We start from the raw sequence: 72,089 nt of genomic DNA, 5'->3' as shown, positions 1-72,089 counted from the left end.
GTAGGTAATTTATGCCCTGAGGAGTTTACCTGAGAATTAAATGTTTTTCCTGAGGATCTGGAATGCCACTAGTTACACTTTTGGGTAGGGGCAAGCTCAATGGGGCCTAATTTAATTGTGGCCTTTTAGATATGTGTAATATAAATTTTAAATAACATAATAATTGTAATAATAATTCTGTCAGGAGACAATGCAAAACCATTTTTCTGTGTCTGTAGGCTAGCAGACCTTTTGAAAATTAGAGACTTTGGAACGTGGAGAATGAGTTGAAATTATAATTGAAGGAAGCAATAAAACATGAATATGCTAAAATAGGAGATGAACTCAGGTTCTGGCTTTGTGAAAGGAAAATATGCTTTCCCCAGGGCTATCTTTCAATTGTGATTCCTCAGACTTATCCTCTTTTTTATTCTTTTTTTTTTTTTTTTTCCCCCCTTGGGCAGAAATGTGTATTTTAAACCTCTGCTTGAGATTTCTAGATGTCCTGCAGAAGCAAAGCTACAGCAGTACAAAAGGGACCAGAGTGCCAAATGGACACAGGCTCTCCCCAGCTCTGCCAGCTTCAACTCACAGGCCCCTCTGGCTGGGTAGAGCCACCACAGCAGCAGCAGTGGCTGGAAGTGGTTTTTAGGGGTGAGGAACATGAAAGGGTTGTTGAGGGGAGGAGTGCTTTAGAGGTAGCACTGTAGTTACCATATCCATGTTATCTGGGGTACACGCTTGGATTCCCAGCCTTTCTATTTCTATACCATTTTTTTAATCACATTGGAGAGATACTGGCATAAAGAAAATCAAGTATGTATAAATATATTCAGACTTGCAGCTGATCATTTAACAAAATTATTATCAGAGGTTTATAAAGGCTCCTATCCAAACTTGTGGTGGGAGAAAAAGTACTGTTGAGCATTCAAAACTGTCAGAAAGAAAATATTACTACTATCTGGTTGACTTTCAATGTGACCAGGCTCATGCCTGCCCTTCACCATGTAATGCTGTGCTGAGACACCACAGCTACTCAAAACAAGGCAGGGAAGTAGCTTGCTGAGAAACAGGCAATATATGTGTTGAGGTGCGGTGCTATACCAGTGTAGACGTGCTTGACTGTGTTTATATTCACTGTGTGGGGCGGCATAGATATATCTCAAGTGTATACACTTAGAGGCCTCCTGTGGCAACATGGCATCTCAAGGAAACACATGAGTTAAAGGGGTATGTTAAAAATACTATTGCTCTAGAAGGGGGTAAAATGATGTGGCAGCATACTGAGAGCATACCATTATTTAATTTTGGTTACTGTAGAAGAGCCTCAGAGATAGTGAAGAGAGGCCTAACTTAAGTAGCTGAATAAACACCACAGTGGCCGGCAGGATTTATGCTAGGAAAGCATAACTCTGGATGGTGTTCTTTGTGTTATTCACACAAGTTACTGGCATATTAATTGAATGCAACTGCTCAGAAAAAAAAGATCCTGGCATTACTGTGTAAAGCTCAGTGGACAGCAGTGTTGAACAAACTGCTAGCAGGAAAGAAAAAAATCAGACTGGAAATACTGTAATTCCCACAGATCAGTTACTTGCTACATCTTGAATACCTTGTCCAGTTCTGGGAACTCGACTGAAAAATAGATATAGCAGATACAGAGAGCATCTGGAGACAGGCAATGCAAATGATTAGAGGTTGAGAGAGAGAAAATTTTGTATCTGGAGAAATTGAAAAGATTAGACCTGTTTAGGAATGGTATGAAGAAAGGACGTGATAGAGCTTTATACAAAATAATGAATGGCACAAAGAAGATAAATCCTGCATTTCTAGTCACCTTTTTTTTTCATAATTTAAGAACAAGTGTTCATCCAGTGGAATTAAAAAGATACAAATTTGAAAGTGATGAAAGGAAACATTAGCTATTAAAGTGAAAGCATTCACTGTTACATGAGATAAAATTTAAAGAAAGGATTAGATTGTATAAAATGTGTAAAGGGATTAGAAAGCATAAGCCTGTCATTAAGCCAGAGGGACAGGGGAAGGAGCATTAACAGAAACTCCTCTTTGGGTAAATTACTGAATTTCTTGAAACTTCTTCTGAAGCATCTACTGCTGGTGATTAGGGGGAGAAGATATGACAACGGATGATATTGGTTCTCATCTGATATGCAGATTCACTTTCTCACCCAGGAGGGACTAATGCCCACCCCACCCCCCACCCCCCCATTTGTGCCTGAGTGACCATCCTCTCCAACTGCATAGCACTGGGTGTTTTGTTCTTCACAGATCACCAAGGACTACATTGCTGGGAAACTGCAAACTCTTCTTTTTAAACTCATTTGCAAATCTGGCCTTTGGGGACTCAGATATCTAAAGATACATCCATGTGACAGGCATAAGCCTGTATTTGTATGGTTTGTGCTCTAAGTAGTCCTGCCAAGCACTGTCTGATTCCAGTCTCAAAACATCTCAACTACTGGAGCTAGTATCCCACTGTGTGGTTTGTACTTAACCCAGCTCAGGGGTAGATTGAATATGTGACCATTTGTTTCTTCAAATAGATGCAAATTAACTAGGTGAAAACCAGCAGAAGCTAGGTACTTTGGAGACAGAACATTTCAATTACTTTAATATGTTACAATCCTCAGACAATGAGTCACTTTTGAAATTTTCACCTCAAGCCTTGCAGTCATTAGTCATACAATCCAAAATCATACTGGAGGCATTAGGAGATATTTTTTTTTTTTCCCATAATCAATTAGATTCACCCCTTTTAGATAGACGTTTTTCATGTAGTGGGAGTTCAGTACAACAACATGCTAAATGTACCTGGCAAAAAAACTAGGGGCTTCATATGTCTTCGGAAAGATAATAACGTGATGAGACCACACATAACCCAGTGTATTCAGCCAACTGAAAACTACTTATACTTCACACAGCCATTACTTTATATATAAACTTGAATCATGCTTAAATTTGATGGTGAATTATGATGCCAGTACTGCAGAGCACTACTACACATATTACCTTCTTACTCTCTTATAAGCTACGTCATCCAAACAAGTCCTCAGGCTGAAACTGTCTGTCCAGTACACAGGAATCAGTTTTTCCATGCTATTTGTGCATTAAACCAGTCTGAGATTGTTCAAGCAGATTGACCAACCTGTGCTACACTTTAGCAGATTCAAAATGTGCCCATCTTTTCTTGCTTCACATAAAAAAAACCCAATTACTGGCTCACAGCTGGAGTCTGTGCAGCAATTTGGTACCAGCAATGGCTGTTTCCCTTTGCATTTCCCATCCACATCACGAAACATGATGGCACAGCTAAAGCAACTGCAGAAAAGTGTAACAATTGCATTTCAGTAGTCATTTGCCATCAACACTATCTATATAATATTTTGTTCTGGTTTTTATTTTAAGCCAGGATGAATTTCCATAAAAACGTTCATGAACCATTACACCTCCCAGTCCTGCCCCAAACAACAGTGAGGAAGAAAATACCAATCTAATGGGAGCTCAACTGTCCCTGGGATGTGATTCTGTGTCTATCAGTGGCATGAAATTGGTAAAATTCACATTATGTGCTAACGTCTTAGTTTTCTTGAGGTATAGTAGTTCCCAGAGGAAATCCATATTCTGTGTGATACAAAGGAGTTGGTAGGGTAATGTTAATTACATTGTGAAAGAATATCAGAAGCCCTAATGCTTACAGCCTGCCTAATCACAGAATGCTGCTTAAGGTTTAAAAAAATTAAACCAAGAAAATCAAACACTGCAGCTTTTAGGCTTAAAATATAAACCTGAGAAACCAAAGAAAGACACTATAGCTTTTCCTGTCAACTTCCTCTTTACTTTGAATTTATTCTTTTCTTGTTCGTTGGTTAACTGCAAATAAAGGAGTTAATGAGGCATATAGTAAGAAGGCCACTGTAGGCAGAATAATGTTGAATAAATGTTCCTGCATCACTAATATCTGTAAGACTTAATAGTAATTCCAATATCTGAATCAATGATTTGTCATTAATTGATGATGGCTGTCCTAAAACCAGTTTTGCATATAATAAAATAAATTTAACTCTTGCGTTAAATGTTGCTTGCCTTGTGGAAAAAAATCCTTAAATTGTCTTATGGTAAAAGCCAATTGGAGAACCAAAATGAAAAGTGAACACAGAACAAAATTTTTGAAGAGGCAGTAACTCTGGGATTTGAAGTGAATTTGAGGGCAAGGGAAGAGTTTCAGAAAGGTAGGCTTTGGTTAGGAAAAAAAAATACATTTTTGAAATATTATTTATCAATGCAAGAAGTCAACTGGTACAGTCTACATTTAACTTGGAGTCTTCCTTTACTACACTTTTTGTCATTTCCAGATTTACCTGATAAGCTCAAAATATAAAATCTGGTTTTATTTGTATAATCAAAAAAAGTCTACTAAGGTTAGTTTAGGTCTTCACTCTTCTACAGCTTGTGGAGAGAGTATAGCATAGATCGACTATAGAGAGACTTTACTTTCCAACTCATCTGCAATAACTAGGGTTGTATTTAAAATTGTAAATCACAGTGGAGACTTGTTTATATGGCAGGAAATGTAGAGTAGCTGTCTGAAAGAGAACCATGTGGAAACAGCCAAATATCTTTCTAGAGCTTGTGCCATTGCCACTGCAGGTATTCCATGGTAGTGGTGCTCTGCCAAATAAAATTTGGGTAAACCTGGCAGAAGGTAGAGCTCCTGAAAACGTGAGAACTATTTTGCCATATGAAACTTGTTTTGAAATGGATACAGCTCTTGAGTATAAACAGAGAACGGAGTGACTTCCTTTAGGTGGGTCAAAAATATAGAATCTACACTTATGGGACACATGGACATTTGGTTTTGTTTTGAATGCTGTATTGTTTCTCTTGTTGATTATCTGGAACTGCTGGTAATACTGTAGAGAATGACATTTCATATTGCACCCAAACAGTGCCAAACTGTTTCATTGCAAAAATGAGACAGTTTCATCTAGAAAATAAGGTGCTTTAATCTGTACAAAGTAATATCTGAACCTATTTGAGAAGAAAAAAACCCCAACAAACCAAAACAAATAACAGAATGTTCTGAAAACTATTTTTATTACATGATGCCTCATCTGAAAACATAACTTGGTATCTGACATGTCACTTATGGTTTCCATGTTTCAGTGGCAGATTGAACAGACAAGGTTATTTTTTATAACTTCACAGCACTTTAAGCTTAGGTGTGATGTGGTAGCTTTTGATTACTGCACCGATTCAGAAGTTTTAGGGAACATTTCAATCGTCAGTGGGAAAAACTTCACTGACATGGATGCAAACTAGAGTGGAGGGATGCTCAAGGGGTAAAGAATGGTGATACAGAGCCCCGCGTAGTTTTATACTGAAGAGTTAAAGAACACATGATTTAGCAGCTAACAGTCCTTACAACTTTATTTCTCATTGCCTATAGTCACATTGATTTTGCTCGTGTCAATACCGGATGAGACCGTGGTGAGCTGCTAGCATTTGTCCTCCCCAGCTGTATCTGGAAACCCACTGGGCTCTCAGCAAGCAGTGCGTTTCCCCACATTTGCAATAGAGACAGCTAACATTTGCTACGTGCTTGCTAAACTCCTGTTGATTAAAAAACTAGTTGATGGCAGAAAAACATGTTAGTCTCAGTACATTACTCATTGTATTTTGGCCCTATAACTCAGTTGTGTTCAAAACGTTAACACCTTGAAAGAGGAAGAAAAGAAGAGAAAGGAGTAAGAAATAGGAGGAGGGACCAAAATTAGAATGAGAACACAAAGCTTCTGGCATGGACAAAATGTGGATTTCTGGTATGGAGTCCTGCAGTGCAACACAGATCTGGCATGAAGGAGAAGGAGAAAACCACAGCTTAAGCAACATGTGAAAGGATCAACAGAAGCACTGGCATGGAGAGGAGAGAAAGGGAACAGAAGCAGGTAGCAGCCTGATGGGAGAAGCCCAACTGGATGAAAAAACTGTCACATCCCGCTCAGATGAGGGAGACAAGTGACTCAGATTCGCAAATCCCCAATGGAGCAGACAATGGTGAGACAAGTCTCAAAGTCCAAACATTTATTAACTACAGACAATGTACTAATTGAACACGTGGTAATTGGCTAAGTATATAGCAAGTTGTGGCAAGCAATACAATATGCTTTGCATTTCTTAATGGAAAAAGGAAAAGAGAGAGATAGAGGGAATAGGGAAATACAGATCACTGGTCTGGGTTTCTGCATCGATCCTGCCAGCGAGATTTCCAGGAGGCATTCGTCTTCTTCACTTCACTGCATTCTCCAGGGCCCCTCCTTTCTTTCCCCCCCATTGATTTATACCCACTTTCCTTGGGTGCGTCCCCTAGGTCGACCCACATACCTACGTATCCCATGTACGGGGAGGGCTAAGGTGTTTCATGGGATGATGTAATTAGCATGATCATGTTAGCTTTCGTTAGCATATTGAGGGGTGTTAACTTTAATATGCATTTTGTGGATAATGAAGCAAAGGTCATTCACCAGACAGATGGCCCTTGAAGCTTGGCCAGGTGCAGCAGAGCAGAGCCGTCCTGTCTCCACAGGGCTCCCTCCTCCAGATGCATCTCGTGTTATTTGGGCAGTCTTATCAGCTTCAACCCCCACACTATCCACCCTGTGACTCATAGTTTTGTCTTGCGAGTGTTTGAGGCATTCCTTCCCTCAACTTTTGCTTTCTCAGGCTGTTTTTCTTAGTTTCTTGCAGGCCTGGTTTCTTGTCTCTCACAAACAGTGCAGAGACTGTTGGTGCAGGCTAAGCTTTTTGGGAAAAGATGTGGAATGTGGCATGAAAATACTACCTCTAAGAAGTGTGACATGAGCCTCCTCTGGCATGAGAATGGGACATCTTTTATGGGAAGCAGAAAGAAAACTATGAGCATGCAGGGCATATGAGGGAAATGAGCATCTGAAAGCAGAGATGACACATGGGACACCTGTGGGAAGACAAACAGATGTGAGAAGCCTTGTCTACCTCAGATGCCACAAGGTGAATGACTCCTGAAAATGGCCAGGGTGGTTGTAATGAAAGTGTCATTTGAGGATTACTGCAGATAGCATGGGATGAGTGTTATGACAGCTATACATGATGATACTTTATCAAGTGTCTCCTCAAGCTGTGCAGGAAACAAGTTGGGGAGGATCTCAGGGCCTGTCCAAAATGAGTCTTCAGTGCTGGTGTACTCCATTCTCACACTGCAGATCTTGGGGTGGTATACATGCCTCCGAGTAAGGGTCCTAAGACCTTTATATCAAGTGTGGGTATCTCAGAATACAACTGAAAACACCCACCATGATTAGCAGCGTTGTCTTTACACAGATACGCCTTTTTAACACAAGTGAACTTGAAAACCAGTATGATATGTATTTGGACAATATGTCATAGATATAAACAATTTTTCCAACCGTTTCCGTTACTTTTGGCATCATGTCCCCACTTTTTGAAAAAATGCATAGTAAAGCTACTGCTTAATTGAAAGGAAGAAAAACTAATAAAAATAAGCATTACACAAAGTACCTTGACACAAATTACCCTAAAAGATTAGTGAATTCTATTTTTCATTTCTAGGGCACTCTCATCCTGGATAGGTTTATATAGTCCTATAGGAATAAATCCCGATTCATTTATATATATTTACTTTAAAAATCAGTCTACCAGGCTTATAGATGATTATAAAATATTGATTTAAAATACTGTAAATCTGGAAACCTGATTCAGTATCATTTAAACACAAATTCCACACTTTGGTAAGAAAGGAAGAAATTGCTTTCAGGTGATACATATTTACATTTCAAAGGACAGTTCTTCTCTTTGAAAGCAGCTTAGAAGTTTGAAATACTGGAAATAGCCCCAGAGGAGATTAACTGACAACATGCAGGTGAATGGGTCAATTATACAAACCAGCTGATTTAATCACAGAGTTCCACAGATTTGTCACTTTGACAGAGTAATAAAGAAGTGTATCATATCCTGTAGATGCCATCAGACACTTTGGCCTTGCTACAAACACGGTCATCACACTTGAAAGATTTTATGTGGTCATTATTAGTATATAGTGTGGTTACAATGATGGGTGTTTGCTGCAACAAGTAATCAAAACTATTATATTTTTCTCTGCTTTCTCCCTGTGTCTCTAAACACATCAATAACAGATTTAAATATTTCAAGGGTCAGTGGAGTTAACAGTAAAATGGACTTCTGAGAAAAATGGAAAACCACTGCAGTTCATCATACTTGTAAAAAATTTTATATTGTGCAAACATTTGCTAATCTACTGCTAAGCCCAGGAAGCTGGATACATAGTGAAGAGGGAATGAAATAGGGCATTACAAATCTCTTGGCAGATAATGCAGTGTTCTACACAAAAGATGTGGCAAGCATTTCGTAGGTATCTGTGTGGCTGGTTTTTTTTGATGAGGTGGTGAAGTGGCATTTCAAGAGCATTGCTGGTGAATGCTACAGAACTGCAATTGTACATACCCATCTGTGCACTTTTACGCACATCATTACAGATCAGGATTATACACACGCTTCCTGAGATTGCCCATCCAAGCAGGATAACCAAAAGAGAATAGTTTGCTAATTTTCCTCACCACACCTGCATTATTATGCCTACAAAACGAAACATGCAGCATCTATTTCAAAAAACGTGTTGAAAACCAGGTCCTCTACTACAACTAAAACTGACAGAATCTGGAAATGTTTCTGTCAATGTGCAGCTGGTGCAATCAGCTGGAAAATTTTCTAGAACCAGTACTGAAAATACTATCAATTTTTTTTTGCCTCTGTGTAAGCAGCATTAAATAGTCTTTGCCTGATTAGCCTCTGGTAAGGCTGCGCAGCGTGTTGTTGCCACCTAGAGTCAGTTCATCAAAACAGAAATTCTGCATGTCTTTTTTTTCTCCTCCACTCTTTAAGGAAAAGGAATCCTCCAACATCTCCCACCTTGTCACTCAGCGTCGGTTTTTCCACTACAAAAAAAACCAAAGGTGCGTTTCCAACAAGTTAACTGCCTCTACGTGAATTTCTGGAGAATGCAAGAAGGCCTGTAGCCTTTCTTTCATTAGGATCCGCAGAGGGACAACTTGCACCCATCAGTGATCTTGACCTTTGATGGTGGAAGGCCAGCTCTGGCCTCTTCAACTAAACCAACTGAGTCAGGAGCAGCAAGTGCATGTGGTGCAGTGCCAAGGCTAAGCGTGTGACTGCTGAGGGACTTTGCTGGTGGATAATCTGGATCTAGGGCCCCCACCCCATCTCCCCTTTTCTTTCTTCAGACCACATGACTCACATAATGTTGCTTCTGGTCACACGGAGATTTGGATACACAGCACACAGAGCCAGGAAGGAAATTAAATGTGAAAATGAAAACTGGTGGAAAATAAAATCCTAGTAAAGATTCAACAACCAGTGCAGATCCACAATTCTTTTGTGTAGGTAGAGTATCCACTTCTACACTGGACGATAAAACACTTCTGAAACAAAATCAGTTTATCCACTTCTATGTTTTTTCTGAACTGAAAAACAGAAACTGAACAGAATTTAGCCTAAGATCCCAAGATTGTTCTCACTACTCTCTCTTGCATCATTTTTTAATAAAAATTTTAAAATTATTTATACTCAGATATAATCTTGGGGAATCCTAGAGCAACTACAACTAGTGAAATCTTCAGAAAAGAAAGAAGAAAAAGTTTCTCTTTAATACTCACTCTGAAGTGCAACCATTCCTAAGATGGAGAATAAAGGAGAGTAGAGGAGATTGGAGATATTTAGGCCCTTTTCACTGACTGCCTGGTCCCTCTCACCTCGCATCTCTATATATAATATAGATAAAGAGCCCCAAACATGAGTTTTGTAGTCTATAACTGCTTGACCAGACATTTCACAAAGATAATTCCTTGACTCAAAACTTCAGAAAGGTAAAATATCAGGACAGATAAATAACGGGGGTGAAGTGGTGGTTGAAAAAGTTAGGAAGTCATCTCAGGAGAAATTCAGATCTTCCAAATGCGTGGGAAAAGTATTACAGGTCTGTATTTAGAAACTGTAGATGAAAGAAGAAAACCAAGGGCTTCTGAAAAATATCAGTTCCATCAATTTCTTCAGGCTGAATATGCTTTTCAGAGCAGATTTAGAATGCTGCTAGAATAGATTTTCCTCTAGGATCATTTGTTTTTGACATTTATCATTCAGAGCCATCAAGAATAATTCATGATATAAACATTGTGCTTCCACTGTCAGTAGGAAATATCTCAGTCTCCATGGCATATATAGCTATGTACTGAAATTTATGGTATTTTAAAATTCCTATAATTCTACTTTTTTGCTATAATTCTACATTTTTTTGGTTGGCACTTCAGATAGATAGGAGACAAACGCTCTGTTCTCTCATGGAAATGGCCAGGCTTCCCCTGACTTGTTATTCCCCACCTTCATTTAAGAAAATCACTCAAACTGACTAGCTAGCAGTTGCTCTGTCTTCTATGAACAGCAATAAAATTCTCTTCCTGAAAAAAAGTATTACTTTCTCTTTCCCTTCCCTCCAAAACTGCCCAGTCCCTTTCTGAAAATGAACAAACTAGAGTTTTAGCTTAAGATACAGTTTACAGAATAATCTGTAAGCAGAGATTATCACAAATAAATGACACACCCACTGCTTGTTTGGGTGACTTTGACATTTTGAACACTCATGCAACATTGATTTCTCTTCTGCTTTTGAAATATACAGACTAAACTGTAATACCCAAATCACAGGAGGGAACACAATGAACTTTTCAATAATTCCTCCTAGCCATACCTGGTGACAGATCACAGCTTTTATTTCACCAACCTGTTTTTACTACTCTGCTTAGGGCCACCACAGAGAGTTTCGAAGAGATGTTTTTTCTCAGACATAATTGGCACAACTCTCAGAGGTAACCAAGCCTCCCATGGAAGAAACAGAGCCCTTGTCCTGGGCGTGAACACCATCATTTTAAAGCCAGTGGCAGTGAGATCAGTTAAACAAGGTGCTTTACAATAAGAGTACAGTGGCCCACAGATATGACAAAGCCATTTCAGACTTTAATTGGAAAGAATCTTATACAAATATACTTCTCAGAAGGGCAGAACTGTAGGCATGGCTGGTAGTGGAAACCACTCAACTTGTACTTCTGCAGTGAAAGCTGATAGACCAATTTATTGGAAAACTTGGAATTTTCCAAATTAAATAATACTGAGAAAACCAGTTGCTATCCTCTGCAGGCCACTAAAACAAAAATTTTCAAAACATATATTTCAGTAGTTTGTAAAAGTTTAAATAAAAATACAGAAAAATAATTTATTTACAGTCTACTTTATAAGCCTTCATTACCAATATTGGGAAACCATGGAGCAGTTTGTTGCTGGCCATCTTGCTGAGAAAGATTGACCTTTGGCTCAGGTGTGCTCTCTAGTGTGTGTTTAATCTGCCTCATCGGAAACATTCAAGCAGCATCTGTTCTTTTTCAAAAACACATGAACAAGTAAAACAAAGCTCAAATCAATATAAAATATAGATCTCATCATATTTTAAATAGTCCTAAGAACAACTTACTCACAAATGTTTATATCTAAAGCTTGAATTTCCCTGAGAAAAAAAATACATAAAGCAATAAGGCTTTTTAGCTATTGAGAAGCTCAGTATCAGTTAGAACAGCAACCTCCGCTACTTCAAGTCTCAAGGTACAAGAAGGGAAAGGCTAACAGGGGAAGTGGACAGAGTGAGAGGGGGTTTAATTTATAAAATGTTGGAGGGGAGAAAGATGATAACTGCAGCATTGAAAGATCTGGAATCGGATGTACAAAGCAAAACTTCCAGTCTCTGAAGAGTATTTATGCAAGGTTTCCTGCCAAGTCCTGACTGTGCAATCACTCCTTCCCAGAGAAGACCATCAAGGCATGAAATCTAAGCAATGGCCACTTCTTTCTGAGCTTCTTTAGTTTCTCAGGCTGTTAGTGAGGCAGACTTGTGTAGAGACGAAACATAATCCTCATACTAGTAGATATCTGCTGGATGTTAACATGATTTAAAAATCTATGTTGCTATAAACTTGAGTGCTTTCTTAATACAATAATGCTTTATGTCTGTCTCTGTCAACATCCGTACAACCATATAGCTATTCCTAATAACTTTTGAATCCATTGGGCAATTTCAGCTAAGATTAATAGAGGAAGAGTGGTTTCAAAAATATTAAATTCCTACCGGTTTTGTGGAAATAAGTGGATAAAGAGGGGAAAAATAATGCATTAATGCTCCCTATGGAAGGGAAGAGGTAGAAGCTCACCCTTTATTAAATGGTTGATTATCTAACTGAGTAGGAGCCACTAGTTGTGATTCTCACGGGACTACTTGCCATTTATTTTAGCAGCTCCTCCTAGCATGTGCAGGGATCACTGTAGTCAGAGCTAAACCAAATCTCCAGAAGCAGTGCAAAGCTGGCACCAAGTGTAAGGCTGACATCTTCTTGGCTCTGCAGTGGTAATTTGCACTGTGGTTATCAAAGAACATAACCAAGGTAACAATAATGAATTTTGATTACAGTGGATTAAACTTAGTTTTGCAAATCATTTGCTGGAGTAGGTTTTTCTCTGCAGTTCCCTAACATGAGCAGAGATGATCAAAACTGTCGGTCTTGGTCAATGACATTGTCAAGGTACCACCAGCCCTGCCTGTCCTTGCCTCAGCTGCCATTGGGCTCCCCAACCCTGCCCAGGGACCAGGACCCCATTTCAACCCCCCAGGGCTCCACCTCCACTGTGACCAGAACCCAGGACCCCATTTCAGCTTCCTGGGGCTGTGAATCCCTGCCCCAGTGATTCTACAGCAGGGCTGGTCTCCAGCTCCTCACAGCCCTGCCCTGCCTGGCCATGGGCCCATCCCCATCCCCATGGAGGTTCTGGATGCCAGGGACTGGGGCTGCCTCTGCCCAGGCTACCTTGACCAGGGCGGTGGGATGGGCCCTGCCTGCCCGGCCCTGGCTGCCAGGCCCTGCCCTGCCACCCTGGAATTTCTCCTGGGCCCTTGTTGCACCCTGACAGCCATGCTATAAAACTACCAGTGCTCTTCTCTGAAGCATGTCAAGGGACTACATCCTGCCTGTGCTACTCAGTCTGGCACTCAGCTCCCTAGAGGAAAGGCAACAAGCAGACCAAAAGAACGGGCTTACATGGCTTTTGCAAACCTTCTCCAAAGCCTTCTGCAAGCCAGGGCAGTAAAGGAGCTTGAGAAAAGTAGAGAAAATGAGGTCTAAAGACAAGCAAATTGGCTAAAATAGTATCAAAGCTCTCCTGGTACTCTCTTGGCAACTCTTGGTGCTTGTCAGGTTAGGCTGTGATTGCTCAGGAGGTTTCTGACCTCAGCTCATCACCTATTCAATTAAATCTGATAGGGATCAAGGAGATCCCTTGGCCACCACAGTCCTAGTGAACTGAATTAGCCAGAGTCACCTCAGTTTATGTCAATATAGCAGTCTGGTGCTATGGTGTGGGCACACAGCTATTTCTGAGTCAGTGATGGGGCAATAACCTGTGGCAATGGGTGGGCAACTGGGACCAGTAGCTTCTTAAAAATCACCTCAGCACGAACCCCCAGAGCTTGAGAGTCAGGGCCCTCAGGACATAGGCCAGTTTAGTATCTTCACATATTTGTCACTCCTTCCTCTTTTGAAAGGCCACCAAGTTGTCTTTGCTCACTCTGCCGTCTAGTTCCATTACACTTAGAAGAGCTATATTTGTCACAGCTCTAGCAAAAACTTTCTATTTCTCATTTCTCCATTTCTCACTGCTCGTCCTCCCACCATGCGTCACCTGTTTCCTCAGCCTCCCCCTCAAGAAACAGTGGTTCCGCTTTCCATCTCTTATGTGCATCAGCATGGTTACTGAAGGTTTTGCTGATGACAGCCTGTGTGCAGAGCCCTGTGCTGAAGGAATGAGGGAGGCTGTGGAGCTCAGGCCTGGGAGAGCCTAGTATCCTACTGTTTTGAAGAAAGTAGTTCCCAGGGTCTTTATGGGAACTCAGATGAGCATGCTCCCTTGTCTAGTTGTCCTGGTCCCTTATCTCCAGGCAGACTGGGCTCCATCCTATGCTACCTCCCACGAAGCTGCTGTTTCAGTGGTGACTACACACCTGGTGCTTCACAATCCTTGTTGGGTGTTGCTGCTCTCTGTTTTGCTATTGCCTCCTGGGTCTTCTTGTCTTCCATGAGTATGGAGCTCTGAGGTGGTAGATCATTGCTTTGAAAGCTAACGGAGAATGAAGGACCAACTGTCAGTATGTAGAAGAAATGTAACCAGAAAGACTGGACGTATTTCAACACCAACAGTGCTTTTAGTATAATGTCTCTTGTTTCCAGGCCACTATTTCTGACTCCTGTGGAATGCTCAGAGCAGTTGAATTGAAATCTTTGTAAAATGTCCTTCCAATCTAAAAAAAGGAAGATGCGAAGTGTATGTGAGGGCAAAGCAATGTAACAGTATAGAGTTACCAATGGCTATTTATTTCAGCATCCCTTTTCATAGAATCATAGAAAGGTTTGGTTTGGAAGGGACCTTAAAGATCATCTAGTTCCAACCCCCCTGCCATGGGCAGGGACACCTAGATCAGGTTGCTCAAAGCCCCGTCCAACCTGGCCTTGAACACTGCCAGGGAGGGGACAGCCGCAACTTCTCTGGAGAACCTGTTCCAGTGCCTCACCACCCTCACATTAAAGAATTTATGAGTAATATCTAATCTAAATCTACCCTCTTTCAGTTTAAAACCATTACCCCTTGTCTTATCACTACACTCCCTGATAAAGAGTCCCTCCCCATCTTTCCTGTAGGCCCCCTTTAAGTACTGGAAGGCCACTATAAGGTCTCACCTAAGCCTCTTCTTCTCTGGGCTGAACAACTCCAACTCTCTCACCCTGTCCTCATAAGGGAGGGGCTCCAGCCCTCCAATCATCTTCGTGGCCCTCCTCTGGACCCACCTGAGCAGGTCCATGTCCTTCTTATGCTGGAGGCCCCAGAGCTGGACACAGGACTCCAGGTGGGGTCTCACAAGAGTGGAGTACGGTGGGAGAATCCCCTCCCTCAACCTGCTGGCCACACTTCTCTTGGTGCAGCCCAGGCTACGGTTGGCTTTCTGGTCTGCGAGCACACATTGCTGGCTCATACTCAGTTCTCCATCCACTACTACCCCCAAGTCCCTCTCTGCAGGGCTGCTCTCAATCCATTCATCGCCCAGACGTATCTGTGCTTGGGATTGCTCCAAGCCATGTGCAGGACCTTGCACTTGGCCTTGCTGAACTTCATGAAGTTTGCATGGACCCACCTCTCCAGCCTGTCCAGGTCCCTCTGGATGGCATCCCTTCCCTCCAGAGTGTCGACTGCACCACAGAGCTCGGTGTCGTCAGCAAACTTGCTGAGGGTGCACTCAATCCCACTGTCCATGTCGCTGACAAAGATGTTAAACAGCACTGGTCCCAACACTGATCCCTGAGGAGCACCACTTGTCACTGCTCTCCACTCAGACATTGAGTCATTGACCATAACACTTTGAGTGCAACCATCTAGTCAATTCCTTATCCACTGAGTGGTCCATCCATCAAATCCATGTCTCTCCAATTTAGAGACAAGGATGTCATGTGGGACAATGTCAAATGCTTTGCACAAGTCCAGGTAAATGATGTCAGTTGCTCTACCCTTATTCACAAACATTGTAACCCCGTTGTAGAAGGCCACCAAATTAATCAGGCGTGATTTACCCATGTTGTCTGTCACCAGCCACTGTGGTTTTTGTTCTTACTTTCCCCTCTCTGAATGAGTGACAAGGAGTAAGAGAGAAACCAAAGACTCACCATGGGATCACAGCAGGTCCAAATAGTCAGTGCTGGGTGATGTAAAAGGAGATCTGCCAGAGGGGAAGTTTGCCTTTCTCCTTGTTTTAGGTATCTGAATGACTCCTCCTTCAGAGATCTGTGCCTGGAGCTGGGGATAGAGCCCATCAGGCCCCTCCTAATCATAAGCAAACTAATGCAACAGCTGGCTATTTAAATAATAAGTGGGCAAGGAGTCCTCAGTTTACACCACTAAGTCCTATAAATCATTATCTACTCAGTTCATAGGTAGCAACCATGAGTATCCACTGCAACTAGCCCAACATCCTAGTCCTTGAGGCCATGACACCTGACTAAAAGATGTCGGGGTAACAGACAGATGCACTTGACAGTCTCTTCACTGAGCAGTCCTACCTCCAGGTTTATACACTCCCTATGCTGCTGAGGTGGGGGAAGGCTTTGTGGCTGGAAGTCTTATCCTGGGAGTGGCAGAAATGATCTCACAGCTTGAGGCCACATACACTTTTGCACTGAGATTACTCTTCATATTCCAGTTTTCAGGAAGATAGAGGTAGGACACTGATGCTCTATCAGGCATATGTCCACATGGTTTTGTGATACTAGAAAAGACTACATGGTGATTAGACTGCTGGATGCAATACCTGCTTGCTGGATGCTGTGGAATATCTGGGCAGGCTCTTGGGGAAGGCTTGAGGGAGCGTTTGGACACAGTATATGGAGCAATGACCTTGGGAAGGGAGAATAGGGTTTCTGGAGGCAAAATGCATGCAGTCAGATGGTAAGCTGGAGGCCAAGAGCTCCATAGTAGCTTCATCTGGAATGCCTCCACTACCATGAGCAGGGCTAAACTGGGAGAAACAGAGACAAATTCTCAATGAGTGGCTAGGAAATGGTTGAAGACAAAGTATTTGAACTTGTTAGAAAATGGGAAAACTTTCAGAATGTATGTAGTCAGATCAAATTAAACCAGTGATGACACTTAAAAAGGTGTTAGGTGTTTTTAAATGGAAGGAAGGGAGAAGTTGACAAGTGCTAAAACATGATTCAGGATGGCACATATTCAGAGCAGGAAGTCAGGAAAACTTTATCCTCCAGTGAATAACAATAATTTGATGAAACTCGAAAGAATGAAGAATAATCAAACAAAAAGAATATCATAGTATAATGAGAGAAAAAGAAAAGATTCTTCAGTATAAATGCCAGAAGTCTGACAAACAAGGTGAGGAAACAAAAATGCCTGACTTTAAACAGGGATGATCTCATACTAAGTATCAGAAACTTGATGGGAAGAAGGCAAACAATCAGATGTTCTTGAATCAGGGTGCAAAGCATAAAAAAGGACAGAGAAGGCAGCAGCAGTAGAGAAGTGGTAACATATATTAGAGAAAGCTTTGTGCCAAATCAAAGTAACAAGATAATTGTGTTTACAAGCAGCTCAAAACCTATATAGCCTGACATTCCTGGCCTAAGTCAGAAATATGCTATATCAGGGTTAGATCAAATGTCAGTGTCTATTACATGCTGAGGGAGCTCAGAGTTGCTGACAGGGCAAGAAATGCAACAGTAACAGGAGATATCAATTTCCCACCTGCATATTGAACAAATGTCACATCAGGGATTGATGCTGCAGAAAAAGAAAATAGTGTTGCTGCGTGAAAGAACCTACAAAAGAAGAAGAAACTTTTATATTAGCCCTGAGAAACACATAGAACCTGGTTCAAAATGCCCCTGCTCAACATTCTTGCCTAGGGAACAAAAGCCAAAAAACCCCCAACTACAATAGAATTACATAGGAACAAGGAACCTTGTTTCAAAGAAACTAAAATGGATGCCTGAAGGTTAAAATATTTGCATGGTGACTATTTAAACATAACATGTAGGGGTACATTTGCTCTAAGCCTCTGTGTATGGACAAAGACTTTGGAAAGACCAAGAGGAAAGCTGACATCGCTAACAGCAGGGTAAAGGAATTTATTAGAAGCAGAAGACTTTCTTCAGAAAATAGAAGTTGTGTCCAAGAATGGAAAAATAGAAAGGATCATAAACTCTGGCAAGTTAAATGAAAACCACAACAAGGTTGGCCTTATAGAATCCCAGCAACAATTTCCAAAGACATAAAGGTCCGTCAGTAATGGCTCTGAAAAAAATTAAGGCACCATGGGACAAGAGAAAAGTCTTCATGTGAATAACCTATTAAAAGAGGAGGATAAATGGCCTGCATTCACATTTGAGGGAGGTCTCCAGTGATGTTTGAGGGGGTTTTGTTCCTGGGATCCTGCTGTTTAACCTATTTATAAATGAACTGGAAAAAAGGGCATATGGTGAGAAGACAATTTGGTGAAGGCACAAAGTTATTACACATAGTAGGGGTGACTTGCCTTAACTCTTTTCAGGCTAGACAAGTATCCTGTTGAAGTTTCAGTATATGCCTGCACTGACCTGGGAAAAGTCAAATGATAGCGGGGGACAGCAAAGGAGAGAAGAGAGGAAGATCAAGGCCAAAAGGTCAGGAACATACAGATAGGGAACCAGAAGAGGGTGCAGGGTACATCACCCTGAAGGCATCTGAGGAGCCAGTGGACAGTGCCCACTGGTGCTGTGTAGGAGACCTGAGATGAAAAGGGAATGGATATAGGCCCCGCAGTCACCAGGACCCCGTCACCACGCTTCCTCTTTCTGCTGGTGGGGATGGTGGGGGAAGTTGATCAGGAAGTCCCATGACTCAGTGGGACCTCAGACTGGGAAGGTATAAAAAAAACCACCCCACAACAAGAGGTCTTGGAGGCACCAGGAGAGGGGCCGCAGCTTGGCACAGTTGGTCTGTGTGTGTGGTGGTGTCCCCAGATGGCACACAATGATCAGGGCACCCTGTGAGACTTGCTGTTAGCTGCTCCCAGGAGGATTGCCTGACTTACCTTCTTGGTGGGTCGTGGAGGCAGCTAGGAGTACAAAGTGACTTACTGGGATCATTCATTCTCTTCCAGTGTAAGAAGTGCTATAGCATGCAGTCTAGGGAGTATGTACAGGCAAGAGAAAAGAGAGAGGAGCACCAGGAGGAGTATTTCCACAGCATGATTTGGGGGCAGACCAGCTGAACGTTAGATCTCTACTAAAACAGTGCCTGGCTGGGTGCGGTAAGGAGATGCAAGGTCCAAGAAGGAGCTCTGCAAGGCCGGGACTATGTGGGGACTACTGTTGCAGAATTCAGTAGAGGCAGCAGGCAATAATCTGCTCCTTACCTTCTGGAGAAGGCAGCATAGATAACCCCACATGGAGAGTCAGCAATGGTGAGTCCACTGAAATCTGCAAACTGTGATCTGAGATGTCCTTAGTCCTGGCGACACTGGCACCATCTAGCACACTGATGATAAAAGAGGAACCAAGGGCTTGTTAAAAATGAGATTTTAATGTGCACCTCCAGTGGACACTGCAGTGTGAATGCAGCACCTTGGCTTGCTTTGCTACACAATAGCTCACTGCCTGCTATTGGAGACAAGATGCTGGACGAGATGGAGCTTCAATACAGCCTTATTCCCATTCTTACAGTTGCATGCATAAACATGGGATAAGTTCTTCCTCCCACGTGCATAAAGGCAATTCCTAAACTCCCAGGCCAACAGTGTCTAAAGAGGCTTCTGATTTTTGATACCTTCATTTTAAGACTGTATTTTGGGTCACATTTCAATTTCTATGCGAGTATGCTTAATCACTGCTTTGACAAACTGGGCTGGCACATCTCAAATGGCTCACTCCAAAGTCCAGGCGTTTCAGAGGAGTGGCTGTTTGTATATAATTAATTGGGTGTTATTTATTGAACTGGCAGAGGGAGATAGTCTGTAGCTCAAAGCTCTGCACTGCTCATGAGGTCACAGTTCCAATGTTTTGGTTTCTCAGTATTGCTGGATTGTCACTGTTTAAACAGCAAAGGCAGACCCTGACCCAACATCTGCCATGAAGGGGCAGAGAAGAGAACTTTGTCCTTAAACTTTCCTAACTCCAGTTTGTGAATAATCTATGTACCTCTCATTAGCTGCAATCTGGAAATTTTCAGTTGCTTTTATTGTTGGTGTGGGGAGTGTCAAGATCCTAGCATGACAGGAAAGTAAACGCTGTGACTGCAGCTCTGCTGGGCCCCTCAAAATATACAATTACTCTGCACATGTGGCTGTGGATTCTTCTGTCACTGTTCCTTCGGCTGTCAGTGCCACATTACACAGAGTATATTATTTTAAAAATGGTTGTCTACTAAAACATAAAAAAAAAAAGGCTTCCTGGTTTTGTCAGCTGAACTGAAGTAGTTTTTATTGCTGCACAGGAGATTAATAATAATAAAAAATAAATAAATACACCCCCCCCCCCCCCCCCAGTGGCTTCACAATAGACATGAGTCACATGGATGGACCTTATTCAAAGCAGGAACCTAAATGCAGTGGAACAATGGATATTTGATAACCATATCGCAATACAGAAAAACCTGTGGCTTGACAGAAATGCTAAATGCTATTTTGACACCTTTGTCTTAACCTTTGATTCTTCACTGTGGAGAGCTCTGTGCTTCTTGTACAGACCTAAGGTTTTGTTTTGTTTTTAAACTCTGTGCTTCCTGATGAAAGCTGGCACTCAGGGGCAAATACAGGAAATAAGAAAGAATCTTACATATTTTTTGCAGCCACACACTCGTATAAAAAAAAAAGAAAAATACACTACCGAAGTATCTGAGGGAGCCAGTACCTACCTGGTTCAAGGAAAAAGGATACGATTCCATAACAGAATGCTCAAGGCTCTATCAACACTGAAAAAAATATAAATCTTGACTCTTTAACATCCCATGAATCCATCCCACATCCTTGTGCTTCTAGCCTCATTTCCCACAGAGAATGAAATTTCTGTGATCATGCCATCTGGCTGTCTATCAGCCAGTATGTTCTGAACCTGCTTTCTATCAAACTGACAGAGGGATTGGGGCTCAAAGAGATTTAAGTGCCTATGAAATTCATGAAAATCAGCAGCTGGGTTGAAGATGGAGATCCAAACAAGTGCCCTTGCTAAGGTAAAGGTAGGCAGAATGCAGCCATTTTACATACTGCTTGCTAATGTCAGTCATCACGTGTGCAGCTCTGGACTTACCAGAGCAGATGGTGCTTCTTGCTCAGTGAGACTGAGGGCTAATGGTTGGTGTAGTGAGTGGTACAGGTGAGGGAAGGAGAGGAAGAGGCAATAGGACATGCCTGTAGGAAAGCAGGTCTCCTTAGGTCCACAGAGCAATGTGTTTAACGATAAACTTCCACTTATTCACGTAACCGTGCAGCTCCTGTGGTTCCTGAGGGCCCTGCAAAGATGTGGATCTGTTTCTCACAGAGAAGGCTGACAGTCAAACACTGCCTTCTCTCTCCCACACCCAAACCCATCTCACTGAGCTCCCATTGCTTCCACTGCTTAGGACTGGAGTGAAACTCAAAGCAGCTCCCAGGACTTTGGAGATAATAGGCTTGCTCTTTGAAATGATGTAAAGGGTATTAAACGTTCGGATGTAAAGTACAGCCCAGTTCAAAGTTTCCCTAAAGAAAAAATCCCAACCAGGGAAAGTTTAGAAGCAAAATGATTTCTCCTCCCCCAGCAAAGGGAGTTTCAGGGGGTTTTTTTGTAGTTTGCTCTCTTACTTCACATACTGTGCTGTGGAACAGCAGCTGAGCTTGCAAATACTTCTGGAGGAAAAGGGCTGTTTTGCTTGAAGCTATGCCTGTCCTAGAGGGAAAAGCCGTGTGTTTTTAAGAGTCCTAACTCCAGTATTTTAACTGAGGAAGAATGTTGTTTAACATCACTTTGGCAAGCGTGTGTGGCATGTACATTTCCCAGATCAAACTGAAGCCTGACCCTTTATGCTTACCTTCAGTGCACTTCTGTATGGGCAAACTTGTGACCTCAGCCCTGCCACAGCCCCTCCAGACTACATCTGGTCAGGCCGTTTTGAGAAAGATTGCTGTGGGCTGACCCATAGCAGGGGCAGGAGCTTACTGTGGTTTGCTCATCGGGGGTTTCCCCACAATGAAAGGAGAGGTAGAGAAGGTTTTAGCCTCTGGTTTGCTTTATGAAGGGTAAATATGTAGCTCTGCAGGACTCACAGAAAGAGGCACTTCGGTGAAAGCTGAGTGCCCTTCTTGGAAGTGGGCTTGATGTGTGACTGAATCATGGGGGCAGGAGAGCCATTATTTTAGTGAAGAACAGAGTGAAATATATTGACTGGAGCCCTCTTCTCTCCAAGATTTCCTTCAGCAACCCCCACCTCACTTCTGTCTTCTCAAGGACTCTATTATTTTACACAGGAGAAAGAAGTGAGAGTTCAGGATTTTCTCTCCCTCTAGAGAGATCCACTGGGATTTACATTTTACTTGTACCTATCTTCTGAGTAATGGATTGAGGTCCTTGAAACCGGAAAACACAAAGAGAAAAATAAAGCTTAGAGCCTGTTATATTTACTATGCTGGTCAATGAAGATAGAAGCAAAAAGCTTCAAAAATAAGTAGGCTATTTCAACAGCGAGGCCCCTGGTGAAATTGCTGTCTGACTTCTCTCACAGAACAGATTGGAGTTTCCGAAAGTGTTACCCACCCACAGTGTTTACCAGTCTGAATTGGACCTTTGCATGCTGAGGACTTGTCAAACTGCCTTCTCCTCACAAAGCTTTCTAGAGGTGATTTGACTTTAGGGTGCCCAGCCTGATGTAGCTTCTAGGAACCTGGTTTTCAAAAGGGGCTGACCATACACTCTTCACCCATCAAAACTCAAAAAAACCCCCCTCCTAAGTGGCTTCTTTCCATCATGATCTCAGTAGCCTAAAGACAGCAACAAGGACTGTTTTCTAAAAATAATACGTCAGCAACTTTCAGAGTTTCATGATTCATAAATGTTTCTGTGATCAGCCTCAGACTTCCCCAAAAATTCTCCAGGGGGAAACAGTTCTTACAGATCACAAGGAAAGGACCTTTTTTTTTTTTTTTTTTGTCTTTTTCAGATATCTAGAGGGGATGTCCAAATGATTCCTCTTCTGGGAACTGCTTTGATTTTTTGTCATTAGGAACTTTTCCAGCATAAGATTTGGTAGAATTATGTTACTCCAGCTGCCCCTGCTTGTCTTGAAAATGACAAAATACTCTAAGAAATGCTGCTTCTGCATCAAGAGCACCTACATGGGGAGTTACATGTGTAACACTACAGAAATATAGTTTGTATTGCTGCCATGCTGTAAACTCCTCCTTAGCCCTTAGACCCAGGTCACAGTGTCCTCGTGGTGTTACAACCCGAGGGCTTAAATGTGGTTTCAGAAATGTTGCTTCCTGTGGCCAACCTTTGCACAGACATTGTTCTGTTAGAGTCACAAAGAGAAGGTTGAGAGGGGATTTTGGGAGGCTGACAAACTCTTTCCCCTGCCATTTTGTCACTAGAGAGATTCTTTCAGTGCTGATTTTGATGCCCTTCACACTGATCCACAGTGCCCCACGATCAACCTTATTTCTGTTCAGATCAACACAGAGGGGGGAAAAAAAAAAGAAAAAAGTGAGGTGAGGAGCTACCACTGCAAGCAGCTACAGAAGTGGGAGGGACCTAAGATGTAATGGGAGGAGCACTGGCTCCTACACAGAGGGATTTTCCCTGTGACGAGGGACTTCGAGATAATCAGCCTGGGGGATTCCCCGGCCTGCCTCCAGAAATATCACTCTAGAAGCAGTAGCAGTTTCACTCTGCTCTCGCAGTCCATCCTGCAAAGAGGCACGCTGCTGCTGCTCTGTGATTTGAAGCAGAAAAAGCCATGTCGTTGGTAGTCTATGCTCTGCTCACCGTCCTGTGCAATGGTAAGAGGGGAGCCTTGCATTTTTCTTTCTGGTCTTTCACATTTAGTTTGTGGGGATATCTTTTGGGAAGACAGGAAGGATTACCTAGGCAATCTCCTTTAAAGGCGATGTGTACCTGTGCTTTGCAGTTTGGTGCTTGATCTGTGGGTCTTCTGTGGCGGTCCCAGATGTTGCTGTGAGGTGTGCTGAAGAAGCGCTGCTGCCCTGTAAAGTTCTTCAGGACTCCTCAATCACCTACCAGACAGCATCTTGGTATAAAGTAAGAAAAAAGCCTAAGTTACTTGAGCAGTTTGCTTTGCTTTCCTACCTGATACTGGCTTGTCTTGTACAGACTGGGTTATTTTATGAAGAGGCATCCTCCTGTCAGTGCAGCAGAGATAAGGCAGCAATGAAAGCATTTGAGCTGATCACAGAGAACAGGCGTTTTCCATGTCATTGTAGACAGACTATTTGAACGTGATCCCTGAATTGCTCTTGGCCTGCTTTTCTATCTAACTATTGCTGGCTTCCAGGGATCAGAATTCAGGTGATGCCCCACATACAGCCTGCCAAATACTACTCCAAATAGAAGTCTTTTCAGGATTTTTCTTCAGAGCAAAAAAAAGTATTTAAACCTTGCAACCCCAATGATGTTGTCCCTTGGTTAATCTCCTGCCAAACAGGAGCTGATATTTTCCTTTGAAATAGAAGAACTAAACAAGTACTTGTTACTCTTTAGGAAGATTTGGCTAGTGGGCGTGGGCATAAGGGCAGGGTATGCAGAAGACAGACAGAGAGCTGGAAAACTCTTTGCAGTCGTGAAGTAAAAGTCATACCTTGACTGCCCTGATTTAGAATTCCCGTCTCCAAAGCAGGAGGGGGCTACAAGCTGACCACCTGTTTGAAGGAGTGGACTACAAGGATCATTAGGGTAATAAGCAGAAAAGCCCTGCTCAACACTTCTGTGATGAAATTTCTCATAGAAAGAGAGGCAGAGTTGCCCAGTGGTTGAAGAAGTGGCTGTTGACTTGCTGTATGGCACCATGTATTTGTGTCTCAGTGCATAGTTTCAGCTTATGGTGCGAGCCAAATTAACAGGGAAAAAAGGAAGGTTTTGTTCTTCCCCATTCCCCACTCCCAGCCATGCTCTCCTGCTGCTTACCATGGGCCAGGTCTGGTGGTTACCTGGTTAAGTCAACTCTTTGTTGCTTGTTGTAATAGTGGAAGATCAATGTGTGAATAAAGATTTTATGGGTTACAGAGTTGAATTACTTTCCCATGTGATGGGAGAGCAGTGGAAGGGAAGGGAGAAAAAAAAAAAAAAAAAAAGTGTTTTTCATGGGCAAAACCTGTTAGTTTATCTCTGCCTGAACATACAGCCACAGCCTTGGCTTCCCCAGCAGTTTGGTCAGATACAGCTTTAAAATTACTCCCTACGGTAAACCAACAGTGTTATTAGATAGGGTTTCTGTGGTTGAAACTTGAACTGTATCTGAGTTCCAATGCTGGTACAACGAGCATCTGCCTACTGACTAGATGACAACTGCAACCCAAAAGTATCTAACTCTGAAAGATCTGTTTTGAACATCTGGCTACCAGCCCATCAGCAAGTGCAGCATTGATAGTCTCCTTCTTCCAAAATGCTGAACTCAGTATGGATAGGAGACAGAGGAGAGAATAATGCATTTGGTTGAACATTATTATGGGAGCTGGGATAGGTGTCAATTTACTCTTTTTTGCTTTCTGTTTCAAAAGCTGGATAAGGACATGTATTTCATAGATATTTGTGCTGATTATTTAAGGGTCCATGTTTCCCATAGAGTCTAGGCAGGGCAAGGACCTCATTGGAGGCAAACCGTGCAGTCTGGAGTTGGGCAGAAATGGTAAGGGGTGGGGGAGGAATAAACAGAGAGGTTGACTGGATCCCTTAAAATCATCCCACAAACCAATGTTGGGAGTCAACAAAAACAGTTTCAGCAGGCTGAAGTGTGGGGATTGTCCAGAAGCATGCCCTTCTGAGTTCAGTGGCAGCTAGGAGCCCCAGGTAGCAGTCAGGAGCCAAAAGCCATTGCCCTGATGAAAGTGTGTAAGGAAACCCTGTAGACCCAATTCTGTGTTGTCTCATAGCCCTTTACAGTTCCACCTGGGCACAAAATGGCCACATACGCAGAAGATGGTGATATTTGATGATGCCTTTTGTGTGTGCCCCTTCCTTGGCAGCCCTCGCTAGTGCTGCTTCCCTTTGCAGCAGTCAGGCTGTTACAGTCCAGACTGCTGCTGGACCTCCCCTGCCCTGTCCTGCCAATCTCCTCTCCCTCCATGGTCTCCTTGCTCTTCCTGCTTCATCCATTTTGCTCAGGAAAAGACTGTTTTTCCAGTGCCCAGCATGACAGAACCTCATGCTTTTTTTCTCTGCTGGCACTGCCGAACCTACAAGACATAACAAAATCTAGCTATCTTCAGCTCTTGCCACCATCCTTAGGGGGTAATGGCACCAGCCATGGTACTGCAGCCTCGGTTACTCATCCCAGGAGAGATAGGAAGTGGGGACAGGCAGTTAATGCCACTCTTGGTGATGCTAACCCAAGCCTCAGTCACAGCCATATTAGAAAAAGCACAGCACCAAAGCTAAAAAGCTTGACTCTCAGCAGGAAAAGTAATTTAGGCTCAGTGTTTTGTGCTGAAGAAGCAATACATCTTCTACTTGTGGGGCTAGCTAAATAATGGACAGCAGCTTGTAGCCCTCCTCTCCTCTCCAGCTACATGCTGCTGTTCTCACCCAACACTGCAAAAGGAGGGTGGTGGAATGGTGGAGCATGACTGGGCTACACAACATAAAGAATTAATCTGTTATTTAAAAAACAACTACTGAAGGATTAATCAATAAACACCACGTATACCCCCAAAGGGCTAATTAAAAGGTAATTCCAACAAATGGTATGAAATTTCAGACTGTAAAGTTCAAGCATCTGTTAGGCTAAATCTTTTGTATGAGGTCACTTTGAACTGTGCAGCAAATGCAAGCAATTAACCTTTGCTTCTACTGCTTTAAAAAAATGATGGTGACAACGTTACAGTGCTGCACATGAAGCTGTTTGTGCAGGGTGAACACTCGGCAAACAAACCCCTCCGTCCTACTGGCACCTCTGCATGTTCTGAACAATTGAGGAGTTCTTTTAAATAGTATCTTTTTTTAAAGCAGATTGTAACAAACTACGTAAAAGTACTTGCTTTTTCAGTTATGTATGGAGAAATAATTGTTTAAAAGGGTTAATATTCTGGTGTCAAAATCCAACTGGATGTAAAAAGGATTGCATTCAACAGTTCCTTCAATTTTGCTAATGTCTTGTACTGCAAAAGGCTGATGTCTTGTACTACTATGCCTTTTTGCATGTGTTTAACCTGTTGTGTGCCCAGTATCCTTGGAACTAATTAGATTATTTGCATACATGAAGTCACAGGTGTAAGTAGTTCTATGCAGAATCGTGACCAAAATCAGCTAGCTCAGACAAAATGATTTTTACTTAGAAATACTTGAAGTAGGCAGGCCTAGCACACTGGGGAGAAGGTAGAGCACCGAGTCCTCTTCCAGTCTGGTACAGCTCTCATCCCATTCACTATGTGGCCATGAAAAAGTTAGAAAGTTCATAATAACGATACCTTTTAAATGTGGTTCATTTGTAGGACTGCTGGGCAACCTGCATGCCCTAAGCCCATGTATGAGCAGTGTGGAAGTTTCCTAACAGAGAACTGAAAACTAGGTCACTTTTGCATAAGCACCCAGGCACTGGGAATTGTGTATGGAAATACTGGTTTGAACCTCTACAGCCCACCTATGAAACAAGAATATGGGTAATGAAACTTTACTCACCTTTCTGCCTCATAGGGCTATTGAAAACTGAACAGTTTCTCTTTGTGTAGCACATTGAAAATGAGAACTACTTCATAAAACCTCATAATTATCACTTTATATCCAGTTTGAAAACCAAGTTTAAACACACACAAACGAAGTCCCAGTGGATATTTCGCTATTTTGTTCATGTGATAGCCAGAAAAATCTAAATCTAAAACAAATCTTGAGCAAGATAAAAGAAGGCTGTACTTCAGTGGAGAGAAGTCTATTAACTTTACAACACTTCCCTGGAAAATATAAAATTGTGGCAGAATTAGTGGAGGAAGTCATATTACAAACTAAGAACAAACCTTACAGACATTTAATATTAATCGCACCTTTCTTCAAAGGAAATTATTTTTGCTACATGTGCATAGTTATTATCTATTAGCATAGGTAAATAGTTGCTAAATTACTTCAGTCTGATTTCTAACATACCCAAAGAAATGCAGTCAAATGCTCCTCAGACATCTATTCAGCTCCAAGTAGCTCTAACACATTAATGATTTAGACAGGAAGGGAGCCGTGGAAATGATTTCATGACCAAAACAATGCTTTTGCTTGACATGAGCTAGCACTGGATGCCCTTAGCTAAACCCCCCCCACAATAAAGGCTGTGTGACTGAGTCAGAGGGCTTTTCCAGCTGGCTCATGTGTCACATGCAGTTCCTTTGCTGTTGTTTTGAAGTTGGGTTTTGGTTTTTCTTTTTTTCCTTTTTTTTTTTTTTTCCTTTTTTTTTTTTTTTCCTCCTCTAAAGCAGAGAGTTCACTCACATGTGCCCACAATTTAAGTCTGTTTTTTTAAAGGTTAACATTGGTATCGCTACATGACACTGTATAGGAACCATATGGATGCACCTTCAGCACTAATCAAATGTGAAAGTGCTTTTGTGCTGAAAAATACACCTATTAAGCAGTTTCAACTCAGTTGTGATTCATTATATGTTGGCCATTGGGCATTGCCAGAATTCTAGATATTTTGCTTCAGAATATAAATTCCTTCTGGCTGTATATAGTTTTTAGATCTCTTTAGCGGTCAGAAATTTCAACTTGGCCATTATTCCTGGTATAATTTTAAACAAAACCATTTTTACAGTCATCCCACCCTTAGAAGAAAATAAATTCATGTTAATACATTCCACCTTTAAACTGACATCAGTTTTGGACCTGAACCATTTTGTTTGAAATAAAAATTTGCTTTTATGGTAAAAGTGGATTATACTGGCACTTTGATTTACCTGGGAGCCAATGTACCACCTTAGTTTGGGAAAATTTTGATGAGAAAAGGTATTTAACAAGAGCAGGGAACATGAGTTAGCTTAAAAACTGCTTGCTCTCAAATGTATATGATAAAATTAAATTTTAATTGATTAGTTGGGTGTAAGTACCACAGCATGGGTGAATTGCCTTTGTTTATTGGCACTATCATGTAATGCTGTAGCAGTTTTCAAAACTGCAGCTAAAACCCAGCTGGCTAGGACTGAGAAAAATGTTCCTCCTCCTTCTTATACCTTGTTTTTAGTTCTCTGAAAAAAGAAATACTTGCTGAAGAACACTTAAATGATGGAGACCTAATTATGCTACCCATTTCTCATAATTCATCCAGTCAGAGAACAGAAATGTATTAGCTCAGCGGTATTTTCAATCAAACCTATCCCATTTTAATACCCACTGTATCACCACCGCTATTCTTACCAAAAAGCTCTGGGCTAGGAGAAACTTAACAGGAATCAGTCAATTGACTAGAAAATACATGTGGGAAACTTACAACCTCTTTAGACCGAGCGTTTCCAAGCTTTTGGGAATTAGAATAACTTTCAATTAAACTCACTAAAATAAGGGAACTACAGCTGGTTGCTCAGGGCTGTGTCCAGTCAGGTTTTGAATACTGCCAAGGATGGAGACTCTCCACCCTCTCTGGGCAGCCCATTCCAGTGTTCAACCACCCCTGCAGTACGAAGGTTTTTCTTATGTTTAAACGGGATTTCCTGAATTTCACTTTGTGCCCATTGCCTCATCTTGCTTCTGGAGGCTGCTGAGAAGAGTCTGGCTTCAACTTCTTTATCCCCCTGGCAATTAGGTACATACTGATAAGACCCTGCCTTGAGCCTGGTCTCCTCCAGGCTGAACAGTCCCAGTTCTCCCAGTCTCTCCTCATATGTCAGATGCTCCAAATCTTTAATCATCTTTGTGGCCCTTTGCTGGACTGTCTCCAGTATGTCCCTCTCTCTTTTGTACTGGGGAGGCCAGCACTGGACCCAGCACTCCAGGTGGGTCTCACCAGGGCTGAGCAGAGGGGAAGGATCACCTCCCTCCATCAGCTGGAAACACCCTGCTGAGTGCAGCTCAGGACACCCATTAGACTTCGTTGTCACAAGGGCTCATTGCGGGCTCATGGTCAGCCTGGTGTCCATCATGACACCAGGGCCTTTCCAGCAGGTTGGCCCCAGCCTGTTTTGGTCCCTGGGATTATTCGCCCCCAGGGGCGGGACTTCTAGCATTTCCACTTGCTGAACTTCATGAGGTTCCTGTCAGCCCGTGTCCCCAGCCTGTTGAGGTCCCTCTGGATGGCAGTAGGACCCTCTGGCGTATCAGCCACTGCTCCCAGCTTTGTGTCATCTGCAGACTTGCTGAGCATGTGCTCTGTCCCATCCTCCAGTTCATTAATGAAGGTGTTGGACAGTAACAGCCCCTGGGGGTAGCATTTCCTCTCATTGCTATGGAGGCGATGGAAAACAACAGACTTAGTCCCCCAGCTGATTTCTGAAAAAGCCTGCCACAGACATTGCTGCTAGTCAGTGTATATGTGACAATAAACATAACTCACATTTCTTTTGTTGTTTAATTTTCTTAATGGGTATTTTTATGCAGATAGGCAGAATGATGTTGCCAGCCTGCAGGCCCCTGTTTCCCAGCAAAATTCTTGCTTCAGTAACCCCCAGCAGCCAGCATGGCAACGAGACTCTCTTTATGCAAATAGATTCAGTAGCATTTCTATCAGTCCCCACACGAGTCATGATTTGCCTTTTGAATTTTGGTAAAGCCATTAACAGCAAACATGGGAGCAGGAAAAGACCAACTCCCTTTCCTCCTCCTGTTGGCGGTGGGGAGCTGGGGGGGGCAGCGTGCTACAGCTCGCTCGCCAGCACGGTGGAAGGGAAATGAAATGCAAACGAAACACGGGCGGAACATATTTTGTCGCTGATTAAAGAGGATGGTCCCTACACAAGTGGATTGCTGCCACCAACAGCATGCGCTTCGATCCCTCTAAGCTTGGAATTAATTAGGTAAAACCCCTAGCATTTACCTTGGGCTGTGGTATCACCTGGAGGACACTTGGCATGAATTAGTGCTGGATTATCATAGGAGCTTGAGCTGCAAAATGATCTGTCTAGTGAGAGTCTGCCAAGCAATTCACAGAAGGTGGAAAACAAAGTGACATTTTCGTAAATTTAATTAGGTTTGGGGGGCAAAGAGGTGAGCTTGAATAAAGCAAGAGGCAGGATGATGACCTTAATGAACATCTCATGGACTTCCTTTTACACAGCTGGGACACGGGGACACACTGTAAATTTGCTCAGATGTTTCCTCACTACGTAGAGAATTTTAAAAGGGAGTGGTTGACGTTATTTTTTGATAAGGTAATCGGAGATAAGACTGCAGTGGAAAAAGGCTTGGTTCAGGCACCAGAGAAAGGGTTGCTGTGACCTCTGAGTAGGGATGGATGCACTGCGTGCGGAGGCTGGGAAAATGCCACCAGATGTCTCTGTAGCCTAAAGAATGTAGGGAGGCTGCCGGGCACACCAGCACCACCACGGACTGCCTTGCTTGCCTTTGCTCTTCGGTAAAGGGGACATTTAATGGAGAAAGAGAGGCATACAACCCCGAATTAAACCCACACATATGAACCGTTCCTCCTCCTCCCCAAATGCAAAGGTTCACGACCTCCATCCAGATCTCGATGGTTTCTCCACAAGTGAGGGAGCCAGATAAGGCCACAAAGTAATTTTTTCTTCTATTTGGGGGAAAGGCATGTTGTTAGCGCAGCTTCACCAACATTGCTTTGCCTTACACAGAGGGGGTCTGTGTAAGGCAAAGTTCTAACTTACTTGTCTCCAGGGTCACCATCACTGTACTTGTGACAGCAACTGAGCACCCCGAAAAGCTTTGGATGCAATAAGCAATTCTATCCCTCAGTGTCCCCATTAAATAGGGAAGTTAAATAATTTACCAAAAATCTCACTTGGAGTAAGTGCATGGTCAGGCATAGGATACATGGATTTAATTGACTTCTGCCTTATACTAGAGTGGTCATTACAATTGCATACAGAAAGATCAAAGTGTTCTCTGATTCCCAGATCTCAGCCACAAGAATCACAGCACCATTTACCACCTAAGACAGCAATTATTTATGCTACCAGTAGATTTAAAAAAAAAAAAAAAAAAAAAAAAGACCCAAACTAATTTTCTGTGTGTAGCTCAGACCTCTTTCGCATTTTAGGGCAATGTGAAGGGCAGCTAGGCTGGTTCTCTTTATTGCCCTGTGGGCAGTTTTAAATTTCTCTGAGGAAGGTGGTGGTAAGGGAAAGAGGCAAAAATTAGGTCTGAGGGAGGTCAACTCTATGCACTTAACTGCTATTGACCCACTTGTAACCAGAGCTGAGACCAGCCTGGGTATTGGAATTCCTCTGGCCACATCTCTGACAATGTGCAGGGCCTGAAAATATCTAAATCCCTGTAGCACAGTGAAGTCCCTTCAGCCTGAAAACCACCATAGATACTGCTTGTCTCATAGCTGCTTGGGGCTGAGCATAATAAGAAAGAGAAGCTGGGGTAAATTTACTGGTGGATTAAGAGGAAGAAGGTACTTTCTTCCCTCTTGCTGGGTAAAGTGTGGAAAGCCCCAGGGAATTACTGCTCTGTTTCAGTTGATGCACTAAAAAAAGACCCAAACCTTTCCGAGAAAGGATCTTTACAATTATGAAAATCTTGTGCTTTAGTCTGATTCCCCAGTGCCTGAAAAGTTCCCCAACCTGCAGCTTGTTTTACACCATTTTAGAGCTGCAAAAATAGCAAAGTATAATGGAGCATCAGGCCCATATTTCTCTCCAGACTTCTGAGTACGCTTTCTTCATGCAAATACATGAAAGGGAAACCAGATACTCCTAGCCTCAGTCTGAGAAAATTGTGTTAATTTTAATAATTTATAGTGTAACTGTTACACCCTGATGCAGTAGCTATACTGATAGAAAGTAAGCACCAACATACAACCCAAAAATGTGACTATTAAAATAAAATAATAATAATAAAAAAGTCTTGGCTTACATTAGTTATAGGTTTGGCTGAAAAGCTGAGCCTTGGACTGTATGAGCTGGCTCTGGCTCTGCTGGTCTACAGAAAGACTGAATTCATTACTTGGGAAACCTTCGTGGAAGGCACGCTGCCTCGAATCCCAGGGAGCAACGTCGATGAATAAGAATGGACACAGGCTAAGTCAAACCCTTCTCCCATCTTTCAAATCAAGTTAGTGATTTCTCTCTTCTTTGTGGTTCCCAGCCTATTGTCATTTTCAGTGCATCCTATCGCCCCACAGTACAAACTGTTCTGGGAATACGCTTCATTCCTCCAGCAGCCTCTCAGCAATGCCAAGGAATGTAGCTCTTCTGGTTACAATTAAGAAATTGAACATACAAATGCTCCCCAAGTGCACCAGAACCTGCTTGTGACCTTCACGCAACTGAATCTGAAGGAGTCAAAGCAATTTTTTGTTCTTTGGTTCCAATAAAGAGTGGAGGGGAGGGGGGAAACCCCCATTCCTCCAGAGAGGCACTGTGGTTTCAGGGGTCAGCTGCACAGAAACTGGCACAGGGAAGTGCAGTTTCCAGGGCTGTGTTCCCACAAGGAGCTCTGGGCTGCAGGGTCACTGGGCGGATGCCAGCCCGTGCTGGCAGAGCCAGCGTGCTGCAGCGTGCCTGCTGGGCAGGCAGGTTTAATTCCCACCACGGCATGGCAGAAAGCGTGCTGGCAGGGCGAGGGCAGGCAGCAGTGGAGCCTACCTGCCTGCTGCCACAATCTCCTGGGGACCTCTGGTCCCCAAAGCCGCCATGAAGCAGCTGGGTAGGGCTGCCTCTTGCTGCCTCAGCTTCATTCCCATGGACCGTCTCTCTCTGAACTCTTTTTGGGCCTCTACATAGACACTTTGAGAATACTCTGCTGCTGCCTTTTCTTGTGTTACATCTGTAGCAGGATTGTGTCTAGATGAGGCAGATTAAGAAGCTATTACAGAATAGCTCTATAGTATCTATTTATAAATTTAGTGTCTATTTAAGCAGAAAAGCAAATACTTTTTGACTGTGAATATGAACATAATAGATGCTTTCGAGGTTCCCCCCCGGCCTCTCTTCAGCCTCTGCATTTTCAGCCATAAGCCAACTTTAAAACTCTCTTTCCCCTAAAACTCAGGATGACACTGTTGCCTGAGACAAGAAATATATTTGTGTTTTCCAGATGGCTGGAGATGGTGAAGGAATAGCATGGAGAGTCCTTGATGTGGAATCTCATTATCCAAAAGAACTTGGGGGGTCCCTGGAGCTCTCCAACGACACTTTCTTTTCATTGAGGATCAAAAATGCAACCAGCCGGAACAGCGGGACATATAAGTGCACTTTGGGGGTACAGAGCGGAGAACGCAATCTGAGTGGCACAGTCACATTAAAAGTAACAGGTACAGTAGAGACTCTTGACTATCTCATGCTCTGCATGGTAACAGTTTAAAAATATTTTACAAACACCAGAACAATGTAACACCTTGCTTTACGTTTTAGGTTGCCCTGGAATAGAAGACGAAAAATTAAAAAAATACAAAGCTGAGCTTTTCATGCTGACTTGCCTTGGGATTTTTTACTTGCTGCTCATATTTTTCACCTGTGTAAGTAAGTCACTTCCTCGTAAACAAACCAACCAAAACCAACAAAAACCCCCACTCATTTTCTCTGGTAACACCACCTTAACACAGGCGATCACAAGTTGGCGTTCACGCTTAATTTATGATCAAATTCTTTAAATAACTGACACAGTATTTTCAAAGCCAGAGGAGAGTCAGGTGCACAAGGAGCGCAGGATGGCATCCCAAAGAGATAAAACATTTCACTGCACCCTGATCTAACTCTAACCAGACCGTTATTTTCCTGCACCCTGCTGCCCATTTCTGCTTCCAGTCACTCTTCAGTTTAAGGGCACATCAACAGCTCTTCGGGTTTGGTACTTTGCAACAGCATTTGCCCAAGATGGAGACACAGGCCCCTGGGATCCCTTCCCCACCTATGGCATTGCTTTGTGTGGTGGCATGATGGACAAGTTCAAGTCCACCTATTTTTTGCCTCAGTTTCCCCACCTGTAAATTGGTGACAACCCCATTTCAGATGGGCATTTTTGTGAAGATCCGTCTTTCTCGTTAAACAGACATTTTAAGATGCTTGGAAAAGAACCTCCTTGGGGTTTTTTCCATACCCTTAATGCTGGCTGGTAGTTCTGGGAAAGCAGTGCCAAGGAATGTAGCTCTTGGGAGAGGAGGTATTTGGGAAGCTCACTTCACAGAAGCAAAACTATGCTTTGTCTGTGGTAGCAGTGAAGTCACCTCCTCGTGCAGAGGTCTGCACCTCCTGGCTTAGAGGCAGCATGAGCCTTTGGTGTCAGTATAGTGCAACACTGTGCCGGCAGCATTTCTAATTAAAAACAAACCAAAACCAACCCCAGCATTTTGGGAGGTCAGATTTAACTTTTGCTGCCTATTTCATATTTGCCTTCTTGTTTTGTTCCTCAGCAGATGAATCATAACTGTTGATTGGAGAATATCTAATTAGCTGCAGCTAAATGTAGCTTTTCTTGTATCTTCAGGGAGCAATTAAATTTATGCCTGTCTCTTTTTTAGATTGACAATCCTGCCAGTAATTTGTGCCATTCAGACTAAAGTTTGACAAGATAAATCTTGTAGGAATTTGTTAGGATGAAAGTATGAAAGCAAGGATATCACTCAGAAGAGACAAATGCCCCTGTTCTGCTCAGTGTCCTGAAAGAATTTCAGATCTCTAAAGAAACTCTCCCTCCCATATGAAAAAAAAAAAAAAAGAAAAAAAAGAAAAAAAAAAGAGAGTCCCAGTTTTAGCAGTGCAGTTAAAAAAAAGCAGAGCCATGTAGTGAAGATAAGCACTCTGGTGGAATTATGTGTATCTTACTCTTGGGTGAGGTCCAGTCTCAGGTATCAACCTAGCTTTCATCAAAGTTTAATATTGCCTTGATCTCACAAGTGAGCTTCATTATTTAAAATGCCTGTTAAGTTCTTACAGGTTGCCTTGTCCTCTCCTCTAATGGAGATTGTGCCTAATCTCCACTAACTCGAGAGAAACATTAAGACCAGTGTCAGGACTGGGGCTTTGACAACTTGATGAAAAAATTTTGGGCACTGACCTGTATTGAAGGCAGGTGGAAACACACTTGCAAGAGCTTGATGCAAGAGCGTCTGAAAACTTGAATTAAACATAAATTTCATTTTGTGACTAAGGCTTTTGTCCTATAAAGCTCCTTGAATGAGCAAGAAAGAGCAGCTTTTCTTTGTCACCAGAAGCACCCAGTACAAACAAATGGAAAAGGTGTAACATATGGTTAGCAAGGAGAAAAAGCAACACTTTTAAACTTTAAAAATGTTGCCTTTCATAGGAACCCTCAGTTTAAAGCTTTTCTTTCTGTTTTCTCTTTTAGACATGTCTAAGAAAAGAGAGTATGTCTCCCAATTATCAAAAAACCAGACCAGATATGAAACACGTGCTTACCCTCATCAATGTACATGAAATGACAACTCTCCAAAATTTAAACAGCAACAGCACTTGCAAAAATGAGCTTACTTCAAGTTCTGTCTAAGTTGATGCTGAAGGCACCGTGGGCTCATCAGTGAACATGACACAAGCTGGATGGCCAAGTGGTATGGAGAGGAAATAAATGCTAATATATGGCCTCTTCAGAGCAGCCTGAAAATATAGGTAACCTGTCAGTGATCTGCTTGCACTGGACAAACCTTTGAAAAGCACTGTTATGCACTATAGTAACTTTTGGGAGTTAGACAGCTAAGAAATACCAATACAGCTACACAACGGTGTTACAGTGCTGTTATGAAGTTGGCATCAACTTTATTTCACTTGGCTGTGCAGACCTCTTGTTCTGAGCAAGAACGTGCCTGTGATAACAAAGGCCAGGTTATAGGGAGGCCATGGCAGTGCAAAGCTGGGGGATTAAGCTCTTCACTGAAGTAATACCTCTCATCTTTCAGGAGCAAACCCAACAGGTGCTGCAGTATGGAAAGGTAAGTGTGCAGGGCTGTCTCTGCTCTGTGCTCTCAGGCTGATTCTGGATGGAGTTCCTTTACTGCAAATGGGATGTAACTTGTCATGTGATGTTCAAGTAAGCTGAAGAGGTAACTTCATGCTCTTGTCCTGGGTGAATCTAATCAACATTTGTTTTCAAATTTGAGAGTGACAGATGGGCTGAAACATAAGAATGGAGGAAATATTCTGGAAATCTTTCTGGACCAAGAGGAACATTCTGTCTCTGCAAGAGAAGTAGGGATGCATTTGCATAATAAGTCTGTTAGTTATTTCCCAGAGACATCTCCATAGGAATCCATAGGTTAATCCATAGGAAGTTCCAACAAGACTGTTAACCTTAAAGCAATGAAGTTAAGAATGAAGCAGCCTGTGATATTAAGGACATGCAAAGATGACTTATTTTGTGGTTTATAAAACATGAAGCCAAATGTATGTGACACCCATGTCAGTCAAGTTACACAAGTGATGACCAAAGCCATGGCTTGGAAGAAATCAACTGTCCGTATCTTTGGGATGTATTATGTCAGGTGAGATATAGGAACGGAAGATGGGGCATATGAGCCCCTGCTTTTGGTGCTGACAGTGTATCGTATATGTGAAACAAGGACATGGGAAAAGCTGAAGGGAGAGAAGGCTTGTCCCCTTGGACCAAAGAAAGCAAGAGAGATTCTGGAGTCTGAAATCAAGGAACCTCCCTTATCAGGCTGCTGGTGCAGAAGGTGAAGCAAGAGGAATCTAGAGTGACTGTGGGTGTTTATGCCACCACATGAGAATTTGAGCCAAAACATGAGAATTTGAAAGCACCTAAGAACACAATCTTAAAAAAGAAAAAAATAAAAAAAAATCCTTCAAGAGTTAAACTGCGACATTAGGATTTTTAATAATGCAGTTTGGAATTCCAGGCTGTGACAAGGATGCTCTTTCTGTAATCCTTTGACTAATTTTGAAGCACTGATGGGAGGAAAGCACTGTGTATCACTCAGTAATGCCTTTGTGAACTGGGTAGATGTCTCCACTGATGGAGTTCAAGGGGGTCCTGACCTGAAGAATGGTTACAAGGGATATGCAATTTACTTAGAACATGTTAAGTTAATGCCACATTTGCTTTTTCTATAATAAATGTTTACATATAAGTATGTGTAACATACTAGGAATAAAAATCCAGAGGTAACCTACTATTTGTTTTTGTGTGACACATATGGCAAGTAAACCCAGAAATACTCCATATCAATTGCATTTTAGTTTACAAGCGACATAATTACATCAAATAACGTGGATGCCTGATCCAGCCTCTTCTGTGGGAGAGGGCGTGTATGCATTCAAAATTGATTAAGCAATGGCCGATTTTATGCATTTCTAAGGAACTCCAAATTTCACTATGTGTCCAAAGTACATGCTAAAACACCTGTTTCCTACTGACAGGCAAGTCATTAGGGAAAACACAAGGGTGTTTCAGTCTACCCATGGTCATGTTTAATCACGGTGCACCATCGTGAATGACCTGTACATTAAGATGGCAGTAATACGAACAGAATGTGCATGCGTAATAACTAACCTAGTGTACATCAAGTTTCTCAATTTGATCAGAAAGGCTTAATACATGACATAGTTTTTTGGGGTGTTTTTGGGTTGGTTTTTTTTTTTAAGGTAAGAGGACAAGAGGAAGGCAGGGAAAATTCAGTTGAGTTGCTAATTAATCAGGAGCAAAGGCTGAAACACTTTAAAAATTGTTTCTTCAGATGTATAAATGTGATCAGATAGGACAGAATGAAAAAAGGGACTTTGTGTAAGCAGCTATACCCATTATTTTTTCCCTGAGCCACACTGTCTGCAATACAGAAGATGGGGCCTGAGGCAACAACACTGGGAGTCAAATTTCAGGCTCAGAAGTTTCAGGTTGGTTGATTCTGGGGATTTGCTGCAGGCCCAGCTGTGCAGTACAAGTGATCAAGTTCAAGGCCACTTAAATGTGTTAAAGAGTTTAGAAGGCATAAGCAGTGAGAAAGTCTTATGCAGAGGTGCTTGACTGAATCACAGAGCTAGAGAGATACAGGCAACCTCCTAAATCGATGAAGGTGCCTGCACATCTGGGATATAAAGGATGTAAAGAAACTTGTGGCATTGTAGAACAAAAATGAACATTAGCTAGAAATATTACGAATGAGAACCAGACAACTGAAGGATAAAAGCTAATACATTACAGCAACTTCAGCACTAATATTGAAGAAAAAAAATTAAAAAAAAAAAAATCACGTGTTGGATGAAAGCCTTACAGAATGAGATACATATTTTTCAACATAATATGTCAGAAGACACAGTCCTTTCCTTGCAATATGGACCTACTCATATTTCAAAATACTACCTCAGCTAGCCCAGCATACAGGGGATGAGCACATGCACACATTCTTTAGACTTTAACACATCATTATTAAAGGGAACATGCTGTGGATTGCACAATTGAGAGGCTGTTTTGCTTATACAGATTAATTGCTTTGTTGGACAGAAAAACCTGTTTTATTTTCCACTGCTCTTCTTATTTTCGATGCCTTTAGTTTTGTAAGATAATACAAAAGCATATGTGTATGCTAGAATGGTTCTTTGTAATACTTTCTTACAATACATTTTAGAATCAGGAATTCAGTTAATCTCAATAAATCCATGAGGTGGGAAATACCATAATCTTTAAATAAATAAATAATAAATGAAAGCTAAGACACCTGGAAATCAGAAAGCTCCTGAAGAAGTCTGGATCAGAACTGGGAAGAGATCCAAGGTTTCCTGACTCTCCTCTGGGTGCCTTAACCACAGGAGCTTCCTTGTTAATATTTCTTGTGGGTTTTCTAACTCTTTCATTGATTTTTTTCCTCTGTAACCCGCATTTTTCTGTTGTTTTGTCCAAAGGTGAACCATCTGCATTCAAAGATAACAATAAACATTATACATAAAATTACTCATACAGAGCGAGTTTGCACACCTGGGATTAAGGAATATAGAGCAAAACACTGCACCACACGGGGAAACTACCCGAAAGAGAAATTGCAACAGTCCTACACAGAGCTAAATGAATATCCAAAATGGCAATGAAGGAAAGCTAAAGGACATAATCCACAAAATGCTGAGTGTATGAATTATAGCCCTTAGCTAAGCCTGATTTGTGTGGCTAGCACACAGCAGATAACCCAGGCTGACAGTGACCTTGACAGCATTGCAACAGTAATATTTCCTGTACAGGCTGAACAGTTTTCAACCTATTTCTCCTGTGCAGGAGTTACAAACACGCTTGTATTCAACAATGTGAACCAAAGTAATCCTTGGTATGTGCCTGTGAATGAAACAAACAGAATATGGCTCTTTGGGCATGCCGAGTGCCTGCCTCCCTTCTCTCTTCTGCCTTTGATAAGACCATTTTAGAGACCATAAAGAGCATTTCCCTGGTGCATGCATTCCCTTTTTTCCCCCCTCTCATCACGGAGCTGAGCAGACGTGCAGCGCAGAGGGGATCTGGTTCCAAGTCCATTGAGCAACTGCAAGTATTTAGTGACCTTCTGAACCAATACGTCTGCCCCTTGGGAACCACAATTGATTTTTCCCATCTCTATACACGAAGACAACAATTCTACACTATGTTACAGCTACATAGTTAGAGGTAAATTGAAAGTGATTTCCCCACACCTTCTTTTTAAGTAAATATCAGTGAAACTCTAATTCTTAGTCATTTGTAGAACAAACTGCTGGGGAGATTAGAGAGTTACAAATAAACACAATACCAAATTTTTCACTTGATGGTCTGTTCTCTCTTCACTTCTTTGCCAAGACCTGTGTTTGTAGTACTCTGCTTTTTGCTGACTACATCTGATATTACTTCTGCATAAAGCTGCAAGGAGAGCACTGCTAACTTTCTGGAGTGGTGATGTAAATCCTGAAAAATTCACCAAGGGAATGGGTGGTGGCAAGACCGACATGGGTCGCTGCAAGGAACAGTGGGTCCCTTGAAGGCTTCATCTTACGTCCAAGCCACATGAGTCTTCCCACCCTTTGATGGAAAAGCTTGCTACATCCCTGTGGCTGAGTTACAAGGGCATCTGTTACACTGCAAATGGACACCCTGGGCTGATTTTAAGCATTTGCTCTGTTACAAGACAGATGTCACAGCCAGTGCAAAAAAAGCCCCAAAACCCAGCCAAAACCAATAAACCCGACTCCATGGACAGATCGAAGGCAAGGGGTAACAACGAAGAGAAGAGACAGGTCTTAAGGGAAAAATGGATTGTACAAGCCCAGTGCAAATATGCGTTTTGCTTTCCACAGCCTCTCAGTTGCTTCTGTGAAGGGAATAAGAACACTCGGTAGTGGTTGGGGTTTTTTTGTTTGGTTATATTTAAAAACATTTGCACTGTGTGCGGCAGTTTCCCTGTCTATAAATGGGAGTGAATGAGTTCAAGTATTGTCTTGTGTGAGAGGCATGGAAACTGCCAATATTGACACCTTGTTGCCTACTTGGAGCTAAAAGGAACTTTTTACCCCAGTTGTCCTTCAAGGGAGAGAACAGGAGGCTTGAACTGCTGGACATTAACGTTAAGGCAAAAAGGCCCTGCTGACAAGAGAAACTGGATTAATAAGAATTGGTAAGAAGTAAAACACAGGAGTTTCTGCAAATGCTGGGGTCTAGACCAAGCACCTGTAACACAAATGTATGACAGTTTCCACCCACTCCCTTTTGCTATTTTCATCCTATCTGAATTCCAGCTCTGCCAATTCACTCTCACATCTGTTCTCAGACTTGGTATCAACACCAATTTAATCACATTCCTTCTATCTACTGAGCTGGAAGTGTAGGACTATGTACCAGCCAGGAGAAATTAACCCTTTCCCTTTGTTAGTGCCATCTAGCACACCTCTCCCACGATGCGGCTGCTGGTGTTCAGGTGGGCAGCAGAGCCGATGGGGCAGTGTCATCTCCCTGAATGGAGAGTGTTCTGAGCACACTACTGCTGAAATAACCTTGCAGATACATCCCGAGCATAAGAGGTCTGGAAGGCCAGCAGCATCTGGAGGTCTGTGAACCAGAGCACAGCCAGCAGATCAAGTAGATCCACCTACTCAGCTCAGCACTCCTTAGACCACACTTTAGATACCTCATCCAGTTCTGAGCCCCCAAAACTGCCCCCAATGCAGCCAGTGCTGGGGTGCTGGCCCCATGAGGAGAGGCTGAGGGACTGGGGCTTGTTTAGCCTGGAGAAGAGATGGGTTTGGATAGACCTAAAAGCAGTCTCCCCAGAACCTATGAGGAAGTTATCAAGCAGACAGAGCCAGGCTCTTCAGAGTGATGCATGGTGGAAAGATGAAAGACAATGAGCATAAGCTGAAATAAGAGTAGTTAGACAGGAATACCATTTTCCTGTGAGGACAACCAAGCAGTAGAACAGGTTGTTCACAGAGGCTGTAGAATCTCCATCCTTGAAGGTTTTCAAGATCTAACTCAACAAAGCCCTAAGCAACCTGGTGTGATCCCATAGCTCACCCTACTTTGAGAGGAGGTTGGACTAGAGACCTCCTGATGTCCCTTCCTACTTCAATTACCCTATGAATCTACACTCTTCATGGTCAATTATTTATCACTACTCTTCAAGATGTTCATCACAGTACAAATGGATCACTCCAAGACACCTGCCCTCTGCCAGTAATGACCAAAGGTATCTAACACAAAATTTGTAGACTACAGTATGAAGAGTGGCTGTGGGATAGAAGAAAAACAAACTATGGACAATTTGTGCCTCAGAAATGGATAACTAGTCCTTAGCCATTGGTTAAAGGCTAATAAAAATGCAGGTCAAAAATGCAGTATTTTTTACAACAGAATTGATTGTTTTAACTTTACCTCTTCACTCAAGGACAAACACACAAGGATACATAAGACACTTTCAGAGACCTGTCTCTGTGTTCTGACTTTTCTCAATAGGAAATACTTCTGTTGGTGACCCTTACAGAAATTCATAATCTCCAACACACCTTGCACTTGAATTTTGGAAGTGTTCATAATACGTAACATTTAATAAAGACAATTTTTGTCTGTATCCCACTCCTGGATTTCAAAACTATATGACAGCAATGGGCAAATGACTGCACAAGCACACAGTAGCTCATGGAGCCAAGCATGTTGTCTCATCATTTTCCAGTCTGTGCAGCACTCAGCCATGTTGGTTTTACATGTGGATTAAGAAATAAATAAAAAATTCCTAACATGTGGCACACCATGATGAAAGAGCCAGCCTCCTGTTTGCAAGGCAAAGATACATTTCGCACACTGGGATGCTCTACGCAACCTTTGTCCTTGCAGACATCAGGACTTGGGAACTGCTGCCTTGTGGGGCAGATCAGTGAGAGGGTCACAGATGATGGAGATGGAGTCAAACCACTTTCCTGGCTTGGGGAGGCAGCTCTCCCTTCTCCATATTGTCTCACGCAGCTCCCATCCTTGGGTTTGCAACTGTGTCCTTAACTTGCTAAAAACTGTTGTCCTAGATCAGATGCAGGGACTTTTCTACTAGGCTACAAGACACTGGTCCTGAAGTATGTCTTTCACCTAAGCCCCTCTATACTTGCATTTTGCAGGATGGAAGTTACTCAGGAACCCCTTATCACTGTCTTACTTTCTAGGGATAGTAGCAGGAAGCCTATGTTAAGGACTATGAAGTGCCCCTATATTATGATAAGTGCCCAGGATGAACAGATGATCTGTGTGGGACTTCTTGGAGACCACCTGGTGCCCAAGCAGAAATGAGAGATTTGCATACTATAGTAGCGCTTCTGTTAAGCACACAGAGCAGTATCTACACACAAATCAGGTTGCCAGGCAATTGTGACTGGCTCACTGCTCTCTACTTAAAAGAGGGACTAGTTAAAGTGCTCCTTCCCTTGGTAAAACAAAAAAAGACTACCCCCCCCCCCCCCCCAACCCACCCAACATCAGTAAAGAAAAAGACAAGCAACACTCGTACAACATTTGTTATGGTTCCTAAACAATCAAATTTGGCAAAGTTTGCAATGACCCTAGAATAAGAGATTTTCCCTCAGTTCATGCTTCCTGTCACCTAAGCAGGTGTCAAATCTCCTGGGTTTGTCTTCTCACAGCTCCTTTCCATTTCACTCCAACTTAACAGCTGTATATGTCTCTGGTAAATTGTGCTAGAACATTTCCATTAACATTAGCAAAAGAGAAAAAATGTCAACTCCACTGACAACAACTGTCGGTGTATGAAGATTAATCTTTATATAGCACGCAGAACACGGATCTATTCTACATCTTCCAGTACAGCCCATACTCTACTCCTTCTCAACAATAGATTTCATGCAAAAAAGAAGAAAAATAAAATAAAACCTACTGATTTTAGCATTAATATGTTCACACTGCTACTCTCTCAGGCTCCACAATTTATGCTGTACTTGGTAAACTATTTCTCTTTCTGCTAACAGCACAGGAGACAAGTGGAGTTACTCACCCCAAATTCCTAGGAAAGACAAATACAGCTTTGTTCCACTTTGAAGAAATACTCAGAGGCTTAGCTTATTTACATAGAAAGAGTTAAAGCTTTTAACACATTAAATAACAACACACAACCGAAGGAAGGGGAGGCCTACCCTGACATAAACACGATGGCATGGCAAGTGTTAAAGCTTTGTGTATGGTAAATTAGGGCTTTGAAAAACATCTCAGTTGGGAGCAGTTTTGGAAATTTTTGAAACGTGAATTACTGCCTCTCCTTCTCCTCCCCCCTCCAAATTGGTCTTTGAGGATTGGTCACTTTGGAGAAAAAAAAAGAAAATAAAGAGTCAACACTTGACATACTCGATCCATCCATAAACGTAAACATGCCTGAACTGCAGTTGGATTTTTCTTTTACTAAAGAGCATGTGGAAGCAATTACCTGAATGTAAATGTGATAAAGAATGGATGAAATGCAAACCAAATGATGCCTTATTACTTAATATAAAGAGATTGTTCTGTGAGATCAAAGTTGTTCAGCACAAAATGTAATGGGCTTCACTGGAGAGACAGGCTTCACAGATTTGTTTAAAACATGGCTGCATTTTGATGAAATGCTAAGTAGACAAAATTGAGGCAAGTTTAAAGAGTTTCCCAGAACCTGACCTATGATCTGCAATAACATCTTTTCTCTCCTCCCACCTTCTCCCGCTCTGTGCTGTTCCCAGATGCTGCGAGGGTGGCAAGAAATTTCCCTGGCTTCATCATGGCAGAGGATGAGAACTACTCTATCCCAAGGCGTGAAAGAAGTGTCACCACCGGCACACCCTGCAGACACCAGAAAGGGAAAGACCTCCCCAGTACATTTGCATCTCATCCTGTGTGCTGGGGCCACCGTATGTCCCAGCCCTCTCTCTGTGCCCAGTTGCTACCTCAGCACATATTTATCCTTTGAGTCAATAGAATCAGGAAAGGCAGCAAAACAACTTCTCCCGGGAACAAATGAACCAAAGCGCAGGATAAACATCAAGAGTCATTTATAAATGTTTCCCTACCACAGACCATTTAATAAAATACAAGTCCAATCAAGAGCCTACTTTGTCCTCCACCACCTTTTCCAGTGTTAGTTTTACTTTTCTATCACTTTTCAGCAATTTATATTTTTAAAGAAGCTGCATCCAACAGACAAGAAGAAGGTAGACTGGAAAAATGAGGTAGTGGTTTCTGCGAAACTCCATAACAACATCTGAACTTGTCCTCTTAGCCTTGCCTTCCCTCCCACATCCCCCCCTGCCTGGGAGCTGCTGCTTATTGCTTTTGCCCAGCTGTTGTTTCTGATTGCGTAGATTGGGCTACCGTCTTTGTCAGAAGTATGTAGATTATCTAGCACAATGATTGACAGTGCTGGGTCCTACCATAACATAAATCAATGAGCAATAAAGTTAAGTATCCAAGTCATGTGTAGAGGAAGCGACCTGACGTTGGACTGTAAGCATTGATTAAAAAACAAACAAACAAACCAACCACATTTAACTAGGGACTTTGGGTCTTTAGTTATTGAAAGGATTAAAAAAATAATGCAAGTTAAAAAGGGCATGCACAGAATTAATGCTGCCTATCTCCCACAGTGTTAGCTCTTTAAAAGAAATCAAATATGTTAAACTCCCAAAGAGACTATTTTCTTTTGTTTTTCAATTACATACAATAATGGGGAGCATTTTGTGAATGAGTCTGATGCTTATGCCTCCAATAAAACTCAGGATACTGTACCTCATTCATGCTTACTTAACAACCTCATAAAGAAAAAAAATATTATTATTGAATCAGACATTTTCCCTTCTCATCAGTGAAGAATTGTCAAGTATTGTTATTGAAAACTCATTGTTATGCATTATTTTTGCAGTGGCCACCATGTTCAAAGCAGCTTAGGGAGCAAATATAAAACATACTTGCCACCTCAGAGAACACAGGGTTTACAGTGGCTTTGATCATGCAAACACTAATCCTTTCATTTTAGAGGGGTTATTCACAGGAATAAATATTAAAATGATACCAAGCATTTGCACTGTCAGATGATAATTAGATGTGAACATGACACATTGCAAGACAAAAGAAAGATGGAAAAATATAATGATTGAGTATAGCTCACCCAGGTGTGCTCATCCTGGTGCTGCAGCAACTTTTCTGGTTTCCCTTCTCCTCTCCAGCTTACTTGGAGTCAGAAACTGGGGGCCTAGAGAAAGCCAGGAGCAACAGGATAGGGGGGTGGGAGTCAGCCTTAAATTGGCAGCACTGACAGTACAATTCAGAGTAATGGCAATATAGTAAAAACAACCATCAGCTGAGAGATTCCCTTTCTTAAAGCAGTAATTCACCTTGCAAACATGACCTTAAATTCATGTTTAATCACTCCTTTCCACCATTATTTGTAGTCATGTCCCCCCCCTGCCCTGCCCCAAGTTAACTCCAAACCAGACAAATGAAGGATTTGAGGCCTCTCCTGTGCTAACAGCCGAGAAACTTGTCATTTGCTGCAGTGGGAATGGGTTCAGGCCAACATCTCCCACTCAAGACCAACACTGAGTTGGCAGCTCCTCGTTAGCTCATTAGCTTCATTACCTGTGGGTAACGGTCAAGTCAGAATAATTTGCTGTTATGTGGGTCGTATGCTTTAGAGCTCATTTTGTGCCCTGCAGAGCATCAGCAGTCCATCATTTCACTGACTGCTCAGTTTTAAAAATAAAACCTACTACTGCTGGCGCACAGGCTCGCTCTGAGAGACATGCCTTGTTTAAAACATGCTGCGTGGTCCCTCTTGTACTAGTGTGGCCAGGCCTCTTCCTCACTACGGAGCCATATAAAAGTGGATCATCATTCCTAAGGATATTTTTTTTTTTTTAATTTATTTTGGCATTTCCTTTAAGCTTTAGATTTTTTCTGAGTTAATACTTGGGCTGTGACACTTTTGTTACTCTTCCAGGGTTGAGATGACAGAGATTTTAGTGAAAGGGTAAAATACTAGTTGTGGGGATGGACTTCAGTTTAGGATGCTGGTTACAAGCTTAGTGGGTTTGTACCAATGGATACTGTAGGGCAGGACACATCCGTCACTAAACAAGCCCAGATACACAGAACCATTTTTGTTATGCTGTTCCCCTTAAATTCTCAATGATGTAAATGTGCCTTCCTGCAGGATTAATTCACAGCTTCAAATCCATTGTACTACAGCCTGCTCCATGCATGCAGCACCTAGTAACTGCCTTGACTTCACACAGATGTAACTGTGAGCAGAATCTAGCCCCAACCTCTGAATTTCTTATGAAAATAAGGAGTTTAATTAGGAAGATGAGAAACTGAAAAGCTCCTAATGACAAAAGCTGAAAGACCCTACGTTTGCAAAACATACCAGATGATCCTGAGTATGTCTGTTTTAGCTGCCCAAATTCACCAACACAAGAAACAGATTCCAGGTGTTTTCTCCCAACAACACCCGGCTCCTCCTGACGGGGGACCCAAGTCACCTGACAGACAATTTCCATGTTATCAGTTAATGGTTGTGCTGACAGTCCAGGGGCCAAAACGAGGTCTGCCTGTCCTGGAGAGCCCCCAGCTTGCATTAATTAGAAATCCAGGTGCCTGCCTTGCCCTCTGTGGACTGATGGTGCTTCCAGCAGCCAAAGAGTGGTTCAGGTGGCCTCACTGACACTTGTGTTTAATTACTGAGCCTGGACCTGAGAGGGTGCTGGCAGGGGTGTGTGCGGATGAGAGGGGACCAGGGCTGGGCACTGCTCAGGAGACAGGATTTGGAGCCTCTGCTCCCAGCTAAATAAAAACCAGCAGGGTTACCAAGGCAGCTGGGTGCTCCATCATCCTCTGATATGGGATGCTTTTTTCTGTTCTCAAAACAACTCCCATGCCTGGCAACTGCAGTCAAGTCAAATATTAGACTCCCTTCTGCAACCAACTGCTTGTCAATCCCATACGTGCTAAGGGGAGCTGCAGTATCTGTCCTCCACAGCCACAGAAATGTATTGTGGAGAGGCAATCTTTAGTCTCTTGGAAACTCACTGTTTCACTTCCTTTTAAAAGCATTTTCAGGATTTTTTTTCCTGGGTGATGAGAGCTTTCTTTAAAATAAAATAAAATAAAACAGGTTCATCTCCAAGGAGATGTGGGAAGCCGTTTTTGGGAAAACTAATGCCAAAAAGAAATCTCAGCTAACAACATGAACACGTGACAGAAGGCTGCAATGGCACATGTGCTGTCTCAACTGTATGCGGGGTGCCTGGGGCGTGCCCCAGGCTCCAGAACAGCTCCAGGTGTCCTTTCAGGCCACTTCACTGTTCTCATCTGCTTTTTATGGCCATGTCACAGCTTCAGAAAGCAGACTTCACCCTCTTTTAAACTTGACCCATGATGCCTAATTGTGTGAGGACATAGCCCCGTATCTGCAACATCACAGATACTTCCATGATGAATTGGATTTGTCAGTCTCTGGGCTGTGGTCTTATAATGTGCTATATTATTAAGTTTCTTTTCCTTAAGTTGCCAGTTAATGGAATAACCTCTTTGTCTTTATTAGAAAGAGTCCCCAGCTTTATTAAGTTACATAATTTACAACCAATAGTGTAATCAATAAAACATTAACAAACATGTAACCTTAGACAAACCTCACATATTGATTTCTTTAAACATTCTCACAAAGCCAGCCTTTGGCCAAAAAAACCCATTCAGTCCCAGTGGCAACTCCAAAAAATACTTAATGCATTAAGGTGTGGGCACTGGAGGGCAAACTGAATTGGCTTCCTTGGAAATAAAGCTGACTCTCTGCTGGTCTCTGTGGATCCACCTCAAAACGGTTATTTTTTGCATTTTGGAAGGAAGCTCCAGTTTTCTCTTTTGTGCTTCATCTTTGCAAGGAAAATAGAGCATGTTGCAAAATACAGCAGTTACCACACAGTTAAAAATGAACAGAAAAAATATCTTAGCATGAACTGCATGGATACTGCAAAACCTGTATTCGATGATGATGATGAACCCTGGGGTTTCTCATGTGAACTGTAACTAGATGTGGTAGCATCAAGCTTGACCTAGCCCTGAGTCTGCATTAGGTAGGAAGTTGTGTTTAACGTTGGGTAAGCTACTCATTTTTCTAACACAAGACCTCATGTAAATATATTTTCCAACTCTACAAAAAACTTTCAATGTCTCTTGAGTGCAGTTTAGTGGATGATACCAATATACCTGCAGTTGTGCTTTTGGTGCAATCAGGAGAGCTAGTATTTTATTATCCTTAACTCTCTATTTTCAAGACTGTGGAAAAAAAAACCATCAGACACTGTCTGCCAGGGAATCTATGTGCATTATCGCACAACAGAATTACACCAATGACAATTTCACAGGTAATTTAGAACTAGACCGGAGGAAGTAGCAGAAGTAAGTAGAGCAGACGTGCATCTGCTCCATCTTCAGTTTCAGTGATTTGGTGAAAGCATACACATAATTTATGGAACAATTAAGTGCTTAATTTTTTTGTAACCTATATCCTTGAGTGGTACATGTATGTAAGGAAATTTTATGGAATTTGCCTTTCTTTAAAACCAGAATCATCTATTCATTTTGCAAGACTTTGAAAGGTTTCCTTTTCAAAAGGGATGCTGGCAAGATGGAGGAATAAAGCTTCCCAGCAAATGTTGGGGACTAGTGTGCAGAGTTCCCACGTCCCCTTTGGAGACTTTATCATTTAACAGCCACAACTCCCCTTTATTAGATCACTATAAAACAAGTGCCTGGAGGGAGTCAGAAATGAATTGAATTTTGTAGATTTAAATGATTGTGTGGGACCTTTTTGGTTTAATATATACCCTGGAGAGGTTTGCTACTAGAACTTGGGAACTTTATAATAAGAATAATTCCTTAGCTAGAGATCTTTATCTTGTTACATTAATGATTCACTGGGGGGTTATACTGGAAAATGAAGGGAAATTTTTAAAAAGGCTATTAGATCAAATGTTCTTATGGAGACACGTACAGAGATGGTCAACAAAGATTTATAGGCTGGTGAGATAAGGAGTTTACTGCCTTTGTGCTGTATGTACAGGGCAGCTAGCTGTTGAATGAGGTCCTCTCTGTGCTATTACTCAGTGTTGTCTCCAGCTCACAATCAGCACACAACAAGGTAAGACTTTGCAGGCTCCCTCCCACTTGTGCACTGCAAAATATGCATGCAGCAAGAGAATTCACATAATAGTGGTTGTAACTACTGTAGCTTCAATGTATGGGCCAAACTCTGCATCCAGACCTATTTTTTCACATTTCTGCCTTTATCCCAGAGGTTTTGCAGCACTATTGTTCAGCTCCAGTGCTGCCACATCAGTCCCAGCACATACTATTTATAGTGCCCACAGTTCCTGCTGGATTTGGTGACCCTTCAAGGTCTCTAAATAGCAACTCTGGTCTCCAAGGATGTGCCATTTGGAGAATGCAGATTCTGTTCGTACTTTGCCCATGCAAAACATTTACCACATTTCTGCCATTTATAGTTGCCACTGTAAAGGGCTTTGAAAGCCAGTTTCCTATATCATATGGTTTTACCTATGATCATGACCCACCAGTTTTGATGATAATATCAGGGAACTGAACTACAATCCCCACAGCTGAAGCTAAGCATCTGCAAATAACAAGGCAATTAGGAACATGCAGAGTGGCATTTTAGGCCTGAGGCAGGTGATTTTTTCACCCGACTAGGATGAATTCCCATTGACAGTCAATAGAAATGAAAATTGAACAACCCTTTGCAAATCCAGGCAAAAATGTAAAAGAAATGGGGAATGCAGGAACATACACTCACAATTTGCTATCAAGTCTCCATCAAGATCTGAGAAGGAATTGCTCATATTGGATATTTTTATGATCATAGCCAGTGCTTAGAGCTTAAACATGACAGTGGGGAAAGAGAAAGCATGTTGGCTTTTACTTGACAGGGGCTGCAGAGAGAGTGGTAGACACCAGAGATGACCAAGAAGCCCAGTTTGGCCCATTTGCTAACAGGATCTGCTACTACTTCTGCAAAAGTGTGGGTGTTGCCCCAAGTGCCATACACAAAGCACCCTTTGGTCCCTTCTTTGCTGTTGTTACCTCATCCCCATGTCCATGATGGGTGAAAGGTAATTCCCTTGGCCACTTCGTCTCTCCTGTACACAAATGTCCCAAGATAGCTGTAAAGTTGGATGTAAGAATCCCAGGGAGACTTGTGGAGGAGAAGAGCCCAAGGCTAAACTCTGCTGCAACAGGTAGGAGGAGAAGAAAATCTGTAGTGCTGCTCTGTAGCTCAGTGGGAGCTGAGAAAATCCCATACCTCTTGGGATCAACTATCCTGAGAATAATTTTGGAGTAATCCTGGGCAATGAGTCCTCTATGCTTAATGTTTTTGTGAAGGCAGAATGAGAGCATTGTGAAGAGAGTAACATGCACTTTACTGAGTATAAATCTGGAAAAAAATGTCAAAGGAAGTGAATTTAAATTCCTCTAAATGCAATTAGAGGTGACAAGATTTCTCATGGTAAGAGACTGAGTTAAAGCAAAAGCTAAAAGTTCTCATCCAGTTCATAAAGCCTTAGGTAGCTATTGGTAATATGAATTAAATTAATCAAAATGGGTAAAAGCTAATGATCCTCTTGGGAACAAAATTATCTCCTTAATGAAAGAAATGGAGTTCAGAAATTATAATAGAATATTAGCAGATGTGCCCTTTGGAAATTATAAATTTGCAAAATCCCCTTATGTAGATATTAGTTTGAGTCAAATTATCACTAAATCTGACCCTGGAGATGTGATGTGAATACGCGCACTACGATCTGTTCAGGAGGATCTGGAATCCTCTGTCAGCAGTTCTGCTGGACTGGGTTGGGTGCCACAGAGCGCTTTCCCAAGTTAGCAACAGGGCACAGTCAAACCCCAAAACTTCTACTTGTAATCTGCTAAGATCTTGCTAAGGACCCCTACTGCCTCTTGTGACTTCTGGGTTGCTGAGAATAATTATCCTACAGGAGACTTTTTTAGGAAGAGTCACATTTCAGTAGAACATAGGTGGCCCTTGTCCTTGTGGCCATCCCAGGCAATGGATGCTCTGTTCTGGATGTGGGTCACTACCTTGAAACCAAAGCATAAAGGACAGTTTATCAGCGTGGATCAGCATGCAGTGAGGAAGAAGAGACTCATCAGAAATCCAAGACATGTCAAAGTCACAGAAAGCAAACAAAATCCCAGAAAACAAACAAACAAAAATATGATGAATTGCTCATGTTGAGACTACAAAGAATTTATTACATGTTTTTATGGCTCTTTCCAGCCAAGAACTTTTCTCAGCCATTTATGGAAAACATAAAAGCCACTGGGAGTTAAATAGGATAAAAACTAGATTTAAATCATCCTTACACATGCTGCTCACATCAGCATACAGCTGTTTTTCAGCATTTGGAGTCCTTGAAACTTTTAAGCCATTTAGAACAGCATGTGATTGGTATGAAAAATAGCACAGGCTTTCTTTTTATAAAAAGAAATCACGCTCCGGGGTGCTGGATGCAGGGACTCCAGAAGCCAAGAAAGATGTTTGAAGTGCTTATTGGCATTCCAGGACCCAGAAAACTCTTCCTGCCTCACGCTATCTTGTAGCAATTCTGATGCCTCCATCCTGGGAACAAAATGCGGAAGACATTCCCTCTGGTGCAGATGGCTAATGTACAGCACAAAGCATGCTTGAGTCCCCAATTTGAGGACGTAATGTGCATAGTTTAGGGAATGAGATCTTCCTTTTATTTCTGTATTTATAGCACAAGCGGCAGCACTGTAAGCTTCCTCATACTGTCCTGCCAAACTTGATTCAGCTCTGCTTGGACTGTCAGAAGTTTGCATGCACCACTCAATAAGACATTAACCATAAAAAGATCTTGGACAAGGGAAAATCCAATAGCTCTCAGGAAAGTAACTCCTCCCCCCATCCCAGAAGGGAACAATTCCCAGTTTGCACAAATAAAAAGGCAAACCAAAAACATTAGACAGGGACAGGAAGAAAAGGAGAGGGAAAAAAGAAAGGTCCAAAACACATCATGGGTAGTTCTCATAGAAGAAATCCGCTGTACATTGTACCCTTGACATCTGTGAATGCATGACTGGGGAAAGAGGGACACAGCTGAAAGCAGTGAGATTGGGATGGTTCTTGAGATCGTGCAATGTCAGCATCAGACACAGAAATGTGTGATTCTTCGGTGCTCAGTCTGAAAGGGCCTTGCAAAGGTGGATCCATGACATTACCACTTTTCAGATAATCAAACTGAAAGAAAAAGAAAACAGAGTGACATTGACCAAGTCTTAAAGAGCAGGAGTCCTGTTTTTTAAAGGTCTTTCGGGTTTCGAAAGTTGACTTTATTCTGAATTGCAATGAAACCCCCAAAGTCTGAAATTCTCAGCAAAGGGGAATTAAAAAAACCCCTCAACATATTTCAAGTTGATTGACAGATTTTGTTGTAATGGAAACTGAAACATTCTGTTTTGACTTTGACTTTTTAAAGTTAATATTATGTTGTAGCAAAAAAGCTAATACAAAGTAAAAAAAAAAAAATCAAGGCAGAAAGTTGTTTCGAAAGGATGTTTCAACACTACATTGTCAGTACTTTTTCCACTGATTTTCTTTCAGGATCTGCTGAAAGAAATCCTCTTTTGCAAAGTGTCTTGATTTCTGATAGCAATATAGTTCTGTTGCAATTTTTCTGACCAGCTGTGCCAAGAACAAAACTCTGACAGCTCACTTCACCATCTAAGGACACATTTTAAATATAAGAATACTTTAATACAGGAAGTATCATTTCATACCATCAGCAACATGACTTTTTTCCACCTGGTATTGAAACTGCCATACTGAGTCTGACCTGAAATTCATTCAGGCCAGCGTGTCTTAGTCACTGATAGCCCTGAGTTCCCTCATCTGTTTTGAACCCGTTTTTCGTTGACATCTGCAATGTCCAGCGGCAATGAGTACCACAGTTTAAGAGTTTATATATACATTATGGCAAAAAATGCTTTTGTTTATTTCAGTCTTTCCGCTTTATAGTTTTCATTGGGTACCTCATGGGTCTTGTACTGACAGAAATAATGAATGATCATTCCCCATGCACCTGCTCCACATCACTCCCAAATTTGTAGACTTCTTTGATATTCTCTGTCAAAAGTTGCCTCATATTTTATTATCCTGAGAAATTTTATCTCTTCTCCGGAATTCGTCACTTCATGATTCATCAGCTTTGCTGGAAAACACACAAATATATAGAGTAAGAAAAAGCAAGAGCAAGAACTTTGCTGCCTGGTAACCCCCCTCCCTTCCATGTTCCTTGCCTTGTGGTCTCCATGAGAGCCTCCCTTCCTTATAAACTTGTGGTGAGAGAGCTTGTCAAAAGCATTGTGAAATATAAGTTCATTATTTATCAGCTGGATCACATTTATTCAGGTAGTTGCTAGCTCCTCCAAGTCTCTCTGATATGTTTTAAAGGTAAGACTTCACAAAATCTGTGCAGTTCTTCCCCAGTAACGTGTATGTATTTTTTTGTTTAAGAATTCCGTTTATGATTGTTTCTACAAGTTTGACTGGTCTTTAACGGAGATTTACTGATCTGTAGTTCCCAGTGATGCCTACAGTCATTACTAAAGACTGGTGACACATTTGCCACTGTACATTATTCTGGGGAAAAAATGACAGCTTGCATACCACAATTAGTTGTTGAATAATTTCATATCTGAATTCCCTTATAACTCTTCAGCAATCTCTGTCTTGTTCTTGTGATTTGTGCAACAATCTCTTCTATTGACACTTCTGTTTTAGATAGCTCCTTAGGCTCCTCAGCATCAGATACAGTTCTGGTATGAGACCCTGTCTCACAGGTAGTGAACAGCAAGACCAGTAATTAATTTCCTCTTTCCATAATGACCCTGCCTCTCTTGAATACTTATTTTGCTTCTTGATCATCTAATGGTTTCATTGACTCTTTTCCTGTATCAGAGGTGGTTGCATTTGTTATTGCTGATTCTGCTGCCATTATCATCACTGGTACCTTTTATGTTCTTGGCAAAGATCTCCTGAAAATCTTTTTTTCCTGAAGCATTTAGTTTTACATTGAGCATTTAGCATGCAAGAATTTATCTTTTCTAGTTTTCTCATTTTAATGCTTATTTTATTTCTAATAATTTTCTTTTACTAATAACCAGAGTGGTCTTCTGAAGTGCTGTTTTCGTATTCAGCATGGTATCTCTAGTCTTCTTGCTGTCAGCAAACATTACTTGCTCCTTCTATTTTTCTGTGCATGGGTAGCTTCAGTATTAAAGCACATTTGATGACAAATACTGAAACTTACTGTTGATATTTAGCACATGTATTACTCAAGGGTTATTTTGTGACTAGTGTCACCTGAGGAGTATAAAATGTTAATAGCTATTGGATCAGTTTAATTTCCTTGTCAATTGTTGACATTTTTATTTCACCACTGTAAGCTGATAAAGAGTAAATGCAATAAATCCCTGATAAAACACACTCCGGTCTCCTAGTCTGGTAACTTATTCTCTAATCCATAACACTTTTTAACCATCTAACTTGCTTTTTCTATTCCAGAACTCATTATTTTCTTACACATTTCCTATCTGTCCACCATCAAATGACTCCATGTATTCAGTGAGAATGACAGTACTTCCTCACTTTAGAGTCATAATTAGTGTGAGGAGATGTACAGTAACCAAGTCATGGAGATACCAGCTTGGTGCATGCTATATATGAGGAAGTTTTTCATCTCCCCCATCATGTAATATTTACTTTCTTTGGAGGTTTCCAAACCTCAACCCCTTTATCTACTTATTCTGTGAAAGTGGAGTCTACTTGCTGAGATGTAAGACCTGATACCTGTGAAAGTGGATTCATATCTACTGTTAAGGATTGCCTACAATTTGCTGTATTTGGGAAGAGAAATAATTTTTGCAGAAATGAACAAACTTGCCCTGGAGCCCAGTGAAACACTGGAAACAAGTTCATACATAATAGGAGGGGAGTTGAGTCTCCTGCACTTCAAGGTTTTATGATTCCTATGAACTGCCTTGGGGGGAATTGGAGAGTTTGTGAGCCTGGACTGAACCTGTGAACCATGTCTTCCCACCTCTGAAACCCCGGGGGCCACAGAGGAGGAGCACCCAGTCAATTCCAGAAAAGCCAGCTGGTTCTCAGGCAGAGCTTATATGCAACCTATAGACAACTTTCATTTATAGTCACCTGCCAGCACCTAAGGGGCTTTCTGGCAGCAAACAACCACTGGTTCCTCCTCACCCGGATAGAGAGGGTTTGTCCTCTGGCAATGTGCCCCTGCTGGGGCACCAAATAGCCCAGTGTGTTCCTGCACTGGGCTGGTGGCAAGGGTTTCATGGGATGATGTCTACACAGCATGAGGCTCTTCAGATCTCTGCTTGGGCTCAGGCTGCCTTTGCCTGCCCCACAATATGAGGAGGCAAAGAGATGTGGAGGCAGCATCTGGAATTCAGACTCTTTGGAGGACCTAGCCCAAAATGCTCGTTATGGAGCACTTGTCTTTACAAGCCTGAAACCTTTTATAAGTTTGATTTAATGCTCACTGTAACAGCACTACTTAAAGCGTGGCCTCCAAGGCGCTCTGGGTTACTACTACAGGCTTGGAACCCCCTACAAGTTATCTAGGTCTGACACAGGGCTGAGAGGAACAGCTACAAAGAGTAATGTGCACTGGGAAATGCTTGTTGTCTATTTGCATTAGAAAAAAACACTGTAATATTTTATATATATATATTTTAGCAAAAAGTGTTTTTAAAAGGGTCAATAACTCACAGATACAGAGAGACTAATTTACTGAAGTATGTGCTTCTTTGTTCATCTGGAGACCCTCTGGGCAAAAAACCATCAAGGATAACAAGCACGCTAAACACTAATAGTCACAATCATAAAAAATTACATGCATGATTAAAATATCTGTTTCAAGGCACTCTTACATTTGCTAATAAAAGTCTCCTTATGAATATCAAAATACAGTTTTTCATATGAAAAGGACAAGCAAAAAACCAAATGACATCTTAGCCTTATTTGCAGTGACCTTGCAAGATTTCTAAAAATCTGACCTCCATATCTTTTAAATGCATTGAATGTATGTAAATTATTTAGATAAGGATGTCAGATGCGAGATACCAACATTGGTTGATAGTGCCACAACTGAGAGAGAAAAAGTGAATAATGAACAACAACATAACTGGATTCAGGGTGAAGCAGATCTTTCAGGCAACTGGGCCAGTAAATAGAAAATGCAATTTAAATTAGACAAATGTTGCATAATAAATCTAGAGGCAGTGAGCCAGGATAGCAAGAGTACATTTTAAGCAGAGAAGTAATTTAGAGTGAGCTGACCAGGAAAGGAATTTTCTCCAGGGGTTACTTTAGTGAAGCCCTCCAAGCCATCCGGCCAGAGTTCAACCCCAGCACAAAAAGCAAGGGGAGACAGGATGAATCAGAGAAGAGGCTGTAAATCAGGAGAAAGGATAACATTTCTGCACGAGGTCGGGCACTTTTTCATTTGAAGCACTGAGTTTGGTCACCTTTTCACACAAAAAAGGGCATTACTGCCCTGGAGTGGGTACAGCCTCAGCCAGTCAGGCTGATGGCAGATTTTTGGAAGATGACTTATGAAGGGTGCCTGGAGTAGGGGATCTACTCAGGGGAGAAGCAAGCCCTTTCCAGCAACCAAATGATGAAAAAGTGGGGCCATCCTGGCTGCCCCATGGTGAGCAACCTGTAACCAGAGCTGAGGACCTTCTGCTCCAGGCACCGTGCAGATTGCTGCAAAGCAGTTCTCTGGGGGAGGATTTGCAGGCTCCGATTTCCAGACCCTGGAAATCGGAGGCTGCAAATCCCCTGGAGAGCAGTGTTTGTGCTCCTCTGAAATCCACAACAAACTATGCCTTTTGAATCCCTTAGTTCAGCGTTTCACCAGCTGAAAAAAAGGAGACACTGGACACCTAGACCACTCTCAGTCTTGGCTTTTCTCCCAACCTTTTGTCACAGCGCCCCCAATTTGACAATGAGACACCCATCCTCCGGGTGTGTGATTAGACATTTTAACATGTGTATGACTGTAGCACAGTCTGACATTGGGACGTAAGGAGGGAATATAAACTCCTAGCTGCTACGAGCTAATTGCTCATTCCCTTTAGCCCAGACAGCAGAGACCTCTGCTAGGCAGCCAGGGTGCAGCCGAGCATTATACTTTCAGCATATGGACCATTTAAATTCCTAGCAAAAAGAGCAGTTTAAACCGCTTGGTGCTCGGGTAGGATTTCTGCCATCTGGTATCCCATATCTTCTGCTGGCAGAAGCTGACGTTGGATGCAGCTCTAGGATAGTAATTGTAGTGTCATTTCCATACAAATGGCTTGTAACTGGTGAGTTTTGGGCAGGCCCATCAGAAAGCATTTGCCTTGCAAACATTTCTCCTGCCTCTTGCTGTGTATCAGGAGTCCAAAGGAAATATGGGACTCTCTCAAGAATATTACTGGTGCATCCACAATGTGAACCTGGAAGGGATGGGCCAAAGATGTTGATGTCTGTTTTGTTCATTCTTGCTGAAGACTGAATCAGAGATGCTGAAAATATCCCTCCTCTCTGACAGGAGAAACAGCCAGGGAGACTGGTGGGGTTTAAGGCTCAGAAGTGGACTCAGACTCCGGCTCATTTTGTAAGGACTACCAAGAAATGTGCGTTTAAGATGACCATGAAGTCACAAATGAAATATCATAGCTAACACACTTTAATAAGCAGATGAAACCCCTGCTTCATAATAGTAGCTCCTGCCTTCTCTACAGTAAAGCCTCTATACGTGGTCCAAAGCCACCCTCAGACAGAGATCCCCGCTTGACGTGAACCTGAGTCCCAGCACACATGCTCTGCAGACACACATTCATGCTCTGAGTCCTCCTTGAACAAGGATGCTTTACTTCTTTGGAGCTATAGAAAAAAGATAGTCTTGCTCTCCTCATGTCAGTGAGGCTACTTGTGTAAACTGCTTCTCAAATAATTTGCACAGGGAAAATTGAGCTCTTAATTTTTCCTCTTTTTAGGCTGAAAAGTACATACATCATTCTCTCCTCCACACTCCAGAAAGGATCCCTGTATAAGACTGATGTTACTAGCTGCATAACAGCAGCATTTCCCAGGAATTATACTGAGGATGCCAGGCGAGCATGAGAGATGTCATCTCACACAGAATGAGGGCAGTGTTATGCTCTGCTCTGCTTTACAAGGGCTCTGTATCCTCCTTCAGACATATCTAGTGTCTCAATGAGAGATGTCCTCAAGTGATGCCTGTCTAAAGGCTGCTCTGTGGATAGCTACATATACCTGTGAGGGCAACTCTGATCTTATTTCCCTCATCAGCTGAAGGAGGTGTACTACCTCTTATGGGATATTCACATTTTTGCCACACCTAAATACATCCTGTTCAAAATGCAGATTGTTTCAGTGTCTAACTTTAACTTAGTAAGTGCTAAACCCAATTACCAAGATTTAAGAGAAGTTTATTTTGCATTGGTACCTCTTTCTGGAGGTCCAACATTAACCATTAAATGGTGTGATACACTACGTTTTTTGTCAGGGGGACTGAGGGAAGCTAATTGCTGGAGTCTGCTTTGACCACAGGGCTTGCTAGAAAGCCAGTGTGACAAAACCCCCAATATTTAACAACTGATTGTTTCTTTGGCTGTTCAGAAACCACAGATGGGATTTATCCTACTGTCTAAAACTTTATCCACCTTAAAATTAAGCAACAAGTCAGCACCAGCTGGTTAGGCTGACACAACATCCAGGGTGCCGGCAACCTGTGGGGAGTGAGTCACGCCACTCTAAGGCGGGTATTTAACATAAGAGGGACACATGTCCATGTCAGGATGAGCAGCTTATCTCCACTGACCAGCTGGAGCCAAGTCACTGGTTTGGTCTTGATGCCTGACTCATGGGTTGAGTTTGATGGACCAAGTGGGTGCAATGAATGTCATTCCCAACCACTACCATCTTTCAACAGACCTCTCCACCTCTCCCTTTGGTTATGGAGGTGGGCTACAGGGAGGCCACTGGGTGAGCACATCTCTGCACTACGACCTGAGGAATGCCAGCCTGCTCCATTGCCAAAGGCTTTTTTGGTGTAGGTGGACAGAGATAACTGCTGTGTGAGCTGTCTGTAGCACTCTCACAGCGGAAGATGCATCAAGGAGCATCCTCTCCATTTTGTTAAAATTTTCCACCTATTCTAATATCTATACAGTTATTAAAAGCTCCAGGGCTTTGTGAAGTATTTTTTATTAACAGATATGAGAGAAAGGAGCCTTTATTCAAGAGCTAAAACATCCAGGTAAAACCTGAAGGACCTTTACTGTTGATGCCTGCAAGAAGTTTTCCACTAGAGACAGCTGAACAACAAAATTGACAGAGATAATATTGCTAACAGTAGAGAGATGGGAAGAAAATAGGGCCCTGAAAACAAAACCTTTCATGATTCTTTACACCTAAACCCCAAACAAGTGGCAAAACCCACAGAAATTACTTTTCCGCCCCCCACTTTTCTTTTATGTCCCACATAACGCTAGGTGTTAACCTGGCACCTGAACAACCACAGATATATCTGCATGCCAAATGATTATCACATGTGTTTCACCTCCAGCAAGATATCAGTGGATCTACAGTAAGAAAGCAGAAAGGTCTGAAGCTTTTATAAATCCATTCACCAGGCTTTTCTGTTTACTTTTTCAACTTCTGCTGCCTTTCCACTGAGGTACAGCAGTGTCACTTTTATAATTCTCTGAGGATATGTTAGATAAATACACAGCTTATTTAAGCAGCCCTATCATCCATTTGGAGCAGATGAAAGCTTCCAACCAGCTGGAAGGTGTTTGCTGTAACCCCCTGTCCACCCCACCCCCCGCCTCTGCCCTTCAGAGGCTGTCGGCACAGGAGATGGAGGCGCCGAGAAGGTTTTCGCAAGGCATCTGGCACAGTCTTTGCGTGACAGGCTGGCTCAAGGAAAGACCCATACCTTGGGTGGTGGTTGCAATAAGAGCAGCTGTGGTTCTGTACTCCCCTAATGTGTGTTTTAACCAACTGTTTGTCTATTTGTTTCCAAGAAATTTCTTGATTTGTGGCTTTTACAGATTTAAAAGTCACATTAATGGTCCCTAGATGCTTTTCTTTTTCTGTGATAAGTCTAAATAAAATAAGTGAAATGACTCAAGCCTCCTCACCTTGAGTCTTTTCATTCAAATGACCTTAGATATCTTCCCTCATCTTCAAATATCCTGGAATAACGTGTTATTCTGACCTGAATCTTGTTACATTTGGTGTTTTTCCTTAGAACTCAAGCTACTGGAGAATCTCAGGTTCCATTGAAAATATTTTTGAAGTAGATAAGTGGTTTCAGAGAACAGCTTGAAAGCACAATTTGAGTGCAAGCTATGAGATCAGCAGCCAGGTCTCAAAGTGAAGTCTCACACAGCTTTTAGCTATTAAGATGCGCTTTGCAGCAGTCTCTTCACTTCTGAACACTTGCTGTTGGATTAGCTGCAACTCCCCCCTTGCTTCGAGAAGCTGCTGTGCCCCCCTGCTCCCACCCCAGCATTCACGGAGCAACAGGCAGTCCCTCCTCTGTGCTTCCCTGAGCTGCCTTTGCAGGGGGAAGCCGCCAGCTCCAAACTCAAGCCACGGAGGCTGAGAAGACATTTGCGGCCAAAGAAGGACATTTTTGCTCTGTGCTGACAATGCCCAGCAAATTCACTAGTGCTGGAGAAGTCTGTGAGAGCTGTGTGGTGTAACCTGGAAACGGCAGTTGTGTTGCTATTATTTATTACTAAATAAAAGATTTTTTGTGGACTGGGTAATGACATGGGTCTGTCAACTCCCGCATGGAAAGTGTGAGGGTGGAGAGAAACTGCTTGGCTTTCAAGAATAATTTGGAGAGGGAGCTTCTTATTTGTGGAAGCTAACAGCCTTCTCCAGAAGATGAAGTTTGTAAGGGAGGAGGTGGCAAAAGTCATGGCCTAAGAAGACCAGGAGATTTGACCCAAGACCGGGATCAGTTTTGGTTAATTGGTTATCATAATATCTCTTGTATAAGAAAGTCTATGGGTATAAACAAAGGTGTTATCAAAGCATTTCTGACTATGAATTTTTCTTTTCTAGAAATCAATACCTTTCTTCCACCTGAATTTAACAGGAAAAAAATCCCAGCCCTAGTCTCAGTTCGCTCATGGCTAGACTGTACGAGTTCAGGTTCCTTATTAAATGCCATACTTTCAGAGCCATTTCTGTAGAGCTCTGCTGACTTTACTCTCTGAGGCCTTCAGCCCAACCTTGATTCATTCTGCAGAAGCACACAGCTGCCTTGCTACCTTTCCACTGGCTCTCATTCCCCAAAAATACTGCTGCTCAACCTGGGCTTGACAGCAAGCTTATTACTGGGTTGTGGTGTTGCATTTGCTGGTTTGGGGTTTTTTTCCCCATCTTTTCTATCTTTCCTTCTTCTCTCTCCCTCTGTCAGAGTGACAGTCACCATCTCAGGGATCTGGCACAAAAGGATGGAGCAGCATGATGTGGCTGATATGGGCAAGCAGCCAGAACATTTTGTGTAGGTTAACTGTCCTCCTAGGCAGAGAGCGTCCCTCAGCTCAGACATATGCCAGCAGCCAGACATTCCTCTGCTCCTCCTCCCCTCCCCAGCTATTCCTCCCACTCAGACTTCCATGCTCAGCCCAAGTTGATTAAAATGTTGCTGTCATTAAAAAAAAAAAAAAAAAAAAGAAGGGGGGGTGTGGGGAAATTTCCTTGCAGCTGCTGCTTCTGTCAGCCCAGCAAGTCGCTTTTAAACTCTCCCTGATAGAAAGCAGCAGTGCAGTCTGGCTTTCCTTTCCTCACTGCCGAAGGGCTCCTGCACACAGACATTTCCATGCCAGAGCCATCCGGAGGAGCCTGCTCATGATGGCGAGCAGGACGCCTGCCAACATCCTTCCCCTCTGTCTCCTGACAGTTGCCTGTGGCTGGGCACACGGGGTGCAAGGTCCTGGTCCTCCTGCAGAGCCCAGCTGGGGACACTGGAGCAAATCGTGGTGGGACACGTCAAGACATTGTGGCCCTATATGGGCCATCTGGCAGGGAAAGATGAGGTGGTGATGTCCTACCTGTTCACGCTATCACCACGGAAAAACAGTGCATGGAAGTCTCATCCCTCTCCCACACAATTTCTGGTACATTGAGATGGGCACAAGCAAAGCCTGTGGTTGGGAACATCCCTGAGCTCCGAGCAGGGCTTTTTGGGGAATGCGAACTTGAATCCAGATGCGGAGCACACAGCTGGCACGTGTCCTTGGAGCAGACCAAGCCCAAACCACAGATCTGTATCATACCTCACCATTCCTGGGGCTTGCAGACTCAACTCAAGCTTTACAGCCAGGGACATCTGCTCTTGAGTTGCTATAATGAATACAAGAAAGCAATTTGGCTTATTGTCTCTTCTTGAAAGCAAACATCAGTCCTCCACTCAATAGCCTGCATGAGCAGATAGTGACCTCCAAAGGAGGCAAACAAGGGAAGGGGGTTGCTGGGAGGGTACCATTGCTTTGACAGTAAAATATTATGCTTTACAAATAACAACAAAATATGTCCCACAGAAAAAGAAAGAAAAACACAAGCATGCTAGGCCACCTTCCCAATTCTACAAATGCTTTCACCATCCTTGTTCTTTTTCTGTTTCTCACAAAGCCCTTCTAACTTTTGTGCTGTCTCCATGGCCCTGGTTCCTTTCATGCTGAAGACCTGGTAAGATTTGGTTTCGTAAGGCAGGAAAACCCTGGTGTATTCCAAAATTCATTTATTAAATGGTCTTTCAGCCCTCCTCAATTTAAAAAGCTCAAAAAAGTTGACAAAAAAGCAAATAGCAGGTTGAAAAAATAATGTGCTAACCCTTAAATCCTTGGTTTTGTTGTACTTCTACAGCTCAAGGCACAGAAAAACCACATTTAAGTCATTACAAGATTTAAGCTTGATACCTTATGTGTGGCGACCCACATTTCCAAAAATCAATGAAAGAATGACTGTTGTCCACTTCAGGTATCTCAAATAGAGCTCATTTTCATAGACCAGGCAGCTGATCTTCCTAAAAAGAAAAAACTTCCTTTATTAAGAGATAACTGGCCAATTAATAAGCCAAGCTGATTAGTTTTTCCATGATTAGTCATTGCAGAGTTTAAGACCAGAAATTTTATAGGATACAGCAGATAAGAAAAGGAATGAGTCATTTAGTTGTTGGAACAAGACTAACAAAACTTTTGTTATTTCTTTGTTAATCTGCTGATAAAACATGGGTTCCATTATATTTGTTGCAAGAGTTGCTATCTTAATGCTGAAATTCTGAACTTTTCAAACCATGAAAATTCCTCTCATTTCAATATTAATTTCTGTCCTCCATCAAAATGACAATCCATTCAAAACTTCTCATAAGAAAAATTTCCAGGGGAAAAAAAATCAACTGACAAATTTCTTCTGCTAAAAGTATGTTTCATTTTATTTTCAACTTTAAAAACAAAATAAAACACCTTCTAAAGGACAAGAAAAGGAAAACAAAGGGTACTTTATTGTAAAATACTTTGAAATAAAATGTTCTTATATCTTCAAAGTAATTTTTATTCAATTATTTTTCAAAACAAAGTATTGTCAACCTGTGCTGACAAAGTCTCGCAGCACGTTTTTGGTTTTTTGATACAGCAGCTCTTTCCAGGCAAGAAAGGTTACTTTGGGCAACACTGGGCTAGCTGAAACGGCACACGTACGGGCAAGGATGGACAGGTGCCTCTTGACTAGCAGGTCACAGGCCAAACTTTGCCCTTGTAGGATCTAAAGGGATAGATACATATGACTGCCAGAAAGATAGTTAATGCAATTACCAGCTGACCCATTCCAGCAGTGAGCATGTTGGTGTTGGAATTATCCAAATGACTGCTTGATGAAAGGATGCATTTGTTCAAAGCACATTTGCCTAGCTCACTAATCTCTGCAGATATCCTGTTGGGAAATCCTTTGAATCCAATACGTGATAAATGAATTTGGCAAGTGAATAAACATCCCACAAGCCTATTACTGAAATATTACGCACCTGTTACAAGAATGCTGCCCTGCATTCATTTTCATGCATTACCACTGCTCTTTAAAAACATTTTTTGATGATGGAGTGAGAAAAGGTGTTATCAAAACTAATGTTACCTGGAACACAGAGTTACAACCCACAAGCTTGGATGCACCTCAAGAAAAGTCTGCTTGCCATGGGTTGGGCTCGCCACGCATCCCTCTTCTCAGGGCAGCAGAAGTCAACTGGAGGCAGTGACTGTGTCCTAAACCGAGACAGACAGATACAGGAATTCAGTCGCCCATACCCAAGGTCTGTGTGAGTTTCATTTACCCTAGGTGTGGAAGTCAGACAAAGGGAAATGCTGCAAGGCTAGGGAGCAGGGCTGTTTGCTGCTTGGTGGTGGAGGGGCATTACAGGTATGATTTTGTGCTGGTTGTGACGTATTCTGTAATCTTTACTGTGAAAACCAGTAAGCATCATGAATGCTTCTTGGTGAATAAATATCCACCTTGCTGACAAGGACTTCAGCAAGTAGGCATGAGATTATTGGCAATGAATTTTATGACTTTGACTTTAACAACTGTGCTTCATGGCTGCTTTGATCAGACAATTGATATTCTGGAGAGGTTGCCTCAATGTGGAGATAAGCTTAAGCAAAGGACTCTGCGCAGATCTGGTGAAGGAGAGAGAATGGAAATTCCCTGAGCACACCAGAGGGGAAGGCTCACAAAGGCACACCATGTCGGACACAGGAGGGGAAGTGCTGGACAGACTTTCCAGATCATTGTTCTAGCAAATGGGTTCACCGGTACAGCTATTTCTATGCCACGGTTAATAATATTCATGGAAGGTCACCTCTGCATTTGTAACAAAGAACATCAGTTTTTCAAGGCACATATTAAAAGCCAGTTGTTTAACCAAGGAAGAACACCAACTCCAGTACCTCTGTCCACTGAAAAACTAAGAGCCAGGGCTTACATTTCAAACCATGTGGGGGTCAACTACATGCAGAGAAATCATTTGCTGTCTAGCAGCTGAATGCAATAAAACTGTAAACTTTTCATAGATAATTTGCAAAAGAAAGAGAAGCTAATTTAATTGAATAAATTATTTCCTATGAATCATTCTCTCTGCTCTAATTAACAGAAGCTTGTGTACTCAGCTCCTTCTGCAGTATTGCTGTAGCTGCCCCTAAGGGTCAGAGTCCCTGAGAAATCCATCATTTTACTTTCAAATGTGTTTTCATTAAGTTATAGTTGGAAATAACAACAAAAGAGATAGTCTGAGGAAGAAAGGACGAGAAATTATCAAGGGGACTTAGTAGCAGTTGAACTTCAATTAGGGATGGCATTCCAGTTCTTCAGAGAAATGTTTGGGTGCTTATCTGAAGTCCTGCTCACACCACCTGGATGAAGGGCTTCTCAAAATCTCCCCCCTTCCAGATGCCACAATTCCCCTCATTAATCCTCCTTTGGAACCTATAACCCCATAGCTAGCCTGCACACTGACGTCTCCCCGGATTGCTGCAAACATTATTAGCCTGTACATTAGAACAGTTGCCAGGAAATTAGAGGGCAGGCACAGATTAACTGGCGGTGGAGGGATGGGGGAATAAGGGAACATTAGTTCCCTCATGGGTACTGGCAGATGAGCGCCTGCTTATGCAGCACGTAACTCAGTCATTGCAATGCAGCACCTTCCCTGTCCCCACTTCCAGTTAGGCTAGAGAAACCTCTGCCTTGATGCTGTCATTGTAAAGGTTTTAGCTACAATGTTTTTTGTTTGCTGGTTTTCAAATGCTCACATCCAATATGGGAATCACTGACGTTATGATAAAGCAAATGCCTTATTGACAAAATAAAGCATTTGCTCCATGAGAGAGGGGAAGAGAAGAGGGAAGTGGAGGGGCTGGCCAAACCCACTGATTCTCAGTCAGGAAAAAGAAGCAACATCAAAGAGTTAAGCCAAGATCTTCGATTTCAAAGAACAGTTAGCTCCAAGCTCAGGCCAGTAAACATTTGGGAATTTTCAGGGGTTTGCTCGTTCTCCATCCTTACCGCATGCTTCAACAATATTTTTCTTGACCTATTAATGACTTCCACTGCATTTAGTGCCCGAGAGCCCTAACCCACATCAGAGCCCCACTGTGCCAGGCACATGGCGGCAGAGGCTGCCCTGAAGAGCTCATACAGTAATTAAGCAAGGTAGAACGAAGGTGGGAAGGGGAATGGCAATGCATGGAAGGCCTGGGATTTCAGCAAGGCAGCTGCCTCTCTGACCTGCTGCAGAAGCAGCAGGGAGCGGGTCTCCTGGCACAGCATGAACTGGCCTCTTCTGCAGTCACGCTTAGGTGCAGATGCTGCTCCACGTTAAATGTTGACATGCGTGGCATGCCGATAGCAGCTAAATCCTCCGCAGAAAGAGGCACTGTGCAACCTCCTTCCCCTGCCTGCCCCAAGGTAAAGCCAGGTAGTTGTGTTGTTCAGTAGCTGACTGCAGCTTGGCAGGGTGCTTGCAAGAACCTGGGTTTTAGCTTTTTTTCAGCACGCCAGAGTTAGTTTTCTGTCTTTTGATAGAAAAGAAGTCTGGGGGGAGATTTTAAGGAAAAAAAGCTCACACAGAAAGATCATTTCTCTTATAAGAGGACCCAATGATTGGAGAGAAGACTAAACAAAATTCATTTCTCTGGAAAAATAAGAAGGATTATGTTCCTGGAAAAATCCCCCTGTCCCTTTACCCAGTAGTCAAACAGAGGTCAAAGTAATTAATATTAAAGTATCCATGTAATAGGATATGTAAAATCCAGTTATTAATACAGATTGCATTATAAAAGCATCTTCTGATGAAAGACAAAATTATAGGTACAGGATTCAGAACCACTCTTCAGAGAGTATACACAATTATGTCTAATCTGGGCAAGCTGTTGAAGGAGTATATTGGTAGCAGAGCAATTATAAATAGACTAGCTGTTTCCTCGCTTCATCTGGTATTGTTCTGTTTACTACAGAGATTTCTTATACCTATATAGACATGAGAGAAGAATCAGGCCATATGTTTTGCGGCAAATACACGAGCATACATGCAAAGCAGAAGTAACTTTGCTCACCGACTCTCTTCTGGCTGTAGTTTGTGTTGCTCTGACCTCATTCTGAATTGTGGCCCCTCTGTGCTTGGTGCCACAAAAACACACAGGATGACCTGCTTCTTTATTTACCTTTAAAGTTTGGTGGGGTTTTTTTAAACCAAAAAGGCACAGAATGACTCAGTGGTATACCCAAATTTTCCCCTTTTCAAGGAGACTTAAAAGGCTGGTATGTATACACACAGGTTTCCAACACTGAAAAATAATATAGGGGGAACCAAGAAAGCTTGAGTTAACTGCCCCAGTTGATGATTTTATAACAAGGGCATTCTGAGCTCTCTGCTTTGTAAATAAGATCAAATCCATATACTTGTCATTGCTTAGACAGCTCCTGCTTTCCTCCAGACTGGTCAGTGCTGATATTGAAGTTCATATTCTTTAGAATAACACCGTAACAGGTATTATTCTGCCTGATTCATTCCCTGCATCTGTCAAAGGGCATCATTTTACATGAATGTTTTCCCTTGAAAACTGAAGTGGAAGCTGCAAAGATCAAAATCAAGGAGTATGTAGAAATGCCTTGACTCACATTAAAAGTAACACTTAATAGGTTGTTACTCAAGATGGAGAACTGCTCAAGAGGAAGGGGATCTGAGTTTCTGAAGTGCCAGGCTTAGTGGTCCTTTATTACTGTAAATGATACTGCTACACTCCAAGTATTCCTTCAAGCTGCACAAAGATGCATCGAAGATTGGACAGAAGCCTGATTTAAGACATTTTTCAGATAGCTAACTGGATAAACAACTAAAGCTTCCCAAGACAAAGGTTAAAAGAACCCACATTTTTCTCTTTCATATCAGTTTTCTGTTTCTTGGTGTAATAAGTACATCAGACTGTCCTGTCTATTTATTGTGCATAATCTCCTTTTCTGGGCTCAAAAGCTGATAATATGCTGCAGGGGACTGTTTTTATTCTCTTTCCGACCATTCATTCTTTCTCTATCACGCAATTAAATGCAAGAATCATGGAAATATTTCTAGTTCACATCTGGGTTTAGAGAACTCAAGCTGTGTGTATATGAAAGTGGCTTTTCATACAATTTACTAATAAATACTGAGTTTGATTCAGTAAATGCTCCAGAGACCTGAGATGTTTTTAATACCTATATAAAGTTATATAATGTACATAAGTGCTTTCCTCATTGCAAATGACCTAAAGTTATTTAAGTTCTTTCTTCAGTACTAATCTAAATGCATGATATAAAAATAACAACCTCCATTATGCTAATGTTCTTCCTAACTTAATAAAAATTTTTTTTTGTGCATGGTTCTTCTCAGCTATGGAACAACCTATTTCAGATGAAGTGCTGCTTATTACCTTCTTTTAAGAGCCAAAACATCTTTCTGGGCTTGGTAGTTAAACCTATGTTAAAAGGCTTTTGTGGTTGTCCACAACATTTGTTGTTTATGCTTAACACTCAGAGAGATGAAACTCAGACTTGCTAGATGCAAATGATTGAGCAGATATCCAAGTCAAAACTTCTGTGACTGTAGTAACATGCTCCTCCTTATTTTTTATCTCATCAGCTTGGTGAAAGTGTGGCTTTCATTATACTGTCTTTGACTTGTGTGATTTTGTACTCAGGCATATAAAATTTTCAATGCTGGACACATTAAAAAAACAAAAACAAAAACCCAAGCAAACAAAAACTTACGACATTAGTAAGAAAGTCTGGAAAAGATTTTTCAGACATTTTTCATCTTGACATCATAGACTGAGGCCAGGGGCAAATTTGCCCCTCCCACTTGGAAATGATGCAGAAAGAGTAACCAGGATTCACAACTGTTCGATATTTCCTTGCCTTCTTTACTATCCTGATTCTTGCTCTACCTAAAGGTGTATTCACCCTGTGGGATCTTTGGCAGTAGGAGCCAGGACAAAACATTATTTAACACAAAAACCCCCTATTGCTTTGTTAAGGAAAACATATTTTCTAGGCAGAATAATCTTTCTGCACAAGAAAAATAATACCAAACTCTGCGTATTTAAGTTCTGGCAGCTGTGGCCCAGTTTCTATGTTGTGTGGTTACCAGTTTCAGGCTGCACGGGATGGAGACCATTGTACTTCTGGGCCAAGGTCCTTGCTGGCCTCACAACACTACCAACCATGCAACTTGCACTGCAAACATTTGGCAGAATTGCCAACTGCAGCCCTTCCTCTCCTTTTCAGTCCCAATTTCTCCTAGAATTTTATATTTTTCCTCCCTTTTCAGGTGCTTTTTTCTGCCTTCTCATTTCTGGTGCCCCAGGGAACAAAGTTCTGCTCCTACCAGCCCCCTGCTAACATCAGCCTCCCCCATCTTGATTGTCTGTGTGCCCTTCTCAAACTCATTCCCTACAAATCCCACCAAAACCCCTTCTTAGCGGGAGCTCCTCTCAAATCAGGAACTACTGTAAATAAGGAAAAGAGATGGCAGAAGAGCAGTCTAGGAATTGCCTGAAGATCATTATCTGCCAGCAAGCAGCAGGATGCCAGGATGTACTGTGTCCTGCTTCAAACCTAGCAGGAATGGCAAAGGGCTGGCATTCAGAGCCACTCTGGGGCAGAGTCACACACCAAAAGATACGGCCCTCTGCACTACCAGTTGTACAGAATCAGCAGAGTACAAGAACTAGCTTATTTTCCATACTACTGAAGATACCTGGATAAAATACGCTACAAGTAAATTCTCCAGTTAGGTGTTTACACAAGATTTGTTGGAGCAGAAGAGTTTCCACAAAGACCTCAGACTGTACTTAGGAATTGTATCAAGTGTTGCACAGAAATTAGACTCCCCCATGTTAATTTTTAACCAAGAATTCAACAATTTTTGTATCACTGTCAGCCACTTGCAGCAATTACACAGCACAAGCAAGAAATCATACAAAATCATCCACTTTTTTTCTCAGGTTGTCTATTTTTCACCTCTCCTCAACTAAGCAAGTAAAACAGCAGTAATGTTGTTATCTACTGGTATCACATACCTTGACAAAATACTTGGAATAAAGTACTAAATTGTAGAACTGCCTCTTAAAGCATCAAGAGGCAACAGCAAGATCATATAAATCTAATTCCTAGCATAATGAGTAGAAGTAGGAAGGTAGCTGGAAGAGTAGTGCTTCCAGCTGTAAGTCTTATGCTTGAGAAGAAAGTATCTGGAGCTTTACCAAAGATAGCAGGTATTTATAAGTGTAAAAAACCAGGGCTTCCATTAATCAGTTATGACTTCCAGTTTAGAACAAAAACATGTATATCTATTCAGATACATGATTTGATATGAAATC

General features: G+C 42.1%; 1 protein-coding gene across 3 annotated transcripts; it reads left to right on the top strand.

The window, feature by feature from the left end:
- The first annotated feature begins 23,594 nt into the window (after positions 1–23,594).
- Positions 23,595–38,166, top strand: CD83 (CD83 molecule). 3 transcript variants are annotated; one of them, XM_074829040.1, is made up of 5 exons: positions 23,595–23,743; positions 23,848–24,002; positions 34,122–34,338; positions 34,439–34,546; positions 36,372–38,166. In XM_074829040.1, exons 1-5 carry the CDS (start codon positions 23,701–23,703, stop codon positions 36,458–36,460), a joined length of 612 nt encoding a protein of 203 aa, XP_074685141.1. In that variant the 5' UTR covers positions 23,595–23,700; the 3' UTR covers positions 36,461–38,166. The 3 variants fall into 3 exon arrangements, with proteins under 3 accessions (XP_074685141.1, XP_074685124.1, XP_074685132.1); XM_074829023.1 differs by having other exon boundaries at positions 23,598–23,743; positions 34,439–34,542; XM_074829031.1 differs by having other exon boundaries at positions 23,599–23,743; positions 23,872–24,002; positions 34,439–34,542.
- The last annotated feature ends 33,923 nt before the right edge of the window (positions 38,167–72,089 follow it).

This window comes from Strix aluco, chromosome 1 (genome assembly GCF_031877795.1).
Source record: "Strix aluco isolate bStrAlu1 chromosome 1, bStrAlu1.hap1, whole genome shotgun sequence".
In the NCBI taxonomy this organism is placed as follows: Eukaryota; Metazoa; Chordata; class Aves; order Strigiformes; family Strigidae; genus Strix; species Strix aluco.
This window is presented reverse-complemented; position numbering and strand designations above follow the sequence as displayed.

What these genes read in the sequence shown, in the direction of transcription:
- CD83 (XM_074829023.1), top strand. Translation starts at nt 23,701, where the DNA reads ATGTCGTTGGTAGTCTATGCTCTGCTCACCGTCCTGTGCAATG. An exon ending in GCTCACCGTCCTGTGCAATG is followed by an intron (nt 23,744 to 23,847) that starts GTAAGAGGGGAG and finishes TCTCCTTTAAAG; the next exon opens with GCGATGTGTACCTGTGCTTT. An exon ending in TGCTCATATTTTTCACCTGT is followed by an intron (nt 34,543 to 36,371) that starts GTAAGTAAGTCA and finishes TTTCTCTTTTAG; the next exon opens with ACATGTCTAAGAAAAGAGAG.